The sequence below is a fragment of the Perognathus longimembris genome, chromosome 21, assembly GCF_023159225.1.
Source record: "Perognathus longimembris pacificus isolate PPM17 chromosome 21, ASM2315922v1, whole genome shotgun sequence".
Classification (NCBI taxonomy): domain Eukaryota; kingdom Metazoa; phylum Chordata; class Mammalia; order Rodentia; family Heteromyidae; genus Perognathus; species Perognathus longimembris.
Genome location: NC_063181.1, coordinates 11,329,346 through 11,401,434, shown reverse-complemented (window position 1 = coordinate 11,401,434; position 72,089 = coordinate 11,329,346). Strand labels below are relative to the sequence as shown.

Sequence of the window (72,089 nt, the reverse complement as noted above, 5' to 3'; positions counted from 1 at the left end):
CTGAGATCTGGGGATCACAGTTGGAAGCTGGTCCAGGTAGGAAAACCTGTGAGACCCATAACTCCAATTAACTAATAAAAGGCACCAAGTTAAGTTGTGGCTCAAGTGGTAGAGCGCTAGCATTGAGCACAGAAGTTCAGGGACATCACCTAGGCCCTGAGTTCAAATCCCAGTACTGGTAAGAAAAAAGAAGAAGAACCCATGACTTCAAACTTAATACTGTGGTTTCAGATAACTAAAGCAAGGTTTTGTTTGCATGTTTGGTTTTCAGTTACTGGAAGTTTGTTTACCACTAAGACAAAAAGAAGCTGAAGTCTGGAGGAGTTAAATACTTTATTCTAAACTTAGAAACTCATTTACCAATATTACTCCATTAAGGCTTTAAAATGAATGTTAAAAGAGGAGTCTGTATTATTATTTTACTCAGAAATTTTAAAAATCATCCATGTAGAGAGACAGAGAGAGAGAGAGAGAGAGAGAGAGAGAGAGAGAGAGAGAGACTATTCTACAGACTGCCAAGGAATCTGTAAAATAAAACACTGATTTGGAAAAAGCAATCAATATTGATAATGAGGTGAAAAGATATTCTTTTTATGCTAATGCATCTATCATTGTTAAATCATTAAGAGCTGTTGCATCAAAAATACTGGAGCATTTAATTATTATAAATAATTTTAGTAAGTACCTTTGATAGTTAAAAATGGATCATTAATAAGAAAGTTAATAAGTGAAAATTTTACTTGGATTTTTAACTAGATTGAGCAACTGTGCTCTTTTCTTAAAGTCTTCAATAATATTGGAAGAATTTAAACAATTTTTTTGGAAAAAAAAAAAAACCTATGTGTTTGCTGGCATCTATTAATACTCCACGTTCTCCATAAAAGGCCCTGTCTTTGATTTGCACAGTTCTTAATGTGACATTGTTGTACTACAACCATAAATTTTAATCTTGCTTTTTTTTTGCCAGTCCTGAGACTTGAACTCAGGGCCTGAGCACTGTCCCTGGCTTCCTTTTGCTCAAAGCTAGCACTCTACCACTTGAGCCACAGCACCACTTCCAGCTTTTTCTATTTATGTGGTGCTGAGGAATCGAACCCAGGGCTGCATGCATGCTAGGCAAGCACTCTGCCACTAAGCCACATTCCCTGCCCCCAACCATAAATTTTTAGATTGTGTTTTCCCTTTCTATTTATCTACTTGGAAAGTATAAGTGACTATTGGTTAAGTTAAATAGCTACTTTGAAAATACTAATAGTCAGCAATGGAGCCATAGCCAAGAATCCAGTTCTGAATTCTAGACCAGGAGGTTTACAAAAAAAAAAAAAAAAATGATTTGCATTGAAATGAAATCCAGTCTTGGCAGTGCCTTTTTTTTTTTTTTTTTTTTTTTTTTTTTTTTTTTTGCCAGTCCTGAGGCTTGGACTCAGGGCCTGAGCACTGTCCCTGGCTTCTTCCCGCTCAAGGCTAGCACTCTGCCGCTTGAGCCACAGCGCCACTTCTGGCCATTTTCTGTATATGTGGTGCTGGGGAATCGAACCTAGGGCCTCGTGTATATGAGGCAGGCACAAAATGCCTTTCTTTTTCACCTTTCTGTTACCAGGTGGAGTGCTATGTGCTTCTGACTATTGGGTCCAACCTCCCACAATCACCCATCCAATTGGATCATGTCTGCATTAAGTGATACCTCAAGGCGGGAACAAAAACCACTTGCAAAAAAACGGTTAACCAGAGTTTTTGCTAAACATGGTTTTCCAGGCCTTCAACTCTAGATTCAACCAATCAGAATTTTAGGGGCTATGCATTTTCATATACTTCCTAGGTTACTTTTATACATACTCGAGAATTACTAGCCAGAAGACAAATTCCTTAGATTTCAAATAGAAGTCTTCCTTGTGTGTCTCCTACCTACATTTTTCAGCCTTCTCTTAATGGCAATGCTTTCCATTGAACGTTGTGCTCCAGTGGTTTGGCTAGAGCTGTTTAGATGATACCATTGGCTCAAAACATACCTCTCATTTTCAATATTCATGTCTATAAGCAGAATCATTCTCCTAAATTACAAATCTTCCCTTTAGTCCATATTGGACTAAACAATATTCGTTTATTTCTTTCCTTTCTGTCTTTCTGGGTCAGCACCATATCTCAAGGTTAGAGACTGCTGTTTACCACACAATCAAGCTGCTTGTATAGTTTCATTAAAATTATACACAGATGAAAGGATTTGAAAGTAGTGTCTCCTCTTTAGACATCATTTTTCTTTCTTTTTTCTTTATAGACAAGATAATTGTTTCTTGGGCAATATTTTTCTGAGCTTTCAACTCATTTCTTCTACAACTTGATATTGACTTTATAGTTCTGGCATTTTCACAAGACCACCCAGAAATTTCCATTAGACACACAATGTTTTGTTTTATATATTCATCTTGTAGCCATCTTGTTAAAGCATATTTTTAAATAAATAATATGGTATAGTTAAGAGAATTAAATAAATGTTCTGACAGAGGAGAAACAAACGTCCAACTTGAAATTTGAATGGAATAGAAAAATATGAAAGTATGAAGAACAGAACCAGTCAGCATTAAGAAATCACATTTAGAAAGCCATGTATTTGCCATTATTGTCTAATGTTGGTAATGCTAGAGATTAGTTTGTAGGATACAACTACTTCAGAATAGCTCATACAATTGGTAAGAGTGATTGACTGCTCAGTTCATAATTTTCCAGTCTCAGAGGTGGTGACCAGGGTATGTTGACAAATGCCAGAAAGCATGAACAAAACAATCATGTTAGAAAGTTAGGCTTCTAATTGGCAATCCACTGAAATCACACTTCCTTCCTCTAAATTGTTCAAGCATAAAAATGAAGACAGACAATCCCAAAACCTCAGTATTGGTTTTCTCCAAAAGACACTATTATTTAGTCTAGGCAGTGAATAAAAATTGGATTTGCATGGATTTTATCTATGTTCCTGCTGGGGGGTGGGCAGGGGTGGGGGGTCGTTGTTGTGGTTGTTGTTTTCTATAGAAATAACCCTGCTGATTGGAATAGCTATTCTGTGCAAGTGTGTTTCCCCAAAGGGCCAGCAGCTTTCTCCTGCAGAACACAAGTTCTAAAGCTACCCTTTCCCAGTGTCTGTGCTTGCCCACTGCAGCTGTGGGCCTTCCCACTGCATTTTGTGCCCACTGTTTCCCACATTAAATCAGCAAGTCCCAGGCACCAGACGCCATGAGCTACTGTCGCTTCAGGTTGTTTTTTTTACCCCATTGGTATAATGAAACTCCATCAATCACCAAAATGTTTTTTAGTGTTTGTGAATTAGCTTTATTAGTTTTAGAAATGAAAACCTACAGGGATTGTTTGCAAGCGTAAAAGCTTAAAATCTAGAAGGAAAAAATAGAAAGAAATCTAGGAAGCATAGATTACAAAAGAATTAAGTCTTTTTGCATCTGGTAAGTGGCAATGGTTACAGTTTAATAATACCTTATGGAGTTAAAAAGGTGTGGGTGGTATGTATAAGTAAAACAATTTAAAATATGTGAGTCTGCGATTATATAAATAAAATGCATTAAAGCAATGTTATTAAACAGAAAATCCCAAATACATTTGCCAAAGCACTCTTAAAAGTACAGCAGTCACTTTTGGTCTTAGTTTTAACAACCACAAGCAGCAGTACAATATTTTCCATTCTAGAGTCAAATGTCATTTAATATATTAATAGTAACCGGCACACCATCTTGGCTGAAGTTTTAGGGAAAATTCAATTTTTAGACAGTACAACTTCTTCTTTCAGACCATTCTTTTCACTATTCATTCTTAATTCATAATTTTCAGGATCTGATATTGAACTATTTGTTCACTAGAAAACACATTGTAATTGAACATCATGAAGATTGGAAGCTGTGATTTCTTTTACTTTATTTCTATGGCATTTTGAAGCTCTACGGTAGAGTTTGCTTAACTTTGGTGCACTAGAATTTTTCTACTTGACTTCCTAATTCTAAAACACACTAATAATATAGAAATGGCATCAGAAGTAAATAAAATTCCACTGAACAAAAATAGACTGAACTACTCAACATCTGCAATTTAAATTGGATTCTTTTAAATATATAAATAAACTTGGAAGGTCCTGGGGGCTTTCTTTCTTGTTTGGTTAGAACAGAGATTGCAACCTGAAGTGTGGGGGAGGATTTCAGAGATACAGAAAGACAATAAGCTAAAACTTGGGGTTTGAGTCTCTGAATGATGAAAAGTTTTGAATTCTGTGATATTTACTTTAAAAACTAGATGCTGTGAGGTGTAAAGGAAGAAGACTTTTAAAGTGCTCCAAGTAAAATAAGACAATTGTACAATGGTAGGCGCTGGAATTGGAAGTAGTAAATGCTACTACACTTTCAGTTCTTTTTTATGTGGAAACAGTACACAACTAAAGCATACCTCCCAAGTTCCCAGTACTTTTGCCCAGGTTTTAGATATATTTGGAGGGCACTGACTAAGAGGATTGAAGCCAGGGAGCACAGAAAGTCTCCAAAAGATGGACTGGAAAATGATGTATCTTCCTTCTCCTTTTTCTCTCTTTTGTTCTTAACTAGTGGGTTTGAACCCAATGCTGTGTTTGGGAAGGAGCTCTTGCAATAGAAAACTATAGGACCAAATATCTGTTGAACTTTCAAAATTCTAACTCACATACTTACCTAAGGATGCTTTTGGTGAAAACAATGAGCTGTGTTTCCTAATGGGTTTGGCACAATATCATGACATTTAACTCTCAGGTGTCACCACTTATTGTTTGTTGAATGCTATATAGACATTAGTGAAAAGGGCTTGATTTTAATGAAAGTCTTCATGTGTCAAATATACTAGAAAGTATCTCTTGACTTTAATGAAAGTCCTCTTTTTTTCATCGTACTAGAAGTTAGTACAAAGCTAGTCCATGTTACGTGTATGTTTACTAAATATAGATGATCTATTGTGCAATGTGACCAATAGACAGATAGTATACTCTGAGGTTACTTGGTTAGTATTTGATGTAGTCTAGCCTGATGCACGTGAGCACCATGAACAGACAACATCTCCAGGATCGTGGTGACTGAAGGTCGATATGAGACTGCCACTAAGTAAATACGTATTCCATAAATCAATTAATGTGTATAGGGTAGCATTTCATCTAAAGTGCAGGGGCTTTGAGGAGGCCTCCATGAGTAAATAACTCTTATCACAGGCATGAAAGAAAACCTCATTGTTGACAAGTAAGGGGGAAATACAGAGAATGAAGATTATATTCCATGTAGGAGAAAGACCTGGTAGGAAATAGACTATGCACGGAATGTAGTCTATGAAGTCTCATATTTCTAAGTCCTCGCATCATAAAGAAACCTTTTAGTACACAAAATGCAGGTGGCTCATGCCTGGAATTCTAGCTCAGGAGGCTGAGATCTGAGGGTTGCAATGCAGAGCCACCTTAGGCAGGAAAGTCCATGAGACTCTTATCTCCAATTAACCATCCAAGAGCCAGAAGTGCAGTAGTATTCAAGTGGTAGAGCGCTATTCTTGGGGGAAAACTCCCCAGGCCTGGAGTTCAAGTCCCAGGACTGACACTAAATTAATAGATAAATAAACTAGATAGAAAAAAAAGTAGACATGCATGTAATCTGGTCCTGTGATTGTAATTAGTGAAGACATTTTGTAAGGGGCAATAAATGTGAACAATATTAGACTTAAAAGATGATAAGCAAAAGGGAACAACTGGGAGAGTAGGAGGGAAGGGGTGACATTGTCCCAAAAGAAACGTACTCTTTGCCTGACTTAGGTAACTGTAACCACTCTTGGACACTATCTTCATGAAAACAACTAAAAATGTACAGAAAATGATGCTGAGAAAAACTCTAGGAGGGAAATATACTTTGCTTTGCTTACTTAGACTACTGGTCTCTTTTGCACTGCATTGAACGTAAAGTTCTGTACTTCAGTACATTGACTCCAAAGGAACTCTGGTGATTTAGAAGACTGTCCAGTAGAATCATGAAAACAAGCTTTCCATAATGCTTATTTTTGCTACATTCCTATAAAAAATATCTACAACATTCAGTATGGACTAGTAAGGGCTAGCAATCACGTAAAACAGCTACTTTTATATACCACATATCAACTATTTCATATATTTCAACTTAACATATAATGAAGAAGTACATTAAAGTTTGTACCTCTCTCTAAAGAGAGAGGTTAAAGCTAGTTTTCAAACTAAGAGATCATACCGTTTAAAACTGTCATCCATTAATAAAACAAACATCTCTGATCCTACCTACCTTCAATCAATTTAAGATGCATTAAAGGGGGGAAAAGGCATTTCAAGTTTTCTCCTCTCCCTTTTAGGCATATGTAATTATATGAAACCCCCAAATATTTTTTCAATTAGTACGATTTTCTTAATTATCCATATGAATGTTCTCATTTACTTCTTCCTGTGTCCTGTTAGTTTCCCCATTCAAGCCCAATTCCCCAAAATTGCCTCCCAAAACCATTCTTACTGATTAGTGTTCAACAAATGGGTTCTTACTGTCTGATTGCTGCTGTTGGAGAAATATTCAATGAAATCATTGCTATCCTCTGATTAGAAGTGCTCGTTTCACTATTTTTTTTCTCTTCCGTTGTTTTGAAGCCCAGGGATTGTTAGAACTAGGAAATCATTTTTGGCCAGATGAAATTACATGAGTTGATACCATAATGTTAGAAGCTTGATCTGCAAGGCCTTTAAACCACTTATGTCTATCACACAGGGCTTGGTTTAGGAGGGGTTGGCTGGAGATGGTGGGCTAACGCTTCCCTTTGGAAATCACTCTCACAACAGGAGTCCATCTCCTGCCTCCAGCTTGAGCTCTATAGAGCATTTGCCAATATTGGGCAGCATCCCTTAACATGGAAAGTTCTTAGTGGCAAACACTACGACACTTATGTATAAAGTAACAAGTTAAAAGGAACAACACCACTCAATTGTAAGTCTGTATAATAAAAGAGCAAAAGATGTGGATTTCAGGACACCCAGTTCAGTGACTGAAAACATAAAATGGAAATCATGATAGATTATGTAGATTAAAGCCCTTTTAGCTATTCTATTGTATGTAAATGAAGGCAAGTCCTCATCCTTAGCATCTACTGTCCCTTTTCCCTTAGCTTTTATCATCCTATGACATTTTACATATTTTATTTTTCTTTTTATTTCTGCTTCTAACCATGAAACTATAAGTGCAAGCATCTTTTCTTCACACATATATGCCTAGCACCTACAATAGTCTGGGAAGTAGAAGGTACTCAATACATATTTGTTGACAGACTGAATGGATGATTGCTGAATGGGATGTTAGAGGCAAGGTAGATTTTTATGAGTATTGGAGGCCTGCAGACAATGATTAAACCCATTTACTCATTTGTTCAACAAATATTTACTGAGTACATATTTTTCCCAGGCACTGTATTCAGCTTAGATATGCAATGTAGAATGAGATATGGCCCCTGCTCAGCACAGAAAGATCTGCAAATAACCATCAAAAATCAGAGTGGCTTCAGCCCTATATAATGGCTCACCTGAGACCTTGGTAGGCCTGTCACCTATTTAGGCATGAAGCATCAGATTTTCAGTTCATGAATTTGGTAAGGAAATATCCCTGCCACTCTGCCTCAGGAGCTGCACGAGAGGCTAAACACACCCAGGTATATGCAGGAACCACTGTTTACAATGTGAACAATATCTTAGCTATTAAAAAAACACACAAAGATATCTGAAAATAGAACAATGGGGTTTTAATTTAAGCTGGCCCACAGATTATACATTCAGTTCTGGAATGTTTCCAAAATTATAAATGCAGTTGTTATTGGTAACCTAATCCGGCCTTTGGGCTTCTTTTTATTGGTCAAATAAAGAAAATATACATAACTCAAATCAGAATAGAGTAAAATATTTCTGGTCCTTGAGTCAGAGGATATAGAATCAGATGGATTCAAATGTGTATTATAGCTGTGATTTGCTAGGTGACCTCCACCCCTGACTTGCAGTTACTGCACCTACAGAATTAGCTGTAATACTTGACAGACATGTAATGTTGCATTCTTTTGAGAACGAAGCAAGATAATTTTATGAAAATGCTTGTGAAACCAGGAAACCTAGGCAACATGAAGATGTAAGTGGCTGGTGCAATGATGATCCATTTTATGCTCAGGGGAACATTGGAGGCAATTTTCTTTTTCTCACCTTGTAAAAACTCACAAAATTCCACAATTAGACTCCTTATACAAGTAAAGCTATTTCTTTTTTTTTCTCTATCTCATTAACACTTCGAATTTACCACCGTGTTTTCCTTTTACTATTCTAGGATTGCTGTTTATAAGATAAGATCCCTAAGCCCTGTACAACTTTCTTTCTTTCTATAAAGAAAAAAAAACTATTAAATTTAAAAGCTAATATAAATAGTTCATGCAATCAACCAGTGTGTTTGATGGGGTAGAGAAACAGAAAATATTGCCAGAGATATTATTCACATAAATCTTTCATCTTGCCTGAAAAACCACTCTCCAAATAAAGCTTTGGAAATCACAAAGGTTATTAGCTCATCATGCTAATGGCCTTAGCACTATAATTTTGGATATTTACTTTTCAGATTATCTTTCTTCATGTTTCCACATGAATAGACACTTTTGAAAATTCAGGTGTTTGCTTCCAAGGACCTGGGTGAAATAATATTCACCATTATTTTTACATTTATTCTGATACATTCCTGGCCTTTGGGAGTGTACAATAGTTATATATCTCAAGAAAAGAGAAAATTAAAACCATTGGGATTAAAAAAAATAAGACAATTGACCTGGTGACTTAAAACTCTCTTCAGAATTTCTAGAATTCTTAATATATTTTTGGTAGAATTTCTTTATAAATTCTTCAGATTTTTTTATTTTAAAACTAAGATTTAGTAACATTTAAGTGTCACAAGTGGTAGGAATAATTGAATCAATATTCGCTTATGGCTATACTACCTCAAGGAAGAAGGTGATTGGGTAAGAGTAATACTATTTCATCAGTGGTAGGATCCATCGATAAATTTACAGCTGAATGGACTATTAGAAGAGAAGGCCTACATGACCCCATAGGTCATGGGCATTTCTTTGTTCTCTCGGACTCCTGTCTACTCTGAGGCGAATACTCTGCCCTACCACATTATTCCCAGTTATGACACTCTACACATTGTGTTATGTCTATGGACTGAACCTGAATTAAAATACAACTTTCAGGCTGGGTACCGGTGGCTCATGCCTGGGTCCTAGATTCCCAAGAGGCTGAGATCTCATCATCATGGTAGGAAACCAGTCCAGGCAGGAATAGTCTGAGACTCTCTCCAATTAACCACCAAAAATCTGGAAGTGGAGCTGTGTAAAGTGCCAGCCTTGAGGAAGTAAAGCTCAGGGACAACACCTAGGCCCCCAGTTCAAGCCCCAAGACTGGCACAAAAATACATATATACATAAATAAATGATTAAATAAATACCTTTCCTCCATTTATATTTTTCTCTCAGAAAACAAAAAGGCTCACCAGCACAACACCCAAACTAGAAGCCATGGAAGAGATTAAGCACCGCATTGTGCCATCTCTTGAATTTGTTGATAAGCACAGAATGGGGTTAGGTATGCTGTGTGCGTAATGGACAAGATGCAAAGTAGGAAAGGCCTATCTAGGCCAATGGGCTAGACAGAAAGCTGAACACACCACAGAGATTTCCCTCACAAATAAAAGTAGGAACACTCAGATAATATACTATATTTACAGGTTACCTAAGAAGGCCCAAGGAACATCTAAGTAACTAGTATGTATCTAAGTAACTAAAGATCTCCAGAAAAGATGCGTTTATATCAGAAACCAAGCTCTGGTTACCAAAATTAACAAGCTAGCCTACAAGGAAGGTTAACATCTTCTCAAGTCTTATATTTCTTTAGACAGCAGCTGAGCTAATATTATGAAAAAGAGGAAGGAAAGTGTTTCCATAGCCACTCTTAGGTTTGTCTGGCACCAATTTAACTACACCCCTACACCACCCTGAGTTGGTTACATTCAGAGCCTGTGGGTCCCCGATGTCTATTTCTCCATATTGCTTTTATGATTTCATTGCAGTCTTGGGCATCTTTCCCTCCCACACATTTAATTTTTTTGTGCCATCCTTTATTTTTAGTATTTCTTTAACAGCACATTTCCAAATGGACTGCTGTAATTGAAAATATTTTCCACATTGGACAGGACATCTGTGCCACAGCTCTACTACTATTAACTCTTGTCAACTTAAAAGAACATGGGGAAATCTGTGAGAATGCTGCCTATGCCCTGCATCAAAGTGGTTTAGCCTTTGGATGCCTCATTGTTCTTTACTGTTATTATTAAGTAGTTATTAAGACAGATAACTTAGGTGAAAGTACTTCTGACCTTGGAAGCACTGTTCAAATCAAAGACATTGTTGAGGTTGGTTCAGTGGCTGGGTAGGAACTGGGTTTTTCCAGGGAAGGTCTTTCTCTTTACCAGATTTAATGCAACCTGGGTTCCTCTGGAAATAGTTACCAAGAAAGTTGTAACCATTATTTCTAGCATACTGCTCTAGGTTTATTATATCAACTACTGGAAATTTAATTATAAAAAAGCTTTCAATATTGGGTGATACTTAGTACCTATTAAGTTATAAAGCTCACAAACATACCCATAAAACCCTAAGTCTACCCACTGAACCACTTCCTACTTTTCTGTCTCAAAAATTTCTTAATATGGCACCATAGTATAAAAGGTGAACATAAATTCTTGCATCCTGAACTTATGTGCTCATGGCCATGTTTAGCCATGTACAAAGAGCTCTATGTGTTTGGATACTCAATTTTCTTAAATATAAAATGATAACCACTCTTGTAGATTTGCTATGGATAATTATATTTATTAGTGTCTTTTCACTAACTAATATAATACTTAATGAAAAGAGACTAAAGCAAGGACAAATAATTTAATCTTGTTAGACAAGCAGCCTCAGAGTAAGATCATTCTCTGGAATAAGGCTTCACTTATTCTTCTTGCTCATGTTTCTCTTCAGAATGACTTTTCTCCTCAGACTTGAATGTCATACAACCTGGCTCACAAAGTGCCAGGGGTGACCTCCCACACAACTGAGCCAAAACACGAAAGTGGTTTCTTCTGATAAATCTCTATCTGCCTTGGCAATTTAGCTAGGATGGAGGCACAGTCTATGGTTATCAGAGTACATAGAAATGCTAGGTAAAATCTGGCAATTTTAGTTTATGACTCAGGAAATGTAGGGAAAGAAGGGGGTTGGTTCTAAGTAGGAAAACAACCAATTCCCACAGTAATACGTAGGAGAGCTTCAATGAATTTTAATCTTTTACTTTCTCCTTATGTCTGTTTTTCTCCCTTAGTTTTTTTTTATAATTTCTTAGTTATTTTTCAGTTCTCTATATCCATATTCTTCATTTTATTCCTATATTTTTCTGTCCATAATGTACGCATATAAAACATTAATATTGAAACATGACATAAAGGTGATTTTTGTTTATATAAAAGCAGATAATCTGCATGTTTCATATTTTTTAAAAATGTTTTTCAGAAAACCAAAATTTTATTAAATAAATGAAAGCCCTATTTTCATATATTAAAAAATTAGTGTCTCTTGGGAAAGCATAAATAGTGGATGCCAGAAGAGAAATGGAAAAATAAAGATTCTGAGGGGAAGAGGCCTGGACATAAAAGAAGGGCTCTCAAGAACAACAATGAATAAATGGATGAAAGTAAGAGCCATTTCATTCATAGACTCTACAGTGAAAACTGGCTCCTCAACTCCTCTCCCTTGGTTGACTCATCATCTATATAAAATTAACTACCTCATGAAAGTTTTGTGAGAATTAAATGAGAAAGCACATAACGTTCTCAGGAAAATCCAAAGAAGGAACTATTTATCGCAATCCTCCCAGGTAATAAACTACAGAAGATATATAGAATCTGAGCTCATATTTGGTGAGTCCAATCGAAGCTATGGTTTCTGCACCAAAGTTATTTTGAAATAATTAGAATCATGTCTTTTTACTTGCCTTTTGTAGCTACTTTTTTTCACTGAAGAATTTGCTCTCGTTCTTTTCTACTTACCAACCTCTACATGAATTCCATATCCATAGGTCCAATTCTGCACTCTTTTGTGAAGTCTATCTTCATATTTCCTGGACATCTCCACAAGTACATCCCGTTAGGTTCTAAAAATACAAGGGATAAGGCAGGGAGATGGTGACTCATGCCTGTAATTCTAGCTACTCAGAAGGCTGAGATCTGAGGATCATGGTTTGAAGACAAAGCAGGCTGAAGAGTCCCTGTGAGAGTCTTACCTACAATTATCCACTCAAAATCCGGAAGTAGAGCTGTGGCTCAAGTGATAGAGTGCTAGCCTTGAGCACAAAAAGGCTCAAGGACAGTGTCCAGGCCCTGAGTTAAAACCCCACAACCTCTGCCCCCAACACACACACACACACACACACACACACACACACACACACACACACACGGAAAAAATACAAGAGATACACTGTGACATCTTGGCATATGAAAAGACTAAGTTATACTTTGGATTTTTAGTGTTTAAACAAAAGCAAGCCAGAAGATAGAGTAGTTTAACATGTGGGTTACAGAAATTTTACAAGATTTAACAATTCCTGATTCTATGATCAAAATCAAAAGGATTGTCCCACATTTTCCACAGTGGTTTATCCCTCTCTTTCAATTTCAAATTCCTAACACTGGTTGTATGATACTGGAGTCAAAAATCAAAGATAACTTTGTCAGGCTTAAAGTACTTTCTCCATTGCTGAAAACACAGAACACTCACATGCACACAATGAGTCTGACAGCAGGTTGCCTTTTCAGACTAAACATCACCATGTTCTGACATAGGTAGACATTGCTCTTTTTCTTTTGCCTTGAGCCATCTTAGGTTTATTAGCTGGGACTTTGCAAAATAAGTTAACAAAAGAGGTTTCTGGCAGATGTATTTTAACATGTGCAGAGTAAATACACAAGAAGGTACTGAGTAGGTGACTCTAAGGGCTAGTCTAGAAGCTTAATTTAGGGCCTATAAACCTAATTCAGTATAGGGAGGGAGATAAAGAGATGCCTACAGAAAAGCAAAGACTTTTTTGAAAGACAAGTTGCTCTTTATAAGAAGAGATGGGAGACGTTAACAATCACAGCCAGGTCCCTGTGGTTGTGGTGAATTTGGCTGTATTTGTGCTGAAGAAGATTAGAGTTGCTCCTTGGGAGGAGATTTATTACAATTGAGTTCTTTCAGGAATCTCTGCTTTTAGGAAGATAAGGGATTTCAGAAACCCAAACCTTCAGTTCAAGATATTTGCACACTTTTTTTTTTAGCACCTTTAATGGAATGTTACCAGTCTTCACTTCCTCCAACATAGACCTTGGAAATCCTTCAAAATTTGGCTCAACTGTCCTTCCCAGTGCTAATAGCACCTTCCGCCTGTTTCCTCGTGGCACCTCCTTTAGAATTAGTTCTTCAGCACCTAAAATCTGGTCAGTCTTAGAGTCATCTTGTTTTTGCTTCTGTACTATTCAGAGCTGTGGTTTCACTGACCCATGTAACAGTTCTGGGGAGGCACTACTGGAAGATGGTAGAACCATTAGGAAGTGAGAACTCGTGGGAGGTTCTTAGATTATTGGGGGCATGCCCTGAAAGGTGATTGTAGGCCCCTAGCACCCTCCAATTTCTCTCAGATTCCTGGTTCCTAGATGGTTTCCTTAAGGACACAATCTCACATAGTGTGCTACTTTCCCTAAAGCCCAGAGTATTAGCTAATCATGGCCTGGGAAGCCCAGCACCATAAGCAGAAACATTTTCTCTTTATAAGTTCATTGCTTCAGGTATTTTAGTAGAGTAACATGACACTGTTCAAATAGTGAGTCAACTCCTTATTTTATTCACATAACCTAAGGTTCATATTGAAAAATACCATAGAATATAGAGTAAAAACTTCAATGCTATGTGATAGAAACCATCACTATAATGTTTACGTGCCAAGTTTCCTACAGTTTTAATTATACATTTGATTCAATTGGATCAGGAAAAAAATTTTAAACTCTATGAAGTTTTCCCTTTTAAGATTTTATTATTAAACCTGCAATCTTGTTCAATTAAAATGGGACTCACCTTTGAAATTTATCACAGATTCTTTAAGCAGATAATGCATCTATAATGCATTTTGAGCTCCTTGAATTGAAATCTGTAGAAATGCTAAATATTATTATGTCACATGATTAGCATTTTGGCTAGAAACCTCTCCCTCTAGGCACATATGGGATTTTTATTTTTATGCATAAATTTGCATAATGACTTCACTATCTTTCACAGATGAAAGACTTAAGACATTAACTTGACAAATATAATCCAGACATCAGTTTCAGTGGGTTTGAATCTACTTAATAGAATATTTTCGTGTCTATTTAGCTTGAAATGATCTTCACTAGTGCATTCTCTCTCTCTTTCTCTCTCTCCCCTCCAGAGGCATTAATTAGCAGTGACTGTGAATGGACTTAATGAATACACTTAGAAAAAAAACCCACAAGAATAATTTACATGGTTTCATTTGATATTTGGAAATAACTCTATGGCAACATAAAATATGCAAGAAAAGTTTCTTCAGAAAGTAATTACGGATTTTACCCAGGAGATATTTTGCACAGGCAAGTTGAGTGTGCTATGGCATTTCAGAGTTTATTTATTCCCTTTAATCTTTATGCAACCTAAATGTCTCAGCTTCCTTGGCCTACACAGGAGATATCTTAACACCCACACAAACACTTTAATCCCCAAGCCCTCATCGGCTGGAAGGCCAAGTTCAGCATCCTCATCTCCACTCTACCTGCTAGGCCCTTGTCACCAGTCACCTAGTGGGCTCCCACTCCCTCCACCGACAGAAGCGAAGCTCTGCTCCAGTTGCCCACTGAAGATGCTGTGGGCGACACCGTTCCCTGTGCGCTGAGAGACATCTTGTCCTCTGTCTTCCCCTCAGTTGGGTCTCAGGGTAAGTTTGCTTAAGTGCCAGTGTGGCAGACTACAGGAAATAGCTTTCTACTCAAGGCCCTCACAGACCATCAGACTTGGCACCAACATACAGCAGGCTGCACTCTGAGCCCCTGCCTTACTTGTGGGGCTTATTTCATGTTGAGGTAGATTGTGCTTCTTGCCATCTTTTCTCAAAATGCGGTATCAGAAGCCCTGCTACAGCTGGGCAAATAACTGCACCTGCTTATGATCTCCAGGTCACAAATTCAGGTTTGACTTCACTGGTTTTTCTGAGTCTGGGATTTTTCCAAGCCTACACCCAAGAAATCAGCCAGGACGGAGGCCGGACTGCAGAAGGATCCCTTTCCAAGGCCATGTGGTTGTTTGTAAGGTTTGAATTCCTTACAAATTATTTGACTGAAGAAATCTGCTCCTTGAGAGCTGTTAGCAAGATCTTTGTCAGTATCCTGCCATGTGAACCTCTCCATATGGTAAGGCTCTTGACTGAGGATAGCCCAAGAAAGAATTAATAGGCAGCATCTGACAGCAAGATGGACATTATCAGTTTATGGAATCACAGAAGGGACATCCCACCTTCTCCACTATACTTGCATAACCCAGGGAAAGTCACTGTTATAGCTACATTAATAACAGGAGGTGAGTGAGAGAGATCTGTCTGCCAAAATACAATGCTTAAATTAAGTGTGTACCTTTCTTTTTCAATATGTAAAATAAAAACCCTAATGGGAAAATAAATCCCAAAATGGTAGTAGTGACTTTCTCATAGATTCATTAGGATTAAATCAGTTAATACACTAATGTGTGTATTAAAATAGTGTATACTGAGGCTGAGAATGTGGCTTAGTGGTAGAATGCTTGCCTAGCATGCATGAAGCCTTAGGTTCAAGGCAAAAGTGATGTTGAGGTTCAAAGTGATAGAATGCTAGTCTTGAGCAAAAAGAAACTCTGGGCAGTGCCCAGGTGCTGAGTTCAAGCCCAGGACTGGCAAAAAGGAAAATAAAATGTTGTATGGTGGATATACTCAATGGAAACATTTTTATTCTTATTCAAGTGGCTCTAACTTAAATGAATATGATGAAATCCACTTGTCCCTTATTTTTCTTGTTGAAAATACAGGGGTTTAAACTCGGGGCCTGATTATGGTTAGGCAGTGTTCTACTACTTGAGGCACATTCCTTGGGCTTTTTATGTTTTGTTTTGTTTTGCCAGTCCTGGGGCTTGAACTCAGGGCCTGAGCACTGTCCCTGGCTTCTTTTTGCTCAAGGCTAGCACTCTACCACTTGAGCCACAGCGCCACTTTTGGCCATTTTCTATATATGTGGTGCTGAGGAATTGAACCCAGGGCTTCATGTATACGAGGCAAGCACTTTACCACTAGGCCATATTCCCCGCCCTCCTTGGGCTTTTTAGTATTAACATTTTCATTTCTAACTTTTTGACCGGCACTCATTTATCTAACTAAATTATTCCAATTACTGATTACCCCAGTAATTATGTTGCAATCATTAAAAAATGCATTCATTCATTCTCTTAGTTCTTTTGAATCAAACCTTTTAGCTCAAGAAAATTTGTATTTTAAATATACCTAAATAGCAAGGGCAACTTTTATATCCACTTTCGCTCGATTTTCATTCCCATAACAAAATATGTTACACCAAGCAAGTTAATAAAAGAAAGGAGTTTTCATAGTTATAATGTCACACTAAGACCAAATATTTGTGTAAGCCCACTGAAATATATCAACTTTACCAAAAAGTGAAAATTCCTATTAATGCCCAGAATCGTGTTTCTGTTAAAATTAGATGTATGTCAAGCAAATAATACAAACTATTATGTAACTCCAGGATATAAAATCCTTCTAAACTTCAAAATAAAGGCATTTGCCAAGAACAAGGGAAAACAACACTAGTAGCATCAACAAAATAACTTTGAAAAACAGTTTTTTTTGTCTCTCATATTCAGTTACTTTCTTCCTTCAACAATAACGCTACTACAGTCTCTTTTTTAAATGTCAATGAATGAACCCTTAGATGTTTTTAAACTAAAATAAAAAAAAGGCATGGACAGTTTGTTTCAAACCACAAGAAACTCTGGTAGGCTGTCCAATAATGAGCCATTTATTCTGTGGCCACCTGGGAAGCGTGGGTGGTGTGGGTTCTCGAACCATCTCTTGATTATGTCCTTGGAAAGGCGTAGTAGGTGTCATGCCAATGTTCTCTTGGTTTTCTCTTAATGCCAAACAGATCATGTTGTGTATCTGATAGTCTCATCCCTGATACTGCTGAATTCAGCCCACGGTCATTACATAAAACTGTGACATGCAATCGCTGCTTACTATAGTGCGATGGAAATGCTATTTGCATGGCAGATCGCCTGGATTTGCTGGACTCCCTCCTGAGTTCACAGACTAACTTTGTAATCAGGCTACAGAAGGTAATACAATTTACTCATCTCTCTTCTCATTTGCACTAAAAGTTCTCTGCATGATTAAAAAGATGTGTATATACATATATACATATACATATATGTGTATGTATGTGAAAATTGTCTGGATGAATTGAATTGATGTAATAGTTCAATCCTAGTGTATGTCAGCTATGGAATTATATAGATAGAAATGTTAGGCTTATGATATAGTCTTGTCTTTGAACCACAAGTCTACATCTTCAACACTGATTAATTTACTTAGCTATTTTTTTATTGTTTTGTTTTGGTTTTTTGCCAGTCCTGGGGCTTGAACTCAGGGCCTGAGCACTGTCCCTGGCTTCTTTTTTTTTTTTTTTTTTTTTTTTTTTTTTTTTTTTTTGCACAAAGCTAGCACTCTGCCACTTGAGCCACAGCACCACTTCTGGCCATTTTCTACATATGTGGTGCTGGCGAATCGAACCCCATGTATACGAGGTGACCACTCTTGCCACCAAGCCATATTCCCAGCCCCTTTAGCTATTTTTAAAATGCCATATACTCATCCAAGCATCTTTGATGAGGTGAACCTTAACTCTTCTCAAAATATAAAATACTGTACACTATTGAGTGGAAGCACCTAGGCCCTGAGTTCCAGCTCCAGTGCCAGCACAAAAATCAACCAACCAATAAATAAGATAAATGAAGTACATCAATAAGGAAACATTTTGTTTTATATCTTATATTTTATGTCCTTCTCCCTCTAGCTCTCCTCCCCTCCTATTCTCCTCTCCCCTTTTCCATCCTTCTTGTTATTCCCCTGCAGTTCTAGCAATACAAAGTACTTTTCTATCAATTTCTTTTGTTTATTGTTTCAGATTTTTAAAAAAAATTCCTGTCAACTCTGTGGTTGCCTTAAATATCCTAATTTTTAGTTCATTGAGATACAGAATCACCAATGAACCTGTTCACGCACAGTGCCTTCATTACCTGATGCTGTTTTCTCATTTATTATGAAAATCTCAAAGCCCTCAGATGATAAGAAGCATGTACACTTTGCAGATCTGTCTACTCAGTCCTCTGTGATTTCACAACGGGGAGTAACTAGCAAAAGGTATTCATTATTTGTTTACTTTGGCAGTTTGTAGCCTGAATGCACAGTTGAGACAAGGGAATTGTTAGTATTCCTTAGTGATGTCTCTAGAAAAGTCTAATTTCTCAAGGGTTATGATCATATTAGTCACACGTCTCAAACTAAGTGATACTTCTTTAAGAAAATCAAACTCCAGAAATACTGTATAATCCCCAAGACATTCTTGCTTCAAAAACAATGAAAAGGTTTTAGGGACTTGCTGAAATTCAATTGCATCAAAAAGTAGGCAATGTTTTATAGTGTGAAACTTGGGCATTTTTTAAATCAGTGAAAACCAAACCAGTGGGGATTTGGGAGGGGGTTGCTGTGAAAAAGTAACACAGATAAAGCATTATAACTGTTATGAAAAAAATGACATTTATTACTGCCATAAGATATGTATCCCCCTTAACTCATGTATTTTAATTCACTTGTTCTTTTGGGAATAGAAATGATGTACTTTGCTCATTGTTTATTTGAGACAAGCTCTCACTGTGTAGCTGGGTCTGGCCTCAAACAAATGATCCTCCTTCCTCAGCCTTTTGAGATTGGGGAGTACACGTGTGAACTACCACATCCAAAAGAATGTTTGAAATAATAATACTCTCCTGAGTAAATGGTGTCAAAATTATGAACAAACTATATTTTTTATGGTAGGAGATAAAGAGTCCTCACCTGTTGTCATAACCCACAATAACCTAGTGGCACAGTTATAGCTAAGGTTCACAAGTGTTCAATGATCACTGACAGATCATCTTCAAGAATACAGTAATAACACGTATAGAATACACTTCTCTAGGGCCTACCTGGTGTGCTTCCTGTCATGCTGGCTTGTCTGTAAGCCCATGTGGGAGGAGTTAAGTCAAAGAATCTCTGGAGTATCTTTCTTTTCAGTGCAGTTGTTTTAAAACTTGATATAAAATTTAGCAAAACATATAGGCTCATACCTATAATCCTAGCTACTCAAGTGGCTAAGATCTTGAGTATATGGTTCAAAGCCATCCCAGACAAAAAGTCTGAGACTTCATGTCCAATTAACCTGCAAAAAAACAAAAACAAACCCACACACACAACAGGCTGGAGCAAGGCTCAAGTGGAAAATACCAAATGAGATCAAGGAAGTAGAGCGCTGCCACACAAATGAATACCAAATACGAAAATTCCTGTCTTGTTTTGAAGACTAGGACCAAGAAATCTGCATTTTACTTTTTTTTTTTTTTACTTTTCTTGTCTTTTCTTTTCTTTCCTGTACTTAGAGTTGAACTCAATGTCTTAAGCTTTTGAGGTAGTTGCTCTACCAGCTCTTTTTCACTTTTGCTGTTTTACAGTTAGGTTGATAAGCCTCCTATTTGTGCTTGCTGAATAGCTGAGATTATAGGCACAAGCTACTGTACCCAACTTTTTATTGGTGAGGGGTCTCATGATCTTTTCCCAGGGCTTCCTATAACCATGACTCTTCTTATCTCTGACTCTCAAGTAGCTAAGACTATAGCCATAGCTTTTCTTTTTATTTAAAAGATCTTTTTCTTATATTATGTTCCAAGAGGAGAGGATCTATCTATCTATCTATCTATCTATCTATCTATCTATCTATCTATCTATCTATCTATCTATCTATCTATCTATCTTTCTGTCTGTCTATCTATCTATCTATCTATCTATCTATCTATCTATCTATCTATCTTTCTGTCTGTCTATCTATCTATCTATCTATCTATCTATCTATCTATCTATCTATCTATCTATCTACCTAATCTACCTACCTAGTCTTGAACTCTTTGAAGCAGTTCTCATTTCCGAGCCCCCCCCCCCATAGCTGGGATGGAGATACGTATTATCACATCTGCCCAAAGAACTTACTTTTCAAGTTATGTATTCTGATGATTCACTGAGAGTTCAAAGGCCAAACTGGAAAAGGAGTCTGTGGGCCAATTCTATCTAAAAATTACATTTCACATAGACAAGATACCAGAATTATTTGGTGAGGAATATGGTGGCTAAACACAAAATCTTGAATTAATATAAGCACAAAGCACAAACCAGTGGAAGACGAGGGATTTTTTTTTCCAAATTTTTATTATCAAACTGATGTACAGAGAGGTTACAGTTTCATATGTTAGGCATTGGGTACATTTCTTGTACTGTTTGTGAAGATGAGGGATTTAATCACCATGGCCATGTTTCACTGTGTTTTCTGTTCTCATAACAATCATTTTCTTTTTCCTTTCCTCTTTAAACATTCCTATCTAGACTGAAAGCAGTTTTCTTCACATTTTTCATCTCTACTCAAACCCAGAACTTAGAGGAAATCTCTTTTGCATGTTATTTTGACATTCCTCATCTTTGTCCCTGAAAGAAATTGGCAATGAAAACAAATAAAATGGAAATGTTTAAAATCCAATCATCAAATTAAATTTAACTGCTGTTCTAGGAAAATGCTAGGCATTTTCAAAATTCTTCCCAGACTGTTCAATTTTCTTAATATTTTCTTTCAAATTATCTTCTGTTGGGAGGTTTGTTTCTAGCTGGAATTAATAATTGAGAGCTGTTTCTTTGTTTGTCACTAAAGTGTGGTCATCTTTGAAATCCTTATAGATAAGCCTACTATGGTCACACCCAAAAGCAGATGACGTGTTTTACAACATTCAGTATATATCACACTTTAAAAAAATCAACCTTTTCTATGCACAGTTTATTTTCTCCTTGAGCTACTGTCACCAGAGAATGGATGAAAGCTTCCCTCCATTTTCCAGTTTCCACACAGTCACAGTCCCTTGAGAGCCACCTAGGAAAAGCATCTCAGAATGACTCACAGAAAGGAGAGTCTTAAGGTGATAGTTTTAGTAAGGATTTCGTTAAGTATAACAGGGTCGAGAGGAGGAAGAAATAGAAAAAGAAACCTTTCCTGCTCCTCAAGCAGCAAATGGGAATGAAAAGACTCAAAACAGCAGCTGTTATCTGCTGCCTTTATTCTGTCTGAGCTAGGGAAATAGCTCTACCATGTTGTCTAACAACCACTAACCATTAGGCAATGGGTAGCCAAGATGGGTGCTACTTATTATTCGGGAACATAGAGACACCTGTGGGTAAGTAGGCAACAGGTGAGCCTAGGGCTTCCTTTCCTCAGATAGGCTTCTATCATCTTACTGTATCTACCCATTTACAAAGTTGCATGGTTTTACCAATTTAAAGGAAAGGGTAGATTCAGCAGCTTTTATGTCTCCCAGGACTTTTCACTTAGCATTTAAAAGGAGGGAAGTTTAACTTCTTTTGCATTTGCTTCCTGGGTTTAACTTCTAATTTGGCCCTTTGTATATTTATTAAGTATAATGCTTTCCCTGCTTCCTCCCCTATAAATCTTGACTCATTAGCACAGAAACAATTTTCATATTTTCATGTAATAAACATTATGGAAATAATTTATCATTTCCACATTGTTCTTAAATAATCTCATATTTAAGTAACATTACTATTGAATTAATGGAACTTGACACTGCTCATGACTAAGAATTCTTTCATTAAATATTCATGTTCCTTCTTTTCTGTAAGATTAAGAACTACATGGTTTGCACGATTCTTATATTGTACGGGAATTCAGCTATGAGAAAATGGAGAAACCACATTTTGAGAAGTCAAATTGGGAGTCTGTTGGCGAACTAGTGTCTGCAGATGGACTCCTGTCTCAAAACCCACAGCCCCTTGAATACACTTAACACTGTTAGAAAACTGAGTCATGAGAGCAGGAGAGGAAAGAAAGAACAGAAAAACAATACCAACAGACCAGATTAGCTCCAATGGAGAGCTAACTGGAGGAACGTCAGGAGCCAGGAGACATGAGACATGCTGTAAAGGCACCAGAACTGGTTCAGGCCTAAGTAGGGCCAGGGGCAAGTGGCAAAGTCACAAAAATCTCTTGAGTTCAAAGCACAGGACTGATAGGTCCAGTAACCTATCATCCAAGTCCCCACCCCTGCCTCTGGCATGTCCATCACCTGGGGGTGGAACTTCCCTGCCTCTACCATGACAACAAGTTGGTACCACTTAAACCCAAGACCCTATCATCTACCATGTGGCGAAGATGGTGCCAGTTAGATCCAGTATCCTTATTTCACTTATAAGGAATAAAGCATACTATAGCTTTTTTGTTGTTGTTGTTCCTCTAGAATCCCCTTCCTGTGGTTGTGCCCCCACTATCACTGTACCTCATCTGAGTACCCTAGATACTGTATATACTTGTATTAGAACTAGGGAAGTGAAAGGGAATATCAAAATCAAGAGACAAAGGATAAAAAGACAAAGGACTCCAAAAGCAATACTTGCAAAACCATTTGGTGTAAACTAACTGAACAATGCATGTGGGGGGGGGGGGAGAAGGAAAGAGGAGGGGAGGAAAAATGAGGGAGGAGGTAACAAGTTGAACAAGAAATGTACCCACTGCCTTATGTATGAAACTGTAACCCCTCTGTACATCACTTTGACAATAAATAAATAATTATTCAAAAAAAAGAGTCCATTGTCAAAGTCTTCTCAGAAATCACTTCTTCTTGTACTGTATAAGTGATTGATTATACAAAGGTAATTTCAGGAGGAAACTACTTAACAATTTTTAAAAGATACATTATCCTTTTTAAATTCCTTTAACAATAGCAGATATAGGAGCCACAGCAAGAATTTTTAGCTTGAGCAACAGTAAGTTCTCATTGAAGCTTGTTTGAAAATTGCAAATAAATTACAGAAAATTCAAATAAGGAAATATTACATTCTATTCTTCTCAGGAGTAAGAATAGTTGTATAATAGAACCCTTACATCTTAGGTCTGAGAAGTGGTATCACTTACAATGAACAGATGGGGAAAAGTGCAGGCTCAATATAATTTATGAAATGTTCTTTAATTATGAATTTGCATGGGTGGGAACATAACTTTTTGTACACATCAAAGGTATTGCATTTGTCTCTAAAAATAGAGTATATTAAATTAATTAGCATCTGTAGGAAACCCTTTACTTGTTCCTAGAAGCATTTTAATAAAGTCTGTGTTGATTTAGCTATAAAAACAATCTATGTCTTCATTCCAGCTCCATGGAAGGCAGAGGTAAGAGAATCATTGAGGCCAGTCCTGGCAACAGTGAGACACTACTGGAAATAGAAAATAAAGTGAAAACAAAAACAATTCAGGGAGGAAGCATGGCTCACTTGACAGTTGACTTTTCCACCAAGTGCAAGGCCCTGAGGTCAAACACCAGTTCTGCCTTTAAAAACAAAACAGATACAGGCTTATAGAAGTCCTGAGGATTTTTTTTTTACCAGTGTTTGTTAGGTAGTGGGGAATGACTATTGCTTGCATCTACTTACAGATTTCTTTCAATACTCCTTATTTGCTGGGATGTATTATACTCTGAATTTTTCTTTGAAGCCTGTTGTTTGCAATACCATACTGTCTCCACCATTAGTTAATGATAAAATATTTCAACTGTGTTGTGTTCATGTTATATTTGTATGAACATCCTAATTTTACTCTTTAATATACCACTTAGAGTTAAATGCCTTGTCTTCAAATGCCTTCATATCTGACACTCAGAAAAAATAAAAGAAAGAAGGAGAGAAATTCTATCAGAAAAATAACCCAGAGCAAAAAGGTCTATAGAGGTGGGCCAAGTGGTACAACTATTGTGAGGCCCTGGCCTTGAACTGTGCTACCGTACAAGAAATAAGACCCCAAAGCATAAGTTATAATGCCTTATTAGTTTTCATTTGCATGCCTCTTTTATAGAAACTAAGATAGATGTAGTATGTAAACAGTTTGAAGATGTATGAGGATCCCAATTCTTACTTAACATACACCTTCAGTCACTTCTGTGATTTTCCTGTTCCTCACTCCTTGGACAGGAATAGAGTTAGCCTTTAAGTTACTATTTTGATGGAGGAGAGCCTGCTTCCCAATTTCCATCCATGCATAATGCCACAAAAATGCATATTTCATCAGAGGATTGAATTCTCTAACATATTTTAGTAATTTCACATTACCATTGTGACAAAAACTCTAGGTTCTTAAGTTGTCCCACTCCTCCTTTTCTAGAAGTTTCTCACATTGAGAAATGATAGTATTTAAAATTTCTTCAATACAACATGGTCTTGAATTGAGAACTTGTTCTGCCTGTAAAGTCTTTTTCTCCCAACCTTCCAGGATTTGTTTTATTTTTTTTCTTATCTCCTTTCCTTTCTTTCACCTTTGCTTCCTTACTTCTTTCTTTTCGTCCCATTGTCATACCTTCTGCTTTATTTATTGCTATTGAAACTACACTTTTATGGACTAGATTCCCCTTATGAGAGTGTACAAGTGATATTTGTGGTTTTCAGCCTGCTTTATTTTATTTTAATATCATGATTCCTATTCCCTTCCATTTTTCCTGCATATTGCATAATTTCATTCTTCTTTATGGCTAAATAACACTCCATTGCGCATGTGCATCACATTTTCTTTATCCCTTCATTGTTGATGGACATTTAAGCCTGATTGCATAGTTTTCTTTTTTAAAGGCATAACAGGTATCACTTACAAACAGTGTGCATGACATCAAAGACAAGCTTTGAAAACTCCAATGCTCCAGGCTAGTTAGAATAGGTGAAATCTGCAAAGGACTCTGAGACTGTGAAGTCAAAACCAAAAGAAAAACAGAAGAAAGTTGTGTCCTTGAAAACAAGAGTTGTGTTCTTGAGGCCGGAAACACATTATTTCATGGAGCAGAGGGGGGTCCATAACATCTAGCAATGCTGAGAGCCCAATGAAAAATGGAAAACTAACAATCAATGTCAATAGATTTAGTAGGCTCAAGAATAAGTTGAGAAGGAGGTAGTGAAAGACAAAATAAATGGGAGCAAACAGGACAGAAGCAAAGTAATATGTGGAGTTAAGGCAAAATGGCATTAAGTTAGCATGTATGTGAAAACAGGAGGATTCAAGGTATAGAAAGTTACTAAAGGAAAGAAAAAAAGAAGACAAAATAGATATCTACCTATCCAGTTTTGTAGGGAGGGGTTGACATTTTGATAGGAGCAGAAATACATGTTTTTTAGAATGAAGGGAAACCATACCCTCTCTCTCTGTATGTATGTATGTGTATATATGTATATGTTATATATTAATTATATCATGTTATATTATTTTTATTTTAAAGATTTTACTTTAATATTGATATTGATTATAATACATGAAGAGATAATATATGTACACATATGTTTACATATTTAATATACATACATATATACATGTATATATCATATATAAATATATATCATATGTATCTTTATATATGAATGTACATGGATATACACACCCAATTATATATGTATATAGAGAAAGACCGTTTTGTTGATTTTCTGATTGCATCACTTTAACTATGTTTAAAATATTTAAGGTATTTAAAAATATCATATAAAGAGAGGCAAGCACCAAAAGGTGTGAAGCAGTGCTATCAAAAGTTATGAAGGAGCTTTTTATTAATAAAAGAAACCTTAAAAGTGGTCAAATGGAAAAGGACTTCTGGGCATTTTTGAATACCAGCTTAATGTTTTAGTTATGATTTTTGTAGCTAGCAATTATTCACTCACGAGTTATATGAAGATACGTTTGTGTTTTTTTCTTCTGTACTGACCAGGTGCAAATGGAGCAAAGAGGGTTGTGTTCAAGCATGGGGTTTATTTTCTATAGTGTGCACATGAGAAAGAGGAAGTGAAATATTTCTGTGGTATTTGCTTGAAAATGATATGGTGACCACTGACCCTAAGTAAAGGGGAAATGGAAGAAAGAAGAAAATAGTGATGTTGGAAAGGTAGATTGGCAAACTCAAGGAATTGGGCAGAGTGGACCATTAGAGTAATTTAACTGGCAGAGGCTACTGAAGCTGGATAAACATGTCAGAGTGTGAGATGCATACTATAGCAATTTCTGTGATGGTGCAGTCACTGGTAATGAGTGCCTGGGGACATGGAACTAGAAAAATGGATTACAAAGATGGTGGAGAGAATTGCAGGTAAAGAGCTCAGAGAACTGGAAAGCCAATACACTCATTTTGGTAAAAGATGAAGATTTCAACTCTTCTGTGACTGAAGAATGATCCAAATTGTGGCTGATGACAGAAATAAAGTGGTGTGTGTGTGTGTGTGTGTGTGTGTGTGTGTGTGTGTGTGTGTGCTACACCAAGTACAAATCTTAAAAAAAAATGTATAGCTTTGAAGAAGCACTACAACACCAAGAATTTATGGGATATGTGAAAGTGTGAATGAGGTATGCTTATACATTGCAGTTGGAATAGTTTTTTTAAGAAACAAAGAATGAAATTGACTAAGATAAAATTTGAATACCGGTAAAATAATTTTCTTACTTAAATTCCTTATATTAATGTACCTTGTAATGCTGCCCTCCCATAGTAAGGGGACTGCTTAAACACTGTAGATTTCCCTCCAAATTGAGTTCTATTAAGGAACAGAATTATTTTTATATTGTATTATTATATATTTTAATATTGTATTTTTATGTATTATATTATTATACATCATATTATATTTTATAAATTGAATATATATAAGTGTGTGTAATCTTGAAGCAAAATACCTTGATTTGAATAATATTGTGTTTTACAGACCAACAGCAACAATAAGATTGGGAAAATTGTATGACAATATAATAATCTAAATTTCTTCTTAGACTTAATATTGTCCTAAGTGTGTATTCTTCAGAGAATCCTTTCCTGTATAGCACATATGAAATTTGGATATACTGTTGGAATACTTTTTGAAAGAAAAGAAAAACATTCACAGAATAATATCAATAACAAAGCAAAAATCAATAGAGTCATGAGATTTAAAGCTAGTAAGGGGCCTGGGTTTTATATCTCCATTTCCTCCCAAAACTCCTTCTCTTCCTCCCCTCTCCTTTTATCCCTTCCTCCTTCTCCTTTTTCTGCCATCCTTCCATCCTATGATTTCTCTTATTTCTATCTCTTCTAGCTATCCCAGTTTCTTTGATACTTTTTGCCTAGGTGGTAAGTTGTGCTCTATCTTTACACAGAGTTACTTTCCAGCATCAGTGATATTTTGCCTCGTTAAGTCAACCAAACTCATTAAAACTTTTCTTGAATTTGTTTCTTCCCATTTTCAAAAAATTATCACAAGTAGTTATACAAAGGAGTTGCACTTCAACAAAACAGTTTACAAATACAATGCATCTAGATGAAGGTCAGCCCCTTCAACACTGAATTTGTTTTTTTGTTATACACAATTAAAAAAATATCTACCATTGTCCAAAAAGAAAAAGAAGTGTACTCATTACCTGACGTAGGTAAATGTAACCCCTCTGTATACCAACTTTATTATAACAATAAGAAATATATATATATATAATGTCCTTTTCAGTATTGTGTAAAACACTTATAGTTCTTACTGTTTTTCATTCCTTTTGAAGTACCTGCTACAAAATCCTTTTATATGAGTGTTAGTGATTAAACTTTCATCACTGTTAGTAGCTGCTCAGGTCTTATGGCTGATTTGTTACCTCAGTTTATACTTTTTGTTTGTATGTATATTCCGGACTGCAGGGCTTTGTTTATATTCATGTTCTTTTGAACATATATATGTCACAGAATCACCTTTATCCAGTGGTTTCTTTCTCCAGCGGCTTCTGCTTATATCCTTAGAAAACAGAAAATTTTATGCATTGTAACATCTGTGAGTACGTTCGTGGAAGAGCCTTAACTTCCTCTCTCAAATAATATTCTAATATCTTGTGAATCTGTTCTACTTCCCTAATGTTACAATTAATAGCATGCTGATTACTCTGAGCTGTGTACATGTATTCATTATAATGCTATGTACTCCTTAAATAATTATATTATGTCAATTATTTTTAGAATCTTAGAGCATGTAAATGGACATAAATCAAAAGGTAGAAAATGATTAAAGGGATAGTCTTATATTTACGTTCTGAATTTCTCTTTCTGGTTACTTTATTTTCAAAGTAGAGTCTCATGACTTGAACTCAAGACCCTCCTGCTTCAGCCTCCAGTGTATGGGATCAATCATATTGATCACTTTTAAAATAGTAAACTTTCAGACTATAATTGCAAACATCCTAAAGATCAGGAACAACTGCTTCCATTGAACAGAACCTAGCTGGAATTGTTGAGTGCTACATCTGAAGTGCCGTACAGAATTTCCTGTTCTAGGAGGAGAGGGGAAGAAAAGACTCAAATACCTTATATCAAATTTGTTTTCAAGCTCTGAAATATATAACATTCTTCTATTGCAGGCTGAATTAACAAAGACCCAGCTGCTTTCCAGATTTCATTTAAACATCCATGAAGATCCAAGTAAGAAGGCCCTAAAGCCCAAGGATAACATATTTTGCTGCATGAACAGAGTTCAGGTAGCGATGGGCTCGGCACAAGCATTTTCTAGTTAGGCACTGGTTCCCTGCTTTCCAGATGGTGGCCTTCCTCATGTAACATATATTACTCTCTAGAATATGGGCATAAGTAACTATGTAAAAATGATTCCAGATCTTAACTGCCATCGTCTATTTTTATGTATTTCATTGGGTAAATGAGGTTTGCTTCCAAGAAGCCACCATGCTTATTTTCAGGACCTTGTTCATGTAGTAGAGCTCCCTGTCATTCAGAGCTGAGTAGCTGCTCTATGTAAGCAGCTACAATGTAGCAATAATTCAAGTTTGTACAGCACAGACTGGCTGTGGCTAACACAGACACCTGCCTATTGTAGTAATGAATTTCAGTGTGCAGTGTTTGCTCTTTGGTCCTTGCTTAGCTGTAATTTAGCCCCCCACCCCCCAATACCGGAATTGAATTGACAATAACTCTTTCTTAAGATTTTTCTTGACCTCTTAACAACTGCCCACCCATTGTTTCTCTAATTCTGGTCTCAGTCTTCCATTACACATCCTGCCTTATACAAGAGATGTTTTTTATGTTTGCTAAAGTTCTATCTTCTGAGGATACTTGTATTTATAATGAAGGCATCCTCCTAAAATAATTTAAATCATTTGGAGGAACTGGTTGACATATAGAGAATAAACTATACAAATGCTTAACAAATGCCAAAACAACAAATTTAAGCCCAAACATATCAGCTATTAACTGAAGTAAAAATACTGTAATTTCTCTAATTAAAGACAAATACTAGACTGGAAGTGTGGCTCAAATGACTCAAGTACTAGCTCTGAGCAAATGAGAATGCAAGGCTCTGAGTTCAGGCCCCAATTAAGATACACACATACACCAAATGATAAAAGATTATCATATTGTCCAATCATAATAAAAACAAGGCCAATTATTTACTTCTAATAAGATAAACTCAAAGATAAAATATAAGGAAACTGAAAGGTTAAGAAAAAAGGTATTAAAAAGAAATACTATGTAAATATTTCCTGAAAAATTAGATTTCCAGATCCATTGTGTATACACATACACACACATACACACATGTATTTCTTACATATATACTGTCATTTTAAAAAGGTAAGTAATTAATACAATGCGTTATTAGTTAAACTTACAGAAAGAGATTCATACATATCTGAATACCAGATTTTTAGTTTATGATTTAGGCAATACTTCTGAGGAAACATCAGATAGTACAGACTGACTAACCAAATATTGAAAACAATATATGTAATTTGAACTTTTAAAAAGATTTTTTAGTGCATATTAGTAGTACAGGAGAGGCTGTCATTGTGACATTTCCATACCTACCTACCAACCAACATATACATAACTAAAGACAGACATACAGACATATCTGATCAAATTCACCGCCCCCTCCCCGTCTGCTTCATCTTCTTCATTCCTTAAAATATTTGAAACATATGTCATTGTGGTAGTTTGGATTCTTAATCCATGATTTCTAAGTACAACTGAAAAAAATGAAGTATTTCTCCTAACTGAAATTTGAACATAAACTTAGCAACTCCCCCTAAAATTAGAAACTGTGGGTTTCAGGGAGAAGGCTAATGGTTGGAAACCCAGGCAAATTGTCAATATGGTCTTCAAAGTCAGGGAGCAAGGTAAGAATCAGGAGGCTGAGATCTAGGGAAAAGAAAAAGGATTCCGGTGAGACTGACAGGTGCAGGAGTACAGTTTCTGAACACAGAATGCCCATCAGGAAGGCAATAAGACTAAACTGGAATCCTGTATATCTGAAACCTAACCTTGTGTTCCCAGAGAGGACACCTGTGCCCTCACTGACACAGAATTGTAGAGTTGTATATATAGCCCTATACCCAGGACACTTGGCAACAGATACTCCCCCATTCCTGGTGAACAACCAGAGGGAACTGAGAACAAGGCAACACAGGCTGATGAAATTTAGAGCATGAAGTCAGATTGAGAGAAGCAGCAAGGCTGGCTTCTTATTCCTCTGGACTCTCATGTATATTTTTTTAATTACTTCTGACTATGGATCAATTTACTCCCATATTCCAGGGCAAAGGCAGGACTGCAGGTAGGACTCAAATGGTTCCCACTAGAATAGAAAGAAATGGAGGTGAGGGAGGTCTTTATAAGAGCTTATCTCTACTTCCAAACTTGGGATTGTTGGATAACGAAGTAACTTGTCAGCTGTAACTTGTCAACTGTAATCCTAGCTACTCAGGAGACTGAGAGCTAAGGATCATTATTTGAAGTTAGCCTGGGCAGGAAAGTCCATGAGACCTTTATCTCTGAATAACCACCAAAAAGTTGGAAGTGGAGCTGTGGCTCAAGTGGTAGAGCTCCAGCCTTGAGTTAAAAAGCTAAGGGACAGTACTAGATCTGAGTTTAAGTCCCAGTACACACACACACACACACACACACACACACACACACAGAGAGAGAGAGAGAGAGAGAGAGAGAGAGAGAGGAGAAATAAAACAAAAAAAAATTCCTGTCACTCCTCTTACTTTCTTAAACCTGATATTACCTACATCAAATCCATTTTCTGAAGCAATGCCACATCCTAGATGATTAAGCCCACTATTTGCTTGTTAAAACTCTTGAGTGTGTCTTCACCGTATATGGAGTAAATGTAGGTGGCCTACAAATGTACCCTGTAGGTGACATTCCTACCCATTGAACTCTGTCTTCCCCACATCTCAAGTTCCACTCCTTCACTTCAAACCAATCGTTCAAGAATATCCTTAGCAGCTCTCATTTCCTGAAAGGCCAAGCTTGCTGCCCTTCAAATTTTACCTGATACTCTTTGCTTTTGTATTCTCAGACTATCCATCAACATTATCATCATTCCTTCCTGTTTTACTCATTCATTCATTTAGTATTTATACAATGTTCATCATGTTGTTCTCATTGGACTCAAAACTAAAGATAAAGAAATACAGAAAAGATAAGGCGCTGACTGAGGGCTCCTTTTAAATCAGTTGGGGAAACCATACATAAAACTGAAATCATGTTGGATGTCTGCAACAACCGAACTATTAGGTGGTTTTTATCTTTTCCTCTCACTAAACTGTGACCTTTCCACTCAAGCTACTCACAAGACACACATTGCTTTTCTTCTCTCATTTTTTCCAACTTGAAATTTCCTCCTCTTGGTAACTTGAAGTAATTTTGTTCTTGGTTGGGAAGTATAATCAATCATTTGAAATCTATCTTGCATTTCGCCAATGAAAACTATAAATTGAATAAGCTTAAATTAGTTTAGGACATTACTTGTATGCATACAAGCAGTATGATTTAATGTGCATTGTAAATTTTTGTTAATTTAGCTTGTGAGTCATGTTTCTGGGTTTTTTTTTTGTGGCCAGCAAATTTTAAACAAATGTGTGTATTTCTTAAAGTCACGGAGCAAAAGATTGTCAGACTTTAAAAATGTAGCTATGAATACTGGCTAATCATTCCCTTTTTAATTGAATTTTTGCATGCAAAACTTCTGCTATTTTCATTGGTGGAAGCAAGTACAGTATTGCTTATGTCAACGAAATTGGACAAATCCAATGGAAAAAAAAATCCACCACTGTAAATTGCAGATACAAATTAGCAAATTCTTCCATCTTCTGTTTATGGGAATATCATTATTGGGAGAAATTACTTTCATTTTAATTGTTTCTTAAATGAAATGATGAGATGTTCTTGGGAAAAAAACTATTAATATAATTTCATGCAATATTTATGTTGTGTGCAGTTAAGAAAATTCTATGTTTCTGAAAGAAGAATAAGCTAATTGCAACCACAAGTCCCTGAAAAATCACAGACAAGACTCTGTGGCTATTGAAGGAAAAGTTCTTAACATATCTTAGAAGCCAAATATAGATGGTGGCATGACTCAAGCAGTAGAGTGCCTATCTACTAAGCACAGCCCTTTATCCTAGACACTACCCTCAAAACAAGCTGGTGATGTGTATAATTCTCCCAAGTATATCCATCTGGATGAAAATTTAAAACTTTCATGAGTGAAAAGGGGGAAGGAAAAGTGATAAAGGGGTAAGTGATTGAAATATATTATGTACATGTGTGGATATGAAACAGTAATTTCCTCCTGTATGTCTAATCTAAGCTAATAAGAAAGTAAATGGCAGAGGCTGGGCACAAGTGGCTCCTGCCTATTACCTAGCTTCTCAGGAGGCTGAGAACTGAGGACTGTGGTTCAAAGCCAGTTCAGGCAGGAAAGTCCACTGACACTTCCCTTGTATCGGTCACCAAAAAGCCAGAAGTGACACTCAAGAAGTAGAAGCTCGGGGCTAGGAATGTGGCTTAGTGTTAGAGTGCTTGCCTTAGCATGAACAAAGCCCTAGGTTCGATTCCTCAGCACCACATAGATAGAAAAAGCTGGACGTGGAACTGTGGCTCAGGTGGTAGAGTGCTAGTCTTGAGCAAAAAGAAGCCAGGGACAGTACTCAGGCCCTGAGTTCAAGCCCCATCACTGGCAAAGGAAGAAGAAGGAGGAGAAGGAGAAGCTCAGAAGTGCTCACATAGTAGAGCACTTGCTCAGAGATAACCTCCTGGCCCTGAGTTCAAACCCCAAGAATGACCCCAAAAAAGAAGGTAGAAGAGGAGGAGGCAGAGGAGGAAAAAGAACAAGAAGATAACAGAAAAGCAATGGGAAAGAGGTAGAAAGGAAGGAAGGATGGAGGGAAGGAAGGAAGGAGGGAAAGAGGGATGGAGTGAGGGGGAGAAAAAGAGAAAGAGAAAGAAATGGAATGAAAGAAAAGAGGAAAGAACAGCTTCTGGAAGAAAAATGTAAGACAGGCAAAAAATGAATTAAAACAATGGTTTAAAATACCATCAAATTTAAAGAGAGAAAACAATGAATATTTTTAATATCACCTGTAAGAGATATATGCTCTCTCAAAATTATTCACTACCCTGGAAATGGTGATTGCAAGGAAAATTCCAAAAAGAAACTGCCTGTGTCTGTCTTTCTATCTGTGATACTGTCTGGAGATATATATATGTGTGTGTGTGTGTGTGTGTGTGTGTGTGTGTGTGTGTGTGTGTATACATATATATGTATATCCATATATATATATATGATTTAGATTCCCAGTATTGTACACAGAAAAGAAGAAGAAGATAGGCATGTATTCCCTCTGTAGATGAAACTATATTTGATACTTTAATTGCTGAGACCAAAATTTCTGGTCACTAAGATATAGACACTAAACAAATATGGCTATTCCCAGTGGTCCTATGAGAGGGGGAATAAAGGAAGAAGAGAAGTTCTTTCAGTGATTTTAATTCTAACTTAGAACTCGAATTTCCACACAAAAATGAAGTCAATCTATCTGAAGCCACAAGAAAGCTGCTGACCATGATTGAAGAAGGAATGGAAGTTCTGAGGGGTATACCCAGCACCTCCAAGTTTAAAAATTACTGCCAACAAATAGAAACCATATAGCCAAAAGAAAAAAATGCCCCAAATACTAGAGTAAGCCACCTAGCTACTCCAAGGCTGAGATCTGAGAAATCGTATTTCAAAGTCACCTCAGGCAGAAAATTCCATGAGACTCTTATCTCCAAGGATCACAGGTTAATCAGATAAGGTTTCTCATTATAATATCTCAACTAATGACAAGATTGGATACAGGTTACTGAAGCTGAACATCCACACTCATTTGTGAGAGAACAGGTTGATTATGTCCCAAACAGGTATAATCAAAGGTGAAGAAAATCAGGATGAATTCACCAAGTGGAGGATTTCAAGCAAGGAAGTGACAGTCATTCATCCCCTCTGGAACTCATGCCTTTGCTTGAATGATTTCCTACTCTCAGACAAACATGGTTTTGGACAAGCTTTGAGGCGTTCTTGGTTCTGACAGGAAGATAGTGGGGAAGCCTGGGGGCCATGACAATGTAACGGGCACTTTCATACTAGGTGATTGAAAAGACAGTTTCATTTTTTGTTCTTGTACCATCCCATTAAATCTACCCAGTAGGAGTAATCTTTATCTGTGAAAACTCAATCTCTTTTACTTTTTCTAAGGCTTAAAATGACATTGTTCAAAAATCATAGCTGCCGCTGTAAAAAATGGATTTTAGGGTCCATTCAGTCATGCATTTGTTGAAATCTTCAGGCCTCACATGGAAGAACACTTAAATTCAAAGTAACCAGCATTCAATAGAAGTAAAATTTAGTTTCTCAGCTGTCTGAGACACATTTCGCATCCTCAAGACTTCCACTCCTCTGGAGGAACGTATAGAACATTTACTAGCTGTGTAAGTCTGGGAGACTCATCAAGCCCCAATTTCCATATCTGTAAAACAAGGATCGTAATTATATTTACTTTAAAGTTTTGTAGAGAGACGTTTATTTTGTGCTTACAATAGGGCTGGATACTCTAGTATCTGGAAATCTCTAGTATCACTGCACTTACTATTGTATAATAGAGCAGAAAACTCTAGTATCACTGCACTTACTATTGTATAGTAGAGCATAGCTCAATATGGATACTCTGACAGTAGGCAGCAATTAGAAGCATCTAGAAAGTTCTGGGCCAAGTATGTGCACTTGTTTTCCAAATTTACTAAGCAGGTAAGTCACTCAGATCTCAGCTTCCCTTGTAGTAAGGGTTACAAGCATGAGCCACCAGAACCAGTGGAAATATTTTTTTAGTTTTGATTTTTTTCCAATCCTGGGGCTTGAACTCAGGGCCTGGGTGCCATCCCTGAGCTTATTTTGTTCAAAGCTATTGTTCTAGAGCCACACCACCACTTCTGGCTTTTTCTGAGTAGTTTATTGGAGATAAGAGTCTCATGGACTTTCCTGCCTGCCTGGCTTTGAACCACAATCCTCAGATCTCCACCTTCTGAGTAGCTCGGATTATAGGCATGAGCCACTAGCACCCAGTTGCAAACAACTTTTAAGATCTAGTCAGTAGGCAGAGGGTTTTGTTGTATATATTTTTCAATCTTTAAAATACAGAGGAGGTTAAACTTGTAAACTGTCAAATAAGTTTCATCTCAGGAAGTTTATTTTTATGCTTTTAAGAATATTTTGTTTTACATGATTCCTTATAGCTCCTAAGTTAATATGGGGTAAATTGCCTTTTAATTTCAACAGTGATCCTGTAAGCTCCTCAGTTTTTCATAGAATCAGCCTGAAGCTATAAAGTCTTCAAGCTAAGTTTAGCAGCTATTAGAAATAATGCAGTGGGCAGGCAGGCTCTGGAAGTACTGGAGGTAAATTCAGGACATTTTGAGACATTTAAGTACTTAGAAAAAGTAGCAATTGTGAAAGAGTGACCTATTTCAAAGCTAGGCACAGGTACAGCCTGTTATTATCCTGAAATCCAGAGATCATCCCTCCCTCAAAAACAAAAATTTTTGTAGCTGCAACACTACCATTCTTAGCTATCATCGGATTAAAGTGAATGAAAAACTTATGTATCATCTTAGGCATTATCTGTAAAACACCCACCTAACTCTGTCGCCTAAGATTTCATTGTTATTATTAGTCTGTTTAAAAATCATTGCAAAGATTTATTATGTTCTGAGGCACTGCAGCAGCTGATGTGAATTAAATGAAGTTCCTGGGTTCATGAGACTTAATTTTCTGAGAAAACAGAGATGATAGAGAATCAAATAAGCATAATTTCATGAAATGATACATACATACATACATACATATTGGAAAATAATTTCGTGAGTGAGTGCTCTGGGGCCAGGTATTCATAGATTGGGGGGTGTTCTGGCAAAGCCTCCCAGCCAAAGACTAGAGTGTTAAATTGGAGAAAAGACATATAAAATGAATGCCGTGTTATTATGAAGAGCAGAGAGGCCAGTAAGGTGAAGAGTGCAGCTGCCCAGCTCAAGGATAATCATGATTAGACTGCTGTTGGCACAAGAGAATAGGAGGTGGAAGAATATAGAGTAGAGATGAAGTCAGATTCATCACAGGTGGAGCTTGGAAAACTACAGGTAGGACTCGAGATTTTAATGTTATTAGAATTGGTTAGCATATGAAGCAGGAAATATCCTGATTTTATTTATTCCCTCTTGTGAAGTTCTCCTGTTCTCTTGAAGTGCCAGGTTTTGAAGTCAGACCCCACTTTACCACGCGAACCCCACTTTACCACGTGAACCTGAGATAAGCAGGCCCTGTGAGCAAACCCAGGACAAGCCCATTAGGGCCCAGTCGGTCTAGAACTCTAACCACTGGGAATGCTTAACTCTGACTGCCCCCAGAGTGCCTCGAGCCCTGAGCCAATCAGATTTGTACCTGTGTCCTAATCTTTCTTGCTTGAACACCTGATTGTTGTAACTTTGTTTTTTACCTTTATAAGCACTGTAATCACAGCTCGGGGCTCCCTCCTAACCTCCACTGTGTCAGTGGGTAGGACGAGGCCCGAGTTGCAGCTCGCTTGAATAAAGCCTTGCCTTGCTTTTGTATTTCGGAATGTCTGAGTCTCGGTGGCCTTCTTGGTGGTTGTCTCGCGACCTGGCACAACAGTCTCAGATGAATAAATATGTAGCTCTCTTTAAAGACCTAGCTAAGGGGCTCGGAATATGGCCTAGTGGTAAAGTGCTTGCCTCGTATACATGAAGCTCTGGGTTCGATTCCTTAGCACCACATATATAGAAAGAAGCTGGAAGTGGCGCTGTGGCTCAAGAGGTAGAGTACTAGCCTTGAGCAAAAAGAAGCCAGGGACAGTGCTCAGGCCCTGAGTCCATGCCCCAGGACTGGCAACAAAAACAAAACAAATAAAACTCAAGATCTAGCTAAGATAGCACACTTACTGTGGAGCTTTCTGTTGTAGGGGGGTGTGATTTGGGGGAGTTACCCAACTTGCCTAGGGGCCACTTCTCCCCTTTGGATCAGTTGGAGTCAATGATGAGCTTTAGACACCACAGGATGCTAATGCCTTTCACACTGAGCTTACAGATCAGTGCCACGGGTGAGAGCCAATCCATGGGTGCCCTGAGTGACGGTCCAGAAATTCTCCACTCAGTGACCATTCTGAGATTCGAAGTATCCTTCTGTTCTTTCCTAAAGGGAGTCTGAGATATCTTCAAAGGGCAAGCTTTGTGTAAGGCTCATGAAAGTCACATAGGTACTGAGATTGTTTTGTCTTCCAGGTATCCCTACACCTGGGTTGGAAATTCCTGGGGCCAGAAGTCTCATACTACTAAGAATAACACATGTAGCATGGGCCCTGCAAGATGCATCACTGGGTGTTATGACTATCATTCATCTCACAGTTATCATGTCTCTTAAGAATATATTACACATTTGAGTATTCTCAGTACCTTCTATTTTTTTCCATTTGTACATATCTCTACTACATGCTTCTACTGTAGTGCATGTCTCCATTACCTTACATATCAACTTGGTTTTTCTATTAAATTGTTAATTTCTTAAGAGCAGGAACTATGATTTATTTATCTTTCCACACACACAGTTTATAGTTCAGTGGATAGCACATAGCAATGTTAAGTAAATGGTTACTGAATGAACACAGGAATAGATGAACTATTCATGAACTTATGCTTCTAGTGTTTTCTATTCAATGCTAGTCTATCATTTTAAAATCTTTTTCTGGGCTGGGGATATAGCCTAGTGGCAAGAGTGCCTGCCTCGGATACACGAGGCCCTAGGTTCGATTCCCCAGCACCACATATACAGAAAATGGCCAGAAGCGGCGCTGTGGCTCAAGTGGCAGAGTGCTAGCCTTGAGCGGGAAGAAGCCAGGGACAGTGCTCAGGCCCAGAGTCCAAGGCCCAGGACTGGCCAAAAAAAAAAAAAAAACAATAAAATCTTTTTCTTTTTTGCATTTTCAAGACACTGTTCACATTTTTCTCATACTCACATTCACATATGCATAGAACTTTCTAACCTTTCCATTTTTCGGGTGTGATACCAACTTGTAGCTTCCTCATGCAGTGGTCGTAATTTTAGTATTGCCTGATATTTGGACATTCCTTTACTCTATTTCATCAGTTCAAATCCTGGTTCAGATTTTCATTACCTAATTTCTGGAAAAATGCAACAGACATTTTGCTATTTGAAGGGTCACTCAGACTAAAGTTTTTGCCCTCTAAAGGTTCTTATAGTGTGTCTATGCAAGATCAATAACCAGCAAAATAACATTTTATTTATAAATTTATGCACTGTTCCATTTTCATTTTCTTTTGCATATTGAATGTGTGTATACCATGTCATTCACTTCTATAATATCTTATGCAATGCTCCATTAGCTAGGTTTTAGAATATTTATTTATTTATTTTATTTATTTTTGTGCCAGTCCTGAGGCTTGAACTCGGGTTCCAGGTCCTATTCCCGAACTTGTTTTGCTCAAGGCTAGTGCTCTACCACTTGAGCCACAGCTCTACTTCCCATTTTTTAAATTCTTAATTAGAGATAAGGATATCACAGATTTTCCTGCCTGGGTTAACTTCAAATTGTGATTCTCAGCTCTCAGCTTCCCACATAGCTAGGATTACAGGCAGGAGCCACCAGCAGACAGGTGGGATTTTTATTATTTGAGACAAGGTCTGGCTCATGCCTGGACTGGCCTGGAACTCACTATATAGGCATGTCTCAGGGCATTGCTGCCTCCACATACCAGGTTCCACCATGCCAGGTTTACTAGGCAGTCCTCTAGCCTCCATTTTACGGATAAGAAAAGTAGGATTTAGGTATGTTAGGTTACATACTTCAAGGTCAACACTTACACTAACAACAAAAGGGCAGAACTGAGAATTACACACAAGTATGTTGAGTTGGGAATCCTGAGCTCTGAATAATCATTGCATTCATAATATTTCAAATTTAAATCTCTGCTTTACTTTGGAATGATGCAGCTTTTCCATGATACAGTCCTACTAAACTTTATAGAGATGCTGTACTTGTATTCTCTTCTCCATGCTTTAAATTTATTCCTAATTATCTCCTGTTCAGCTCACTTAATTTTACTTATAAATAAATTATAATAAATAATTATAATAAATTTACTTTAAAATAAATTATAAAGTATTGAATGCTGAGATTACATATGGTGGTTGACCAGACTCTTCATTCATAGACTCAACTACCTACTGGCTGAAAATTATTGTTTCATTAAAAAAATATGTTTATACTGAACACATACAATCCTTCCTTCCTTCCTCCCTTCCTCCCTCCCTCCCTCCCTTCCTTCCTTCTTTCCTTTCTGGAGGCTTGGACTTAGGACCTGAGCACTGTCCCTGGCATCTTTTTGCTCAAGGTTAGCACTCTACCTCTTGGGCCACTTCTGGGCAGCACTTCTGGCCTTTTCTGTTTATGTTGCTCAGGAATTGAATCCAGGGCTTCATGCATGCTAGGCAAGTACTCTATCACCAAGCCACATTCCCAGCTCCTACAGGTTTTTCTTATTGTTATTTTCAGAAATGTAAAATATCCATGTTTATGAAGTCTACATTTTTTGCTATGACAATCTAGAGACAATTAAAATCACGTAGGAAGATATATATTAAAAGGCTGTTTCCAGGTATTATTTCATAGAAGGGAATTGAACATCCTCAAATTTTGTTATCTGTTAGAATGGAGAACCAGACTGCCTTGAATCTAAGGAGGGCTACTCTATTCTTGTCTTGAATTTTCTATGAGGGCCTACTACTGTGGATGTCTCACTGAATAATTTATAAAAATCCTTAGCACAGTTCTTCATGGCTATACCTATTTATTCCGTTGTACCAGATTATTATTATTAGAAGTTATAATGGCAACTTCTAATGCCAAGGTCTAATAGGAAACTAGAAATTTCCCATCCCTTCCTCATTCACAGAAAACACTTTGCTTACTCTCCTTACAAGGTGGACAAAAAGGTTTCCCAGGTTAAGTGAATACATTCCAGGGTCATCCCCAGAATGCAGCAGTGTCATCTACGATGGACCCAAACACCCACACGCATTTAAATTCTGTCCATCATGACTACTGTCTATTTTCAGAAAGATTTGGGGAAGGAAAGATGGAACAGGCATAGTTATCTTTTGAGATGAATGCTCAATGTGCTTTCTGCCCATAGATCTATCCGTTCATGAAATGACAAGAAGCTAACTTTTCAAGATGGCCTGAGTCAAGATTCTGTTGCTCAAAGCCTAGCACTCTTCCGGCAGTTACTTGCTCCCTTCTGGCATATGCGTTTTCAATAGAATCGGCTCAGGCCCCACGTTCAGACTCAATTCCAAAGAGGTGGAGTGAATGGAAGCAGAGCTTCCCCTAGACCAGGGACTCCAGCGTGCGGCGGGCGGGCCCCGCCCTCCGCGCTCGCGCGCCGCTGCGTCACGTGACGTCACACGCGCTCCCGGAAGTGCGGCGCGTGACGCAAGGGGGCGTGTCCCCGGCCGCTCCGCGTGTGTTTACCGGGGAAAGGCGGGAGCTTCGTCGCCGTCCCTGCTGCAGCGTCGGTCACCGAGAGGTTCCTACCGCGTCCGGGCGGGCCGGGAGCGCGCCCGTCGTCTGTCCATCTGCCCGCCCGGAACGTGAGGCCGGCGGGGTCTCGGGCGCGTCGCCATGGAGGTGGTGGAGGCCGCGGCCGCTCAGTTGGAAACTCTGAATTTCAGTGGCTCCGGCTTGGGAGTCGGTGCGGGCCCGGCGGATTCGGGCCTGGCGGATTCGGGCCTGGCGGATCCGTGTCCGGACTCCGCCCCCGAGCCTGGGTCCCGGCCACCGCCGCCGCAGCGGGAGAACGGCCTGGACGAGCCCGTCCTGGAGGCGCCGCCCTCCGGGGTGCCGCCGCCGCCTCCGCCGGGCGCCGCGGCCGTCGGGAGCCCCGCGCCGCCCCCGGAGCCTCCACGCGTCCTCCCCGGCCCGGACCCCGCACGGCCGGCGCTCGCCCCGCAGCTCCCGGACTCCTCAGACTCGGATTCCGACTCGGACTCAGACAGGTCGGGGGGGTGGGGGGGGGTCTGCGGGGAGCGAGCACTGGGCAGCTGGGACGCGGGGTGGACCCGGGCCTGGGCGCGCGGAGGATCCCCGCCGAGGCCCGGGACGGTGGGAGGCCGCTGATGCTCGGGTGCACGTGTGGCCTCGCAGCTGGGACCTCCAGCTCCTCCTCTGCCATTCACCACCAGTCTCGTGGAGAATCTCAGCTTCACAGGATCAGTTACCACTTCCCTTCTATGTTTGGTACCCGGAAAAGTTGTCACTTTTAGCTACAATATAATCGATCATTGCCTTACTGAGCTCGCTTACAACTTTGGAACCTTGCGTCAGGTCCTAACTACTATTGAGGTAGATGGAAAGAACTTTGCGTTTCGAAGTCGGTTCTCCACCCTCAGGCTCATTCATAAATTCTAGGCGGGAGCACTAGTTCATAGTCGTTTAGCATTTTGTGTTCTGTGTATGTTTTATACAACTCTCCGACCCTTGTCTTTTCCTTGGGGTGTGGAAAGGATTTCCAACATCTGGGATGTTAAAGAATTTCACTGAACATTGTCTACAAATACTTTTGAGTATGCTGTATATGTGGGGGTGTGAAATTCTCCTATGTGTTATGCTGTCATTTTTTTCCCCTTGGTGCTGGTACCACAGCTTGAACTCAGGAGCTTGCACTCTCACTTGATTTTCTTGCGTAAAAAATAGTTCCTTCAAAGCAAGAGCGTGAAGTGATGAGGATGGGAGGTTATGAAGAGGTGAAGGAAGCAATGGTAGAAATAAGAGCTGATTACTGAAGAGGGAGTGTGTCATTGGGATAGGTTAGACAACTTTCAGATAAAAGGAAGGAAGCAAGAGCCTGAAATAGTGGAAATAAGATGAACTGGACCACATGGCCATGGAATCCAATAGTCTTCAAGCAGTTTCAGGGTTTTAAGTACCATGACTAAATGAACGACTAAGCAGTGAAATGAAAGGGGAAGGGGAAAGCAGGTTCATAAAGAAAATGCCCTTTTTCTTCTCTCGTTTTTAACTTGTTAGAAGTGTGAGGTATATGTAAATTAGTCACAAGGAAGACATCCCTATGCAGACAGACACTAGAGCTATAGTGATACTCTGGCTGATGGTTCAGGAGTTCATGTGCCTGAAGATGGTGATTGAAATTATTGGAATAAATGAGGTGGTCCAGGTAAAAATGACAGAGGGGAAAGAGTTACTGTGCAAGGAACCCTTGAAAATCGCATAGTTGCTAAGTGCTGATGTTACACTTGTGTAATTCTAGCTCTTCAGGAGGATTAGCTATGGATGATCTCAGCTTAAAGCCAGCCCTAGAAGAAAAGTCTGTGAAACTCCCTTCTCCAAAATAGCCATCAAAAAGCCGGAAGTGAAGGTGTGGCTCAAGTGGTAGAGTGCTGACCTTGAGATCAAAAGCTAAGTGACAGCATCTAGGCCCTGAGTTCAAGCTCTGGTACTGACAAACACACAACAAAACCCAGGCTGGAGGAATGGCTCAAGTGGTAGAATACCAGCCAAGCAAGCAAACCAAAAGATTGTGATCTCCAAGTTCCTGTTGTAGTTCTGGCAGAGGGGTAAACACACATAAAATAAGCTGGATTAGGAGAGCCAGTCAGAATTTCTTTAAAGCCTAAGAAGTTTTCAGAGTAGAGTTGTCAGCTTTGAGGAATTTCCCAAGTTGTCTGAAGACTGAAAAGAAACTATTGGCAAGTAAGTGATCTCCTCATCGGTGACTAAGAGGATGCCCTGGCTCAGTAATTGTCACATGCTTAACTGTACTCAAATGTCTGACATGTGACAATAGTAATAAGTGGATCTGGTTTATATTTAATATTTTGAAAAAATGTTACTTGGAGAACTAAAGACTACATCCTAATACCATCGTGAGTGTTTGAATTAGACCAGCAGTAGTAAATGGGGTAGATAATTCCTATTTGTATCATCTTATTTTAATATCGTTGTAATGCTTGGCCATTGTTTTTTCTTCTCTGCAGTGAAACAGATTCAGATAGTTCTAGTTCCTCCTCTTCCTCATCATCTTCCTCGTCTTCCTCTTCCTCCTGTGTATCACTTCCTCCTGTGCAGTCAGATGGAGAAGAGGATTTACAAGTTGAGAAGGAAAATAAGAATTTTCCTCTTAAAACAAAAGATGAGTTGCTTCTTAATGTAAGTATGCAGATTTGTGAAGTTTATTTCTCATGTTTTCAAATGCACTGTTGTGGTATTCACTGATTCTATTTTGCCCATATCTGCCTCATAAATTTGATGTGTCTTCTTCTCAGCTTGCTTAATGTATTTTGCCATGCCTCGTCTTTCTTACTCTTGCTAAAGAAAGGAATGATTTGGCTAATTTCTAAGGTTGCTTAAAACCCTCGCATTCGATAATAGTTTTTATTCGGAAATTGGCTTCAGTCTGGAGTTTCTTGTAGCACCTGGAATCTATCAGGTGCAGTAAACAAGACTAGACCTGTTTGAATTTCCATGCTACATTCTAGAAAAACATGGATAAATAAAGCAGATATACACTTAATTATGAAAAGTGGTATTGAGTTGTGTGAATGTGTATTTGACCCCTGAGATTTCATTTTTCCATTACTTGCTTTTATAACTTGGAAAAATGAGGCGATCTATTCCTTATTGTGTTACTTCTATGTCATTTTGGGGAAAGATGGAAGACTCAGTTGTATCAATTTTGGTTCTTTGATTAGCTGTTCTGTTTGTTTTATTTTTTACAAGATTAGGGAGCAGAATTAACAGAAGTTTCCAAACCTTTAAATACCACACAGCAACTAGAGATAGAGTTTCAGTGAGTTCCCTGCCCCTTCTAAGTAAGAGCCAAGATTTATGGATCTGAAATGATAATATTGTTTCAGAGTTTTACTCTCTGAAGTTCAAAAATAAAGAGTAGTGTTGTTCTTAATGTCAAGGGTGGTATGGCTTCATGTATTTGGTGTATTTAGGCCTCTGTGTTCTTTGGCAGGGCTGGCAGTTTGGGTTACTAATGAACATTTATGAAAGTCAGACTTCTTGCTAGCCTACCCGGAGTCTCCTATACAGCCTCGAACCAGTGTATTGTGGATCCAGCTTGCTTGGTCATGAGTCACTGGTGTTAAGAGTGGGCGATTGTGTAGGAGGGTATGAGAGCATGTGTAGGAAAGTGAAAACTTGCTAGGGCACACAAGCAGTGAGATGGTGGAGACACGCCGAGCACGCTGATAGGAACTGGGTGCAAATGTGTGTATTTTGAGGAGGGTGGGGTTGAAGGTGTATCATGTAATCCACCTGTGGTCACAGGAAAAGGGAGGCTTACATCTGTTCCAAAAGATGCCCAGTCAGCAGAAGATTGCTTTTTTTACTTTGTAGAGGCAAACACTGGGAAGTGATTATGTTGTCTTGCTTGTGGTTGTGAAGAACAGACTCAGATTACTCAAGGAAACAAATTTCCACCAGTTAGGAAGTGATGGGAGTGAAGACAGCCATTAGGACTGGTCACACTTGTTTCTTTCATATGTTTCTTGGATGTTTCATAGTTCAGTGTCTGTTTGCCTGTAGATTCATCTTTTGCAGCCTATCTCTGAATTTCTGTCTTCTGGCTCTGAATATGACTTTTTTCATGCAGCTTCCCCATGAACTTTTGGGATAGTACTTTTACTTAGATGTTTTTGCTATTTTTTTTAAGAAGGTGACAATGATCTCTTCCTGCGAATTGTCCCATTTTGCTGCAGCTAGCTCTTACTGTATGATTTGGGTTATATTGTTCAGGACTTTCCAAGCGTCATGTGGACTCCCAGGAACAGGTTGCGTGGCTTGGTGTGAACCTGGTGTTTCCGTGCAGTTTGAAGTTTAATTTTCTAGTGAAATTCTGACGAAAATTTGTGAACCATTCTGTGTGGTCTTTGATAAAAGGCATATATAAATTAAAATGCTCCAGGCAGTTTACAGCAGTTTTACAGTTTGTGCTGGACTTTTAGTTATTCATTGAACATAGACATTCTCAATTGAACACAGCTTTATGTCATGTCTTTTTCTACAATGCTTTGTCTTTATTTTCTATTGTTATCTAGACTGCTGAGCTTCATTACTGCTTCCCTTTATTCTGCTTGTCAAGCGGTAATGTTGCTTTTCTGGGTCAGTCTCTTAAATCTTTCCCATTGTTTATAAGCTGTGTCCTCCACATCTGTGTGTTGGTTGGACATCCCTATTTTGCAAATCTAGACTATCTGAAATGAGAACCCTATATTAGGAGGCTTACTTTCATTCACAAAGCAATTAAAAATAATATATAAAGTCACCTATAGTTTATTTGTATAAAGTAATTATGAAGCAAATGAATACCATGTTTAAGCAAATATTTCAAATCCAAAAAAACCAGAAATAACTTTTGTTGCCAAGCATTTCTAATTAGAGTGGCTTAGCCGCTACTAACAGTACAAATATAGGGCAGCTATAGTGAAGTAACTTAGAAGGGGAACTTTTAGAATTAAACCTTTACGTGAAATTTTATTTTAAATCAGCTTAAGCCCAATCTTATCATCCCAAGATTTGGTTTTAATTCCATTAAAAATTAAGTCTAGTATAGGGTTGCACACCTGTAATCCTAATAGGAGGTTGAAGCAGAAGTTTCCACTTACAGGCCATTTTGGGATGAGTTAAGTAGCACTTCTGTGAGAGCTTTCTCAAACAGAAAAATAAAAAGGAAGGAGGTGATGAGAGAAGAGAGGATTGTTAGTATACCATAGATGAACTGAAAAGTCATCACAATTATATCTTAAACATAATGGAATAGAATAATCCTTTAACCATGAATCCTGCTGTAATGCTAGAAAGCCTTCTATATCCTGTGTAGTAACTAACACATCATATAAGCTTCTAGCTACACAAGGCTAGTGGGATTTATTCAGTGTTTCTATGAGCTGGAAAGTTACTTACTTTTTGAAGATTGTTTTTATTTATTTATATATTCTCTGAAATGAATTTATACTCAACTCTTCATTCAAATAAATCAAACAGAATTGGATATTTAAAATCATAAGAACATTGGGGTTATGATACGGTAAACTCTTAACCAGAGTATGTTTTATTCATCAGTGCTTATTGCTTTTTTTTCTATGTACCTAACTGTAATGTTTTAAAATTCTGACAAGTGCTTTTGGAGATAAAAGTGCATTGTACTTCAGTAGGGTAAATAGTGATTATAATATACCATAGCATGACCAAAGGAAAAATTAGTGTGAGTGAACAATTCATTTTCATAATTCAAAGATGCCGGTGTATTATATTACAAAAGAAGTGTGCTGTATAGTTGGGTTGAGTGTACAACTTGATTTCTAGTATGCTCTAGTCACTCTGTTGGCAGTGCATATGCATCCTAAACATCGTTGTGTGATTGTATGGAAAATTCTGGACTGTCTCAAGTGGTTGGAAGTTGCACTGAAGTATTCCATACCTGTTCAGTCTCACAGCCACCTGTCAGTTGTGGTTCTGTTCTGTGCTGATCTTTATTGGGTATGTTGTTTCCAAGTCCTAACTTGTTTGTAAGTTTTGTCCTGAATGGGTGCTTCTTTTAATTTAAGTTTTTTATGACTATAGGTACATTTTTAATTACTGTCTTTTATTCTAAATATGAAAAGCACTTGCATTAGAGTCACAATGACTCATTTAAGCTGTGGCTATACTGGACAGGAGATAGTGTTTTCATTAGTAATTGGTGAACTTCAGTACACGGATTTTTGTTGATGTTTCTGGTGTTTGAGGTCAGGGTCTTGGTGCCTGTTAGGTAAGTTCTCTTATCACTTATGCGATAACCTGTCCACCCTTTTTTTTTTTTTTTTTTTTTTTTGGCCAGTCCTGGGCCTGGACTCAGGGCCTGAGCACTGTCCCTGGCTTCCTTTTGCTCAAGGCTACCACTCTGCCACTTGAGCCACAGCGCCACTTCTGGCCGTTTTCTGTATATGTGGTGCTGGGGAATCGAATCCAGGGCCTCATGTATCGAGGCAATCTCTCTTGCCACTAGGCCATATCCCCAGCCCCTGTCCACCCTTTTTTGCTTTAGTTGATTTTTTAGATAGAGTCTGGAGTTTTTGCTTGAACTGCTTGTTGAGCCATGGTCCCCCACCCTTTACCTTTTACAGGATTGCAGGCACATGCCAACATCCCCTGGGTTGGCCTGTGGTGGCCCTCCATTTATTTCACATTTATCTCCATTTATCACCACATCTGGCGGTGATGGGGACCTACTATACCTGACTAATACTCAGGCTTTTTTGAAAAAAGTTAGTTTTGTATTTCATAGTACAAAATTATTTCTGTAAAGCTCATATGAAAGATGAATGGATTGTAATTAAAGGGTGTAGCTCAGTGGTAGAGTACTTGCTTGGCATGCAGTGATTTCTGACAACAAAAAAATATTGAAGACAAAAAATATGTTTTAGATATCACTCAAATAAATACTGATTCAGTATTTCTTTTATATTTGTGTGTGTGTGTGCGTTTTGTTGGTGCTAGAATTTGAACTTAGGACCTCATACTTGTCCTGTTGTGTTTTGGTTCTCTGCCACCTGATCGCTGTATCCAGCCTAGCTTTTTGTTGGTTATTTTGGAGATGGAGTATCATGGGCTTTCATATCCTGGCTGGCCCCAGACTGCCTTGGCTGAACCTCTACCCCCGAGTAGCAAGGATTTCAGGCATAGGCTAACAGATCGATCTATAGACTAGTATCCAGCTGATTTAGCAGTATGGATACTTGAACTCAGCCTTGTACTTGCTAGGCTGGCTCTTTGCCACTTGAGCAAGGCCTCTGGCTTTCTAGTCAATTTTAGTGAGCTTTTCTGATGGTTATTGAAAATAAAGGGCTGGGAATGTGGCTAAGTGGTAGAGTGCTTGCCTAGCATGCATGAAGCCCTGGGTTTGATTCACTTCCACATAAAGCCAGAAGTGGTGCTGTGGCTCAAGTGGTAGAGTGCTAGCCTTTAGCAAAAGAAGCTCTGGGACAGCTCCCAGAAAGTCCCCAGGACTGGGGGGGGGGGGGGGGGGGAGACCAGTGTCTGTTAAAGAGGAATAGAGCGAGTGTAAGCATGCTTATGACAGTGTTGATGGTGGAATACCAGTAGCATATTGTATGTGATGTGAGAAGCTGTAGGATTGAAAAGAGAAGGGGTGAATTGAACTATAGTGGTCACAGAAGGCATCAGGACTTAAACTGAGATTGGGAGCTGAGAAAAAAATGGACAGATGAAGAGCATGTGAACTTTCCCTAAAGAATCATGATTTTTGTCATGTGATAGTACTAGTCTTAATGTCAGTTACATGGTAGGAGTTTAGGGAAAGATTGTTCATTTATCACTCATAGAGCTATTTTTACCAACCCTAAAATCAACATTTTCTTCATGTCTTAACATTTCAGAAAACTTGAAGCTAATCATTGTAGGCATCTTACAGTTAGTTGACAGTGATTTTTCTCTTAGTAATATATAAAAATCAGTTATAGAGATGATAAAAGGGACTCCCCCGTTAACATAAAAGGTGTGATTAAAGGTAGATTTGTTATTGAAAGTTTTGTTGGAATGAATTATAATTTTATTTCAGATTATATTTGAGTAAATTTTTGAAGATATTATTGTAAACTTTATTTCTATCATAGGAGGAATTTTAGAGAAAAATAGGATGAAAACATACTAACCTAGAAAAGAAAATGTAAGACATTTCAAAGGATTGGCTTTTTTAGGGAGAATATTTAGTGGGCTACTCAATTGTTATATATAGTGTCATACAGCAGGGTAATTAATGAGGGCATTCATGTTAATTGGTAGTAGCTAGAGAAATTGCTGAAGTCCATGGAAATTTGTAAATTAATTCTCCTTGGAGAGAACTTATGAATTAGAAGCTAAATATTGAATGTGGTCATAGTTGACACAAAGTGTACAGGCCTAATCCACTCTTTTTTTCTAATATGTTTTGCCAGAAAAAATAAAAATTGCACTCATGGCTCTCAGTACTCCAGGGATTGGACCCTGCTTTCCAACCATATCTGAAAAGTGAAGGCTCACCTAATAGTATCAGGTAACTAACTGGCCGCCAGTGCATGTGCTCTGTGCTTGGGTAATACTACAGGAGTGGTTAGGTCGTTTATAGTCCTCCCCAGCCAAGTAGCAAAAAAGAATAATTTTTGGTGCCAGTTTGATCCCTTTCCCTGTGACTTTGAGATAACCGCTTCTATTTTGTTCTGAGTTTTAGACACTCATCTTTTTGATTGGTGTGTCTATACTATAACAATAGGATAGATTCTTAAATCCTATATGCAACTTTTTGAATATTTTGCATAGCTGAGTAGTCTTGTAGGCCAAAGAGCTAGTTTGAGAATCAGAATATAATATTACATACAATATAGACAACAACTGTTGGTTCATGAATAGTTTAGTAGTGCAGTTAAATATTGCATTTTTAGTGCCCTCGTATCTTTCTAGAGAATTATAGGAATTAATTTTGTTGTAGTCTGAGCCACAGTTTCTATATTAGCTATGTTTACCTGAACTTCATTGTGTTTTGGATTGTGTTGCTAGCCACTTGTGTTATTTAGAGCTTGTATTATTATTTTATTCAGCTTCCTCATTATTTGTGGATAAGAAGCTGATAATAATGAAAGTGACTTGCGTGAGAACATGCAAATGAGGAGAAACAGAATGAGGCCTGCTGCTATTCCGGAGTGCACTCTGCTTTTACTAGCAGTGTGTATAACAGGATTGAGTTCTGGTCATTTTAACCTTCTGATTACCTAGTTTTTAAATAATAATGAATAACAATGTGTATCTTGTCATAGTGAAAGATGTACATTGAATTTATTTGTGTTTATTCTGTATTGCTTCTCAGAAAAAATTTGTGAATTAGAATTGTGGAATGTGGTAGAGAATAAATAATTGAATATCCTCAGTCTGTTGAAGTTTGGTAGAATGTGTGTGAAATGCTCTGATGTGGCTGGCAATTGATATTCTCATGTGTTCTTTCCTTTGGCTGATGTCAGTCCTTGCCTACTCTTCAGTGTTATCTTGAGAAATATTGAATAAACCTGTCCAGAAAACCTTTTTGGTCCTCTTTGATTTTGAGCCCGTCATCACTTTATAACTCGAGTGTTATTTGCCTGCAGTTATAGATAATGTACATCTAAAACAAGTTTTCAATTCCATTTTAATTGTGAGAAATGTCATGAAAATACAGATTAACCATAAATCTTCTTTTCCTAAGTGATGTATTTAGGTAAGCAATAAGATTTCATAGTAACACAGCATGTGCTATTAAAACGTAGTTTTACAATTTTGGCTGGAAGTAGATTGATGCTGCTAATAATGGGGGTGTTTTGTAAAGGAGAATCTTGGTGTTGGAGAATGTAAAGCATTGCCCCAAACATCTTTCTGCTGGAGGAACGTGCTATCTCCATGCTGGCTTAGCACTAGAGCTACTGAGCTTTTTAAGTGTGTCAGGTGTAGGTTAGCAGTAGAGCGCTTGCCTGGCTTGCACAAGGCTCTGGGTTTGATCCTCAGCACTACAAAAAATAAAATAAGTAAATGAAAGAAAGAATACAAAATTAAAGATGTATCAGACTGAAAATTAAATTGTTTAAATTAAATTTAGTTTTGATCAATTAAATGTAAAGGTCCATAGCCAAATATTGTTAAGTGTCTTAGTATTTAATCTTTCCACAGTGGTAGGAGGGTAATCCCAGCTCACATGTTAATCTTCTTAACTTGTATTAAATACCCTTCTTTTCTTTTGCCTGTTGTGTCATGAAGGTCTTTGTATACCAGTTCTCCCTCATTTTCTCCACATTAAACCTTTTCAGCTTGTCAGGATGTCTCTTCTAGCTCTTCACTCTCTATAACTAGTGTCAAAACAGTAAGGCAAATAAGTATATATGTTCTGCCCTTTTTCCCCATGACTGATATTTGTGTTTTACTTCTAACACCTTTTTACAGATGAAAAGCAAAGTGATTGATTTTTTTTACTGCCTTTAAAAGGATTGTATATCTGAGGATATTCTTATCTTAGCAGGGACAGCTGCCCTGCTATCATTCAGCCAAGTGTTAATCAAATAATTGTAATAATGTTTGCTGGTGTAAGCCACTGGTGTCTATGCATCAATCCTAGGCAGTAAGGCTCCCTTGGAAGTCCCCCCACTCCTTCACACCCCCTCCCCCAGTGCTGGAGTTTGAACATAGCTAGGGCTGGCACTGGACCACCTGAGCCACATCCTCAGTTCTTTTTGGCCTCAGCTAACTTGGCACCAAAATCCTTCAGATCTCAATCTCCTGAGTAGCTAGGATTAGAGGCATGAGCTGTTGGCTCCTGGCAGAAGCCTGCTTTTTATTTTTATTTTAACTTTGAAGGGATTAGATTTAAGTCTTTTTTTTTTCATTCTTGGAGGACTCTATATTGAATTATATTTCATTTCTGATTTCTTTTGACTCATAAAACATTTGACATCTGATATTTGATTTGCTTAATGAGTACCTACCATGTGCTGGCCATCTTTCTGGGTGTTAGAAATAAGCTCAGTTGAGTAGACCTTAGTTGGGTAGTCGAGAAAAAGAATACAAGTAAATAAATCCTAGCTGGCAGTGTATTGTGAGGAAGGAAAAGTGTCGAATGATACAGTAAAGAAGGGTTAGGGTTGGCACTGGTGCTGCACTTTTAGATTGCTTAGCAGAAGAATGGTGACACTGGCATCCAGACACCAGGACCTTAGATCTTAGATATGTCTCTTAGATATTGGCAATCCCAAGATTTTCTCTTTTGACTTTTCTAGACATCTGTCTCTTTGAAACCTTCTGAAGTTCTGCTTCTTTGAGCTTGCCAAAAGATCTTCATGGTAAGCACATCTCTGGTAAAAATCTTGCTGATTGATTTGGAAAAATGTTTTTCCTTTTGTGTCCTCCTCTCCTAGCATGCTATGTAAAAGAAAACGTAAGGTCTGTTTTCTCTGACTCAGTCTCCTAAATATCTGCCATTCTCAAAGCAGTTTATATACTGCGTGACCTAACTGGACATTGGAAGGCAGACTTCTAACATGCTCTTCTAACAGGAACTTGTACAAGGCTGATTTCATTTACTTGTCATTTGCATGTTTTGTGCACATATCCGTTATTATGTGCCTCTTACGTTCTACAGAATATTTGGAATAGAGATTTTGTACCTACAGGTAGATCTTTTCCTATCATTAGGCAGCTTCGCACCTTTGATATTTTTTGGAACCCATACAGAACTATATGTACATAGTCACAGTTCCTAGGATTACTGGACTGAAATTGCAAGTATATGATGGTAATCACAGGTAGTCTACCTGTACATTTTATTCGAGTTTGTTTTATAGGAAAGCCGAAATCTTTCCCCATTTGTAGTTCAAACTTTTCATTTGTTTAATTCACAGATGAAACCAAGTTGCATTCAGAATTAAGGGGCCCTGGCAGACTCTTTCTGACATTATATGTGTTTCTGTCTTACCTCAAATATTCTGGCTTTGTGTCCTTTTATTATTCCTCTTACAAGTACTCCTCAGAGGAGAAGACCAGGATCTATACAGTATACCCTATACACTAAGCTTGCAAGCCTGCAGAACATTGTTATAATCATACTTAGCATTTAAAGCATTCTAATCAAACATCACACCCACTGTTATCCCAACCACTTAACACTGGAGATTTTGAAATACCAATCAATATCATTTGAAAAGTAAAAGCCATGATGTACTAATGTTGTAAAGGAAGGTGACTTATTTTTGGAAATACAGTTACATTGTGAGGGAAATTTCAATATGATACTTTCTTACGTTCAAATGATACAAGTAATAGCAATGTAAGTATTAAATAACTAGAAATCTATAATAGCCAGTCATGTGTCAAATGGCTTAGAAAAGGCCTAAACCAGTTATGTAAGATCTTATAAAAAGTACTTGTCATTACTTACAGCACTAAAATGACAGAATGGTTCTAAAGTTTACTAAAACAAACGTGATAACAGGCATAAAAGAAATTCCAAAGTACCTAAATATTGATAGAGTCGACAACTAGCTCATCCCGAATACTGAATTTGGTGATGAAAGCCCCAGTTGTTGAAAGACTTTAGTACTGGCACTGACTGACACAGATCACTGAGGATCAGTGTGTTTCAAATCAGTGGGGAAGAAAGGCTCTCAAGTTAGTCTACAACCTGGCTAGTTATGTTACTTCTTCCCAGACATTTCTATAAAGACGAAGACAATATCCACTCCACTTTCATATTTATGAATGCAACAAATTCATCAATATTACAGAAGGAACTAGAAGAGTGGAAAACCAGTGGGTTTTAAAAATGAGCTCAGAAATGGCTAAGGTTTGTGAAATACTAAATGCTGAAATGTGCCAGGATGTCTATTTACTAATACAGAAGTTTAAATGAAGGCAAGATTCTATTTTATACTTATTTTATGACAGACTGGTATAGTTATCCTCCAAGATAATAAAGCTCTTCCTTCTGCAATCTCCTGACATTATATTCTCAATCTTAGTTTAAAAGGTTTTTTCTTGTCTGATACACTACACAGCATTGAATCCTCGAGGAACTTGGAAAGGCATTTGTTATTTACTATGTCAAAATGGCAAGTGGTTGTTTTCTCCGTAAATATACTTAGAATTTTGAGTGATAAAATTGTTTTTCCCAGTCCCATGAAAGCATCCAACCATAGGTAGGAATGTTCCTGACTCCCTCTACACTTATTTATGGACCCTAGTGTGTCTCTTAAATAATCATTAATTAAAATAAAAAATAGCATCTCTGCTGGGCACATTGGCTCAACACCAAAGCACTAGATAGTTGGGAGAGTGAGATCAGAAGAATTTGTGACTCAAGGCCAAATGCTCACCAGGCCCCATCTCATCCAGTGTGATGGTTGTATCTACCATTCCTAGAAAAGCAGGACGCAAAACAGAAGAGGATCCTTGTCATTGTCAAGGCTGGCCTAGGAAAAAAGTGAAATCATCTGGAAAATAATCAGAAATGAAAGGTCTTGAGGCATAGACCAAGCAGTAGAACACCTGGCTAAGCAAGCCTTGGCTTCAAGCCCCAGAATCAATCAGTCAATTCATATTCTCTCTCTCTCTCTCTTTCTCTCTCTCTCTCTCTCTCTCTCTCTCTCTCCCCTGCACACGACACACACACCATATCATAAGTATAGCTTGCTTCTGGGAGGTACTAGCATAAGAAGGTTTCCTGCTTGCTACGCAGGTCCTCTGTTGCTTGAGCCATACTTCTGGCTGCCTTGGTAGTCTAGCTATTTTTGATGTAATACTGTGCATTTTACCCAAGACCAGCCTGGATTTACCTGGTCCAGGACTTAGCTCCTCCCATCTCTGATCTCCACCTGAGTAGTTAGGATTCAAATTAGAGCAACCATTGCCTGGCTAGATGTGTACTACTTAACTTGGGCTAAATGATTTTTGTTGTCAAACCTTGTTTAAGTTCCCATAGGGAAAAGTGGTTTTTATAAGTCTATGTATAATACATATTGTATTATTTAGGTGTTCTATCTTTTCTAATCTTCCTTCAAAGCTAATTTTTCTCCCAAATAACTCCTAACAAAGACTGACTAGGGCCTGGTCTTTTTAAAAGTACTTCAGAAAAAAACACTTCCTTTTGATAGTTAATATCATCTGGTAGGGGTCAAAAACACAGTGTTATTTATTTAATCTAAAGGCTAACATCAGTTTTAGTCTTAGATTTCTTTTCAACTACATTTCTACTTCAGCATTTGTTTCCATAGCAACTGAGATGCGGTTTACAGCTGGGTCAAAAAGAGAAAAATCTGTAGGTGTAAAGGAGTTTATTTTTTAACCTAGAAAGAGAAGGTATGAGGTAAGACCTTCCCAACTTTCACAGATGCCTATTTCCAAGAATTTCATATTTGACTGGAAAGGTGGGTGACATTCATTACTTTTTTCCCTGAAGAGCCCATACATTCATTCTTCTATGCCCAGCCCCAGAAAAGATTGCTGCTTATGTGTTGTGCTTTTTAATTACTGTTAAATTAATTAACCAAGTTACCAAGGCAACACAAAGAGAATTCTCCTTCTGTGGAGGAGTTACTGAATTTTCAATAGATTTCTCATTGAATTGAATGAATTCCTTAATAATAGGGCTTTGGTTTTTGTTTGTTAGTTTCTTTTTTGTCTGGGAGTGTCTCTTGTTTACGTGTGGTTGGGAAAAAGTCAGGTTGGTAACTTGACTCTATTAATCTCACTGGACTTGGGATGTGTGTTTTAGAGCTAGTTAATTGACTTAGTGAGCTAAATGCTGTAGATACCCAGGCAAGCCACCAGAAGGGGCAACATTGAAGAGGTGTTTAGGAACTTAATGTTACGTCTTCCAAGGTGTGTACAGCACTTTAAGTGGAAAACGTTCTTTCATTTTTTTTAAGTTGTTGAAGCTGGAGCAAGATGAATACTTTTTTCTTTCTTTTTTTTTTTTTATTATAGGAACTGCCTTCCGTTGAAGAGCTTACCATAATTCTGCCTGAAGATATTGAATTAAAGCCTCTTGGGATGGTTTCAAGTGTTATTGAACAATTAGGTATGTAAATAATTTCATTAGCAAAGATTATGTCTAAGCATGCACTAATAATTACGTCATGGACTTGATGACTAGCAAACTTTCTTTGAAATATGTAATAACACTTTACTTATTAAGTTTGAATGGATAAAATTGAATTTTTACTTCCATGAATACAATTTGAAAAAATGAAAACCTCTGTTTTTGTTGGCATTTTTACTGTTTTCCTTTCTTTCCCATTTTTCTCTCCTCCTTTCCCATTTTCATTTATTGTGTAGCTGAGATTATAGGCCCATTCTACCATGCCATACTTTATTACGATGGGATCTTGAAGATCTTTTGCCTGAGCTGGTCTTGAACTACAGTCCTCCCATTTTCTGCCTCCCAAATAGTTAGGATTACAATCATGAGTCATTGTGTCCAGTGCGTATGATACTTCCTTTTTTTCATTAGCTTCTCAGAATGTCCGAAGGGCTAAATTTTTATGCATTTGCCTGTGTACATATGATACAGGGATTTTCCTCCAGGAATCTGAACTCTAAGTGCTGATAGGAAGGAATTCTTTCTCATTAGCCCTGGACTCTGAAGACAAATCTTAGTGATTCTCATAGAAAAATAAACAACATTTCCACCGGTAGGTCTTCCTTCCTTCTAAAACATCTCCCTCTTTGCAGCCCATTCAGTGTCTGTCCTGCCCTCTCTCCAAACACTCCGGGAGCTTCCTCCTGCCTCCTTCATCCTTTCCCCGAGAGTGTAGATAAACTGCTTGAAGGCTACTGTGACCACAGTGTAGCAAAGTTCCTCAAACTTGCCCCACCTGTGGCTGTGTGCCTATAGATGGCAGGACTTTGGAACAGACAAATGACCGACAGTCAAGAGTCACAAGGGCCACCTCTGTCCTCTGCAGGACTCTGTAACTCCTGCAGGACCTAAGTCTTTATTTTAAATATGAGATGGCATTCATTCACTCATTCAGAGGTTGGAGTATATCTGCCTTTGAGGTAGTCTCCTTTAAATGTATCTAATAAACATGTAAATTTTCAAAGTCTGTAAAGCGGAGGTACATAGCTTAGCAGTAGAGTGACTATAGCTAGAATGAGGTCTTGAGTTCAAATCCCAGTACAGCCAAGAGAGAATTTAAGCATTTGATGTATCAAGAAATAATTAGTATTCTGTAGGAAAGAATTATAGAATGAGAATACTCATTTTTTTTCTAGGGGATTAATAATATTTTTGCTAATAGTGGTCTGAGATCATGACTATTGGACTAATGAGTAACTAATAATATATCCTGTTATATTTTAATTTTTTTTCTTGGAATTATAGCTTTTTTGTTAAAAATATTTGCACTCCATCTCCCTTTGCTATTTTATAACTAAATTTTATTTGCAGAAGGGGAAGTTATTACTGAGATGTTATCTGACCTTAACTTTTATTATAAATTGTTAGAATTAAAACCTATATTCTTACTAAAATTCTGTATTATCTTCTGATTAAACCTTGAAGTAATCTGATTTTGTTTTGTGTCTGCTTTTCAGTAATAATTGAGTCTATGAGTAATCTGCCTCCAGTTAATGAGGAAACTGTTATTTTCAAAAGTGACCGACAGGCAGCGGGAAAGGTTAGTGAAAAACTCGTTTTACATGTTCTGTTTCTCTTTTGATTGGTTTTCTTGACTTCCCCTTTTGGTCCTAAGAAGACTTTACTAGTTTTAGTAAATAAGCAACTTAGAGCTTTCAAGTTTTAGTACATTTTTTATTTCTTTAAGATTTCCATATTAGTTTATAAATTGGCTTAATACAGGTTATTCTCTTTGCTATATGGGTCATTAAAATCACACACACAGAGTGTAGAATTCTTTCTTAGTGTTTGTCATGTACTTTGCTACCCTCAGAGCTCAGTAAAGATTTTGCATAGTATAGTTCTTAACCCTTCTTAATTTCAAATTCCTGTGAGCACTGGCTCTGAGTCTTCAGACTTTGGCTTCTTCAAGAGAAGGAATCTGTTCAAACTGGGAAGAGATTTCAGTGACAGTGAAGTATCATTGTGAGCTGGGTAGTTAACCAATGTGTGTATTGCATAACTACTCTGACTAGTAGAACAGCCCTCGTGGTTCTCTGGAATTTACATATCTTAATTTGTTAGACCTAAGTAAGTCTAACTAATAATAATGATCACTTCTGCTACCATTTGTTTTGAAATGGGTCACATAATAATATAGCAGATGTTTATGACCTTTTACTTTAGTTGTATGGCATAAGCTTGGGGACAAAAATTAGGTCTAGCTTTAAGTTTTTCTTAGGTTTTTCACTTGAGACCTGACAGGTAAGAGACATCAGAGAGCTGAGACAGGAGGATAATGAGTTCCAGCTCTACACAGGGAACTTGAGTAGCCTGGGCCTTTGTAGCAAAACCCTGTCTGAAATAAAAGCAGAACAAAAAATGTATTTGATTATAAATCTAAACATTTTGAAGTGATTCTTCTAGAGAGTGACGGGGCTGAGGGTAGAAGAAACTGGTGACCACAATATACAGTGGACTTTCTTTTAGACAATAAGAAACTAAATTGTGTATATCTTCAATAGCACCTATTATACATTCTTTCTTTTCCTCTGTTCGTTAATAACTAGATCAGCCAGTGGTATTTTGTGTCCCTTTCTAAAATTTATTTACAAGGATCTAGAAGTACCTTACTTTAAAACCTAGAAATCTTACTAAAAAATCACTAAGGAACAAAATTGAACTCATCCAGGCTCATTTCCAGTCTCAGATTCACATTTCTACCTCTGCCCTTTACTCCCAGTAACAATCATGTCTCCCGGGTGAGTGGTAAAATTTACCTCACTCTGTATGTCACTGGGTAGGGAGTCTTTAAATGTGATTTTACATTGCAGTATTGGTGAGTAGGGCGTGATGACTTTCTGCAGGCCTTGTGTAGAGACGTAATGGGGCGCTCCCTTTCTCAGTTTTCATGGGGACTTGAGCTTGAGGTACAGTGAAATTAATCACGCACGTAGCCAGTTGAAGAGGATTCTCCACTTGCATGTGTTTGCTTCATTTTTATTAAGGGGAGTCCAAAAAGCACAATGTGATGGTAAAAGACAATCTATGGATCTCTAAAGAGGTTTCTTATTTCTAAGAAACCAAACATATATTCAGCCACTTATTAGGTTAGAGACTATAGTCTTTTTGGTTTCTTAGAAATAAGTAACATAAAATTCAAATCTACATCTCAACTAGAATGAACCCTGGTTTGATTTTACACAATTGTTAACACTGTGGAAACAACAATTTACCTAACATCTGTTCAAGGAAGAAGCTTGATTGTATGCTTCCATAAGATTACAAATGTAGACAGCAACCTTTCCAAAGTTGCCAGTTATAATTCTTCATACCTCACAACTTCAATAAGCAAAAATAAATATATTCACAATTGATATCAAGTAGGTACCACCAAAATGATTTGAATTTGGCAAGGAACACACTTACTACATTTCTTCCTTAAATTAAAAAAAATGGAATGAACTAATAGTGTGTTTATAATCAAAACATGAATTCACATATTGCTCTAACATTAATGAAATTATCTTTTAGAAATTATGGGTGTGTTTGCTTTTACAGAAGATAATACTAATTTTTCAGGTTGTACATCTTATACATTGCCTTTATGCTTCTATTTTAGATATTTGAGATATTTGGACCTGTTGCACATCCATTTTATGTGTTACGGTTTAATTCTTCAGATCACATTGAGAGTAAAGGCATTAAAATAAAAGACACGATGTACTTTGCTCCATCAATGAAAGACTTCACCCAGTATATCTTCACAGAAAAACTGAAACAGTAAGTATTGGTTTGGTATATTAGTTCTTCACTTAAGCTTATTTTTTTTCAGAATAATTCTCATTGTTGGTATTTTATGTTAAATGGCATTTGTTTTCAAAAGAAACTCAAGAGTTTTTTTATCTACTAACATGTTTAAAAGGTACAATTTGTAGAAATTATGTCTCAATTTTTTAAAATTTAATTTTATTGTCAAGGTGATAGAGGGGTCACAGTTAACATATATAAGATAGTGAGTACATTTCTTGTCAAACTTGTTGGCATGTTATGAGTTCAAGTACAGTATTTTTTTCTATAAAAATAAATAGGTGCTTTGGAAAGATATAATGAACCACTGGAAAAAATATTCTTGTACTAGGAATGGAGGAAAATACTGCAAGAATCAGGAGACCTTACTCCTTACTCCCAAAAGGCCTTACACTGAGTTGACACACAAACCCCTTTTAGTTCTAGCATTCTCTTTATTGGAAATGAAATACAGGCTGTGTGTTTTTGCAGAGTCTTTGCAGGAAATATGAAGGAACTTTTAGTGGGTAAGTGCACTTAGCACTTTGTGGAAGTTTTAGTCCCCGCTGCTTAGCATAAGAAGGTTTCTTTATGAAAGAGATGAAAGTTTTGTCTTCCTGATTTATGATTTAACTCATTTAAGAACCCACATAATTAGCTGAAGCAACATTTTGCTGAATTAATCTTCAGGCTTTGTAATGTCAGTTTTCCTAAGTAACAGCTGACAGACAAGATGAGTAAAACAGGCAGTCATAAGGATGTTAGTGCACTTAAAAGTAATGCCTGAAAATAATTAATACTTCATTTTTTTCTCTGAGTTTTAAGATGCTATAGTGTATATGCCATATAATTTCCCTTTAAAAAATAAAGTATATGGCTTGAAATATAACCAAAAAGCTTTTATAAAAATGGGCCCAATTAGATTTTATTTTATTATTTTTATTTTTTTTGCCAGTCCTGGGGCTTGGACTCACGGCCTGAGTACTGTCCCTGGCTTCTTTTTTACTCAAGGCTAGCACTCTGCCACTTGAGCCACAGTGCCACTTCTGGCTTTTTCTATATATGGGGTGCTGAGGAATCGAATCCAGGGCTTCATGTATACAAGGCGAGCACTCTTGCCACTAGGCCATATTCCCAGCCCCCCAAGTAGATTTTACATAATAAGAGTAAGCTAAGTGCCAGTGGATTTTATCTGTAGTCCTAGTTACTCAGGAGGTTGAGATCTGTAGGATCTAGGTGCAGGTCTCACTGTGCAGAAACGTTCCCTAGATTGTATCTTTAAAACAACCATCGAAAAAGCGGGACCGGGGATGTGGCCCAAATGATAACAGCCTTAGCCTACAATTTCCTTTATTTTATATTTTCTGATACAGTTGGTGTTGAACAAGTATTTGTTGAATAGAATGTCATACAAATGTTTCAAGTATTACAAAAAATCAAAATGTCAATCAAAACCCCTGTCACTTACGATATAGCTTCTTATCACCTTAACCCTCGAATCCTAATCCATGTGTCTAGGTCCTGTGCTTTTTATAAGCTATATGTCACCTGAATAAATGACCAATTAGGGTTTGGTTTATCTCTTGTGGCACTTTTTATCTATATTACAAAGTTGAAGGAAAAACCCATGTCCTCAGTTTTACTTAGATTTGTATATTGTTAGTTTGTAAGCGTCTAACTGAGTCTCACGGTTTTCTAGGGATAGGGGATCCGATGCATCCTGGAAGAATGATCAAGAGCCACCCCCAGAGGTAACAATAATAACCCTGATTACTCAATGTTTTGCAAAGTAGGATGTGACTTAATGTTATGTTTACTTGTTTACTTTTTATTATTAGCATATAGGAGATGCAAGGGGAGGATTTCATTGTTACATCATTGAATCCTAATCAATCTATCATCCTGTGTCACTTTCCCATGCCTCCCTTTAACAGTTACTTACTCATTTGCATCTACCTTGTAATTTACTGTTCATGTCAATTTTATTGATAGTGAGTATGAGAAGAGTCATTATTTTAAAAAGCTTTACTACTGGGTTTGGTCAGTTGACATGAAGACATTTATTACACACGCTGCTCTTTTTTTAGAGGTATAAAATAATTAGAGGCTATCTCTGTTTTACAATAATGCAGTTGTCTCTCCACAAAGACACCCCCATTTTCTTCGTATCCACTTCAGCAAGACAGTTATTTTTATCCCCTAAGAAAGGTTGGTAATCTAGTTGCTCTAGCAAGATAGAATGAATTTGAGAGTAATATGTAAATGAGCCAGTGAGTTTGGATAAACTCTTCATGGAGATAGTCAAGCAGATTGCCTTTGTTCAGTTCTGAGGAAGTTTTTCAGTATTGTAGAGTTTAGGTATTTTTCAGATTTTATGTTTAGCATTTTAGATTTTTCAGGCAGTGTCAAAAGTCATGACACTGAGCCAGTAAATGACCCTAGTGTAGAATGCACACTGAGTGTCTTTTCTAAGTATTATGTGTACATGTGATTGTACTTAGGGCTCTGTGCATCCACTGAATGTTTTCTTGTTAGATTTTCAGTACCTTGTTATTGAAATAATGACTGAAAAGTAAAAATTCACAGAGGACTTAAAATTTCCTTTGTGATTTCCAGATATTATAATGCACCCTGGTGTTTCAGGCCTAAACTTTAAAACCAGTAATTCTGTTAATATTAATTGCTTGTGGTGTTAAAGTTAATTATAAACTGAAATCCCACCTGCTATGTGCTAGTTGTTCTTCCTAGGTGTCAGTCTGGATCATGAAATGCATTGAGACTTGATTCTGTAATTGTTGATGGCATTTTGTAGTGCAGAATAATCACTCTCCTGACAATCATAATTAGGATTTAGTTGGAAAAATTTTGTACTGTGAAAAATTCTGGACAAGTTAAAGAACATAAACCATACAAATGCATCTTGGTAACTTCATATATAATTCTAACAAACCTATGATTTATAGTTGAGTAAATGCTAAAGGGATGAAAATTTGGATTGTTTTGCATACAGAAAAGTGTAAAGTTTCTTCTGAATTTAGGAAATGGTAGCAAAATTTCACCCAAGAAATCACTTCAGATAAACTATTCCTGAAGTTCTTCCGCTCCTTCTTTTGCTCTTGAGATGATTTATTTCTTCATAATGGCATAGTGTTCTATCTTGCCTTTTCTGTTTCTGTTTTTGCTTTGTAAGAAGCTCTCGCTCTGCCTCATAGAGCCATCTTCCCTTTTGCTCACTCCGTGTTTTTCGTGTGTGCACATACCCTTCCTGCTTCCGAGATTCCCCTTCCCTCACTTGCACAGCTGTCTCCCATGGCATGTTTACCTTAGGCCCATCCATGACAAGTCTTTGCTTCCTTTTTCTCTTTTTATATTTTTTATCTTCATTCCCCTTAAGAACTAAATTATAGTACTTGTTCATTGTATTATTTGTTTTATTTTTTTCTTTTTTGTCGCAGAACTAGGGCTTGAACTAAGGGCACGCCCATCTAATTTTCTCCTTTGACTAAGTAATTTCAAAGGATAAAATAGTTCCATTTGATCTCAATACATTCCATTGTCTAACAAATGTAAGATTTAACCTCTTTCAGAATCTTAACAAATTAACATCAGTTAAAAAACACCACCGAGGAGCATCTGCCTAGCAAACAGAGTCCTGAATTCAACTTCTAGTACACAGGAAAACTCTATTAAAAAATTATGCTGTGGGCTGGGAATGTGGCTTGGTGGTAGAGTGCTTGCCTTGCATGCATGAAGCCCTGGGTTCGATTCTTCAGCACCACATAAACAGAAAAAGAAAAAAAAATTACGCTGTGCATAGTGGTGTATATCTGTTATCTTAGCACCAGGAGGTTCAGGCAGAAAGATCATGAGTTTGAGAATAACCTGGGCTATAGAGTGATGTCCTGTCTCAAAAAAAATAAATAAATGGTTTGAGGTTACTAAGTTGATGTCTTGAATTTTAATTATACACCATGTGCCTCACTTAGCCATTATTAATCAAAATGGAGTCTTGTGAGCTTTTTGTATTTTGCTCCGGAGACCTCAAACTGATTCTCTCCTTTAAAAAAAAAAAATTCGGGGCTGGGGATATAGCCTAGTGGCAAGAGTGCCTGCCTCGGATACACGAGGCCCTAGGTTCGATTCCCCAGCACCACATATACAGAAAACGGCCAGAAGCGGCGCTGTGGCTCAAGTGGCGGAGTGCTAGCCTTGAGCGGGAAGAAGCCAGGGACAGTGCTCAGGCCCTGAGTCCAAGGCCCAGGACTGGCCAAAAAAAAAAAAAAAAAAAAAAAAAAAAAAAATTCCTTGCTGGTCCTGGGCCTTGGACTCAGGGCCTGAGCACTGTCCCTGGCTTCTTTTTGCTCAAGGCTAGCACTCTACCCCTTGAGCCACAGTGCCATTTCTGGCATTTTTCTGTTTATGTGGTGCTGAAGAATCAAACCCAGGGCTTCATGCATGCTAGGCAAACACTCTACCGCTAAGCCACATTCCCACGCCCCTCACAACTGATTCTCAAATCTCCTCTAAACCCCCAAGGGCTAGGATTACAGGCTTGAGTCGCTGCCCTTGGCCTTCATATCTTTTTATATGAAGCATAACATCTGTTTTCTAGTGCTAATAGAAAATACTCTAATTGTAAGAAACCATAAAAAAAAAACCACCCTTTTCTATTGGATCTGAAGTGTTTAAAATGTGCTTAATCTCATTACTCTTTGAGTTTCTTTGCCAGCTGATATGATGAGCCTTATGCCTGGGCGAGAGATGAGACTTCCAGTCAGGAGTGCTCATGGCTCAAGATTGCTAAGTACTGGCATTTTAATTACCTATATGAAGCTATCTAGCAATTAAGCAGACAAATAGAAAACCTGAGAACACTGCTTGATTAATGGCTTGTGTTAATGAAGAGTCAATTAGGCAGTTAATTCAGAGATGAGTTGGTAATACTGAGTATTGAAAAGAGAATCTTATTTTCCTGGTCAGCTGGGCAACTATTGAGTCGACAAATCCCTGGAATATAAATCTGAATCCTTTTTTTCTGCCAGGCCTTAGATTTCAGTGATGATGAAAAAGAAAAAGAAGCTAGGCAGCGGAAGAAATCTCAGACTCAAGGTCGGAAAAAACTTAAGTCTGAACTTCCCGAGCCAGGTGAGTGAATGCATTTTATAGCCTTTACTTATCTTCATTTACATTTGTGTCAGTCACCAGCATACAACTAGAGGCGATAGCTAAGTTTTATCGGTATATCTCCCAACACCCACCTAGTTTTGGAGGCCTTAGCATGGGATGGAAGGTGGAGAGACTGATGATCAATCAGTCTATGAGCTTAAAGATGTAACACTGTCTTCCCAGGTACCAAAGTTAAGCTTTGTTCCAGTCCTTTGTGCTATCGGTACTTTTTTCTTAAGAGCCATTTGCTTCGTTTTTATTTTATTTTTAAATTTTTTATTGTCAAGGAGATGTACAGAGGAGATGTTACAGTTATATACATATGGTAGTGAGTACATTGCTTGTCAAACTTGTTACCTCCTCCCTCATTTTTCTCCCAACCTCCCTCCTCTCCAATCCTCCTCCCCTGCCCAGTTGTACAGTTGGGTTACAACACATTGTCTTGTAAGTATTGGTGTTGCATTGGTTCTCCTTTTATCCTTTGTCTCACCATTTGATGTTCCTCTTCCCTTCCCTGATTTAGACAAACATATAGACAATACCCAGGGTCAGAATCAAATACAACAGAGGCTAAGCCATAGGGAAGATAAATGAAAAAGAAGAAATAATTTCATGTAGTGCATTAAAAATAACAACAATGATATGAAACTACTTGACACCTTACTGATGTATTTTTTTTTTAGCATTCTTTCCCATTTATTATGCTTTTCATCCTGTTTCTTTCCTTTTATATAATCAAACTTTTTGAGATCATTATAGATTCACACAATGGATTGTAGAGCTATGCTGTGTGACCTTCACCTCATGTGATTGCCTGATATCACAGCCAGGGTTATTGACACTGCAGTCTTGTTACAGTCAAGATAACTGTAACATTCCCATCAGAAAGCTCAGCTACATTACCTTTCTGTAGTCAGGGTCAAACTCAAGGCAACCACTTATCTCTTCTGCATTTCTCGAACACTCTTTGTTATTTTATAAATGGAAAAAAAGCAATATATTACAATTAGAGAATCACTTTTGGACCATATGTTTTTAGATATCCATTCAAGTATATATATTCATTTTATTTTTTAATATATTTATATTATCTTTCAGTACTTCTCCAAAGGAGTTACCTACCACTCAACAAAACCATTCATCGATACAGTGCATCTTGATCAATGTCAACCTTTTCATTTTTTTCCCCACCCCTTCCAACCCAACCTTTTCCCTCAATTTCTTAATTTTATAGCATATTATTTATTTTATGACAACATTATCCCCCCTTCTTTTCTTCATTACCCCTTTATAGAGTATTGTTCCATTGTGAGAATGTATCACAGAATGCTTAGCCATTCATCCATGAAAGAGTATCTGTTTTTTTCTGCTGTATCATAATTTATTAGGAATAAAGCTCAAATAATTATTTGTGCACAGGATTTTGTGTGAAAAGAAATGCTCATTGGTCAAATACTTGAGTACAGTTGCTAGGTTGTCGATTGTTACATTACATGCTCACTTAAAAAAACTGCCATCCTGCTTTTCAGAATGGCCACAGCATTTTATATTCTCACTAGTAATACACAAGTGGCTCATATTCTCTGCATTCCTACCAGCAGTTGGTGTTGTCATTATTTATTTAGGAGTGTACTTGTATCGAACTGTTGATTTAATTTGCATTTGATTAATGGCTAATGGCATTTTCTTGAGCTCATTTACTGTATGTATAACCTCTCTGATTATTCAAACATCCATGTGCAATTTTTTTTTTCCCAGCAGGGAGGTGGGGCTATATTGGTCCTGAGACTTGAACTAAGGGCCTAGGCTCTGTCCTTGAGTTTTCATACTCAAGGTTAGTGCTCTACTACTTGACCAACAGCTCCACTCTGGCTTTTTGATGGTTAATGGGAGATGAGTCTCATGGACTTTCCTACCCAGGCTGGTTTTGAACTATGATCCTCAGATATCAGCCTCCTGAGTAGCTAGAATTACAGGCATGAGCCACAGGCACCCAGTTATGCATTGTTTTTAACTCCTTTTAATAAATACCAAGGAGCAAGTTTACTGTAGTACTTAGTAAAAATTAGCTTAGCTTTGAAACAAACTGCCGAAGTATCTTCTAAAGTAGTTGAACTATTTTGCTTTCCTGCCAGCAATGGGTAAAAATTCCTCTAGTTTGATGCTGTCAGTGTTGTGGATTTTTGATTTCTAACAAAGGTGTGAGGGGGCTGAGGATATGGCCTAGTGGCAAGAGTGCTTGCCTCTAACAAAGGTGTGGTCACATCTCACTGCTTTAACTGGGATTTTCCTGATGACATAAGACACAATATTTTCATGTGCAAATTTAACATCTCTGTGAAGTATCTGTTAAGGTCTATGGCCCATTTTTAAATCAGATAAGGTTTTTTGTCTGTGCACGGTGCAAGTGAGTGTGTGTCCATGTGCAGGTTTTATCAAGGATTTATTTATGCTAGATTACAAGTATACGAGGGTTAGTAGAGAAATTGAGTTATGTTTTATAACAGTTCATTAGTAGGTCTTTGCAAATATTTTCTTTTAGTCTGTGACATTTCTCCTTTCTCTTGACAGTGTTTCTCACAGAAGAAAGAATTAATGTTAAAGGAATTCAGCTTAACAATTCTCTTTTCATATATCTCTTGTGTATAAACTCAAGGTTATGTATAAATGGTTTTCTCCTATGTCATATTTTAGAAGTGTTACAATTTTGCTTTCACGTTTCAGTCTACAATACATTTTGAGTATGATTCATGATTGAATTGGAGTTTGAGTGATGATTAGGGTAGTGAGGTCTGTTTCTAAGGTTTTTGCTTTTTAAAATTTGTTTTTATGTGCATGTGTGCCGTTTTCCATCCCTGCACCATCCCAGCTGGCTTGTAAGCCAGCCCTTCTTGGTTTTCCTTATGTGGGTCTGTTTCTGACTTTCTTCTCTCCCATTGGTCTGTTTGTTCTTTCACTGATAGCATAGTGCATTGATCATTGTAGGTTTATGACAGTAAATCTTGAAGCTGAATATTGTCAAATTTTAGGCTTTACTCTTCTTTGTATCATTCATTCCCCTTTCTTTTTTACTGTCACTATGTTCACTTCTAAAATTTATATTTATTTTTATATCTTCAGTTTTTATCTGATTTTTAAAGTTGTATTTTATTACAGTGTTCATAACCTTTTGTTGAAGCATCTTTGTGATTGAACTATCTTAATTGATTCAAACATCTGTGGATTGCCTTGATTGATTTCCTTTTTTATTAGATTTGAAATCATTCTGATTCTCTTTATAATGAGTTCTTTTTATTGAAATCTGAATAAATTGAGTTCTGTGAAGTCTTACATAAGTCTATTTTATCTCAAGAACATTTGTTTTTCAAGTTCTGCTCTGGCGGGGAAAGGAAGAAGGTCAGGAGAAGTCCAGGTTTTCCACTTGCCCCCCTGATTGTTGTGGGCAAAGGCTGGCCCTTGTCTGTTAAGTGGGGGAGACTTATCTCCACTAGTTCTCTTGTGCCTGGATAATAGTAAGGGTGACCTCCTCGCCACTGGGCAGCACCAACTCTAAACTACACTCCTGTCTCTTCTGACAATATCCCCTTACATGAGGGAAGGCAGAAGCCTGCCCTGATTGAGGTGGAAGTTCAGTGTTCCCCTTGCAGGAAGGCCTGCCTTGAGCAGGTGCCTGCTCACTCTGCCCTCCACCTGCTTGGGGCGGGCGTGTTTGTGGTTCCTCAGTACAGATTGCCTACTCACCTTTGGGATCCCACAGGAAGAAGATGGTGTTCTGGGGTGTTGTATCTTGTTTGTTTGTGCTGTGTGGCTGATTATCCAATTGTTTTCTGTCTCATTAGGTAGGTAGGCTTTCTTTTTCCTGACTGCAGTTTATTTAAAATGGACTCCCAGTTATTAGTAATTAAAGAAAAGACAATTAAATTTCAAGTAATGCTTTTTGACTGATTAACCTTGATTTTACTTGTATGTATTTGTCTCCTATTCAAAGGTGAAGATTTCTCTGAGGTACATCAGAATTGGAATGCCTATGGCTCTTCCGAGCATTCAAAGGGATATCGCAACAGAGAATTCACCAGAGGCTTTCCCAGGGGCCGGTATCCTCGACCGGGTCACGGCAGACCTCCACCTCAGCAGTTCTATGCCTCAGACCACATGGTATCTCCAGAGACTTCGGGATTTCCACCGCAGAGACAGGATAATCCTTTCATGCCCCACTATCCCTTCCCGCCGCCAGTGTTCGACATGCATAACTTCCCACTCCCCCCACCTCCACCTCCGTCTGCAAATATGGGCTGGGCCGCACCCAACATGACACCTCATCCCTATAATGTGCCATACTCTCTGCCCCCGCCTCCAGCACCCCCTCCCCTGCCTCCACCGCCCTCTGCCGGGGATAGTAATTCTCATTTTGGACCTTACTATTAGATGCATGCATGCATTGCCAGAGAAATGTGGACTTTACAGATTGTATGTTAAGGATTTTTTTTTTTAAGGAAAAGAGATTATAAAGCTAGATTTTTGAAAACTATAAAATATTAATTGAGCTGTAAGTTGATATATATTTGTAACTTTTGTCACATATATTCATATGAAAATTGCATCTCATTCTTAGGGGAGAATTTCAATCATGTAATAATTAAAGCTTTGAATCATGCCTTCCGCTACCCTTAATCCCGTGGAAATAAAGTAGTGGGTATGGAGTAAGAGTGGTCATAGATTAACATATGTTATACATTGGTGGTCTTTTTTGCTATCCTCTGAAGATAAGATATTGAAGTCCTACTGAGAGGCTTTAAAATAACCTATTTTTTAATAAACTTATACTTTGGAAATTTATTTTGATTATACTGCAATTTAGCAGTAGTTATTTAAATAAGAATACTTTTTAAAACTGCAAGTGAAGGATCTAGAGAAATCTTATTATCCTGGCAGAAGCTCTGAGCTTCATGAGCAAAAATTAGTATCTATTCATTCTGTATAGGCAAGTTTTCCATATGCAGTTTTTCCTCAGGCACTGAGGCACTGTTCGGTAGTCTTCACTGCTTAGCCCTTCAGCATGTATTTCGGAATCAGACACGGTGGAGCACACCTGTAATCCCAGCACTTCAGAGACTGGAGGTTGAGTCAGGGGGATTGCCCGAGCTTCATAGGAAGAGCCTCCACACTCCCCAGAAAAGAATATTTAAGGACCGTGTCTTCCACGTACTTTTCACATGCCCACACTGATTAGGCATTTGATAAATACAACTGAAATACTGATGAGTGTAGTTTTATATTTAACAGCATTGAGTATGCAAAGTTAGGTGTTTTAGAATTTTGAGGCCTTTAAACTCTGGACTATCTCGATACTAAACGAGAAGCGTTCCAGAGAGGCTCAATAAAGCTAGTTTTCTTGTTTCTCATGGCACTGGGGTTGTGATTATCATGGCTTCCCATGCTGTTATTTGATAGTGGATATTTAGTATCCAATGAAACAACTACACTTTACCATTGATCCTTACTTTCAAATATCTTCCTACATTCACCACTCAGGCTCAATTTGCCTTCTTCCCTATTATGTAATTTGTTACCATCTACACTATCATTCAATACATTCAGGGTCCTAAAGGAAACCCCCGCATATCTGTGCTCCTTTCCTCAAATAATTTCTTTTTCTTTTTTTTCCTTTACAGGGATCTAACCTAGGGCTTGCCATATGTCAGGCAAGTGCTCTAGCACTGAGCTTTCCCAGCCCTCTAACTCTTTTTCTCATCCTAAGACTCACATCTAATCTTATTGTTTGTGAATGTAAATTAGATGATTTGTAAAGATATGGATTATAGGTGTTTAAGTTCTAGAAAGCCACAGAAACATTTATTATACTATAGCTGAAATTTGAGCTGAGGAATATCTCATTAACATTGTCTTCCAGATGAATGAATATTTGTTTTGAGCTTCTAACAACAATGATGTGGCTCACAGCATACCTTAGTTATTACTAGAGAATTAGACTTGTACAATGACTTAGCATCCTCCAAATGAAATACAAATCTGTGTATCAAATGGAAAAGCACTTTATAATTAAGATAGGCACTGAAGAGAAATATTGAATGCTATGTTCTGTATATTAAAAGGCCGAAAATCCCAGTTACTTGGGTAGATTGCAAGTTTGAGGCCAGCTTATGGTCTCAAGAAGTGAGGAGCAAGACACTGTTTGAAAACAGAAAACCCAACGGGCAGGAGCAATGTATGGAAGTGCTGTTGTACTTAGGTTCAGTCTCCAGTACTGATATATGTACGTGTGTGTGTGTGTGTGTGTGTGTGTGTGTGTGTGTGTATGTATATGTATCTGTATTAGTGTCTATGCATACAAATATGATAAAGCCTGGAACTCAGCCTGATTGCTATACAGTTCAGTTATTTAGCATCCTTCAGTTCTACTTTCGCAAGGCTGATGGAATGGGGATGAATTTTACTTTTCAATATCCTGTAGTTAGTCATATCACTTTTAT

General features: G+C 37.7%; 1 protein-coding gene across 1 annotated transcript; it reads left to right on the top strand.

Annotated features, from left to right (window-relative positions):
- The first annotated feature begins 41,491 nt into the window (after positions 1–41,491).
- On the top strand, positions 41,492–70,328 carry Naf1 (nuclear assembly factor 1 ribonucleoprotein). The gene is made up of 8 exons (XM_048330660.1): positions 41,492–42,010; positions 44,009–44,180; positions 56,511–56,604; positions 58,122–58,204; positions 60,266–60,426; positions 62,132–62,183; positions 65,475–65,577; positions 69,587–70,328. The coding sequence occupies exons 1-8, from the start codon at positions 41,637–41,639 to the stop codon at positions 70,021–70,023; spliced, it is 1,476 nt and encodes a 491-aa protein (XP_048186617.1). The 5' UTR covers positions 41,492–41,636; the 3' UTR covers positions 70,024–70,328.
- Positions 70,329–72,089: the final 1,761 nt, after the last annotated feature.

What these genes read in the sequence shown, in the direction of transcription:
- Naf1 (XM_048330660.1), top strand. Translation starts at nt 41,637, where the DNA reads ATGGAGGTGGTGGAGGCCGCGGCCGCTCAGTTGGAAACTCTGAATTTC. An exon ending in TTCACAGAAAAACTGAAACA is followed by an intron (nt 60,427 to 62,131) that starts GTAAGTATTGGT and finishes ACGGTTTTCTAG; the next exon opens with GGATAGGGGATCCGATGCAT. An exon ending in ATCAAGAGCCACCCCCAGAG is followed by an intron (nt 62,184 to 65,474) that starts GTAACAATAATA and finishes TTTTTCTGCCAG; the next exon opens with GCCTTAGATTTCAGTGATGA.